Below are 54,719 nucleotides of genomic sequence, written 5' to 3'. Positions count from 1 at the left end.
GATCTCTCTCAGTGCACAGGACTACCATTATACTAGTATGGATAAATTGTTGTCTATTAATGTATTATTTCAAGAATATTTGTAATATAATTTTTGTCCGTAGCAAAACACTCGGACCTATATTCTTAGCTGTTATTAGTGTAGATGTACTGCTTCACATAACCAACTATGACTTAACCAAGTACTTTAATATCCCAGGGTTTACTTCTATTTCTTTAAAAGGTTGTGGCAAACATTGATTGACAGCAATGATTAACTATTGCATAATATCCCAAACATTGACAAACTGTCCATATTTTCAAGTTATGACAACTCCTTATTGAAACTTAAACATTAGAATATAAGTTGTTTAGATAATAGTATAATTATTATTAATCTTTGTATAGTATTGTTATTATTATTACTAGTATGATGGAAGTACCGTGCACCATGAGAGATCATCATATGTAATAACTACATACATAATTATTCTTAGATATGGAAAGGTAGTCAAGTGGTGCTGATACTAGCGCTTGGCTGAGAATTTGAATATCTAATATGGACTCCTGTATGATGTAATCTTCATTCTTAACACTTTTAGCTTGGCTTCAGACAGACACGACTCTTATTATAGTAAATACTGCTAACTAATAACCTGACAGTCTGGTGTGTCGTGAGAGACTGTCATGTGAAATAGCTAGACATGAACATATAATTATTCTGTAATGTCAGTAGACAGTTGGTTGATGCAGTTGTTAGAAAGTAGATCTACATCGCTGAAAGTAGTTAGTTCAAATCCTGTACCATGCCAGTTTTTTTCTAAACCTCCAGCCTTCTCTTCAGACGAATGGACACAAATTTCTTGTAGTAAAGATTGTGATTTGAGAATTTTCATCACAATAACTCACTTTACATAAATCGATCGAGGAAATTCTCTACACACAAGAGCAAAGTTTACCTTGACTATTGATAAAGTTTCTAAAGATGAACTCAGTCATTGGATCAATTATAGAAATTTGACAGAAAGTGCTCATGGAAAGTGCATCAGAAAGTGCTCCTAACACTCTTAGCATGGCTTCAGACAGACAGACGGACATGACTCTAATTATAGTAAATACTGCTAACTAATAACCTGACAGTCTGGTGTATAGTGAGAGACTGTCATGTGTAATAGCTAGACATGAACATATAACTATTTTGTGATGTCAGTAGACAGTTGATTGATGCAGCTGTTAGAATGTGGATCTATGTGGCTGAAAATAGTTAAAATCCTGTACAATGCAATTTTCTCTGAACCTCCAGCCTTGTCATCAGACATACGGGCACAGTTTTTTTGTAATCAAAGTTGTGACTTGTTCTCTCATTAAATTACTTCATATAAATCAATTAATGTATTTTTTTACACACACGAGAACAAGTTTTACCCCAAACATGTAAAATGTTTCTACAGATGAATTCATTTATTGGCTCAGTTATCTCCCGACCAAACGAGCGGAACAAATTCTGAGAGTTTTTATGATAAATGCATGTGCACACAACTTACGAATATTATCCATCAACAATGTCGCAAACCCTTGTTTCAAAATCTCGTCAATAAACTTAACCATTGTTTTGTAGAGTCGTTAAAGTATAATAATGATACAAAAAATATATAAGCCTATTTAAATATGTACAAAGTCTTTGTAAATTGTCGACAGTATCTTAAAACTTACCCATCTAATTGAATTATACACAAATAGACAGAATAATTTGGCTGAAAATCACCACAAAACGCTTGAAAAGCTTGGTTTAAAGAAAGTTAAGACTGGCCTATGATACGCCAATAAAGGCGTGCGACGGATAGTAGAACTATTTAGCAGTGCGCATATCACGAGAAAACAGTGCTCATTTTACCAGTCTATGGCATTGTTTACTTGTAATAAAATTTAGCCGAAGGTTTCTGTATTAAACATAGACCACAGGTACAAAATACAGGTACAAAATTGTTGTACATAGTTTATCAGCCTATAGGCTGACAAAAGAACATATATGTTCTTTTGTCTAATAACCGAAGGTTTCATCAAATTATTTAAAATGTTACCCAAAATTCTTTACAGCTCGTGTACAAGCTAAGGCCAAACAACAATGACCCTTTATGACGAAAATAGTTTTTTTATTTTGCTGCATTTTGCAGAAAACTTCCAGATGTGTGAACGATCATACTTGCTTTCTGTTAAAGATCGCTATCAAAACCATTCTACATTCAACACAACCAAATTTCAAACTGTGTATAGTACACAGTAGCTTGCCATTTTACTTCTAATTTGGCATTTCAGAGTTATAGTAAACATATTTCCTTATTGTTGTTGTTAAATTACATACATTACAGTAGGTTAGGCATACAGCTTTAATTAATATTCCCATGAACAAAGATGAGCGAAGTGATTCTATACTATACTACTATACTATATACAGACTATACTCTCCCAATTCCTGCTGACAACTACTTTTTAACAACCAGCACTGCCATTTATTTTTCCCATTATCATATATTCCATTATCAGGCCGTGGGCTGTATGACAGTGGAAAAATTAAATAAAAAAATAATAAATTAAAATGAAATCAAATAGAACAAACAAAACTCACTGATACAAAAATACAAATAAAACTGACTGAGCGCACAAATAACAACATGTTTAGTTGCTGTTGTTGCCCAAGTTCTTAAATTCTACTAAAGTTTATCGCAGAGACTGGTCTCTGGTTAAAAGTTTTCACCTTTTTTCTTAAATAATTTTTTGCTCAGAGTCCGTTATGATTACCAATGAAGCAACTGACATAACATTGCAGGCAAGCCGCATAGACGGAAGAGAACAACTCCCTTTCCGTGCAGCTGATGTATCAGTTGCAGTGGGTATTGTGACAAGCTGTTGTTCTGCTCGCCCAGCTCGCAGGGGGAAAACTCTGCAATAATAACAGTTTTTCAAGAAAGGCTATAGGTGTCAGGCTGTGTAGCTGAATAAACTGAGTTAAAATCACAAATGGTGCAATATTTTTCTGCATTATTTATCCATAGTTTCAAATAGACAGACAGTTTGGTTATTGTAAAGATTTAAAATGTAATTATATTGTTTTATAAAATAACTAGCTTTGTCACCCGGCATTGCTCAGGTATTAAAAATCCGGTTATAAATAATATATATTTGAGTAAAATTACTAATAAGAACTACCAGATTTTCATTATGTTACGCCTTCACTTAAAAACCGTGACCGAAAGCGCTAGCATATTTTTTCCCATATAGTACCATATACCGACTCATTCATCACGCTTAAATGGCTGAATTGGTAAGGGGTTGGACTGAGAAAGCGGATGGTCCAAGATCAAAGATAGCTGTCTCGCCGACTTTCTTCATTTATCTGTATTTGTCGCTGATAGGTTAGACCTACATCTATGTTTACAACTATCTTCGTTCATCTCTATTTGTTTTTTATAGGTCACATCTATATTTACCACTAACCATATTCATCTCTATTTGTTGTTGATAAGGTACATCTACATGTATCTACATCTAAAACTTCTCAGTTGCTCTAGTTTATAACCAACACTTCGGGTTTTACCAAATACCCCGTATTAAATATAGATGCTCGCTACTTCACAGTTTTGTTTTGGCCTGGTCTAATTGGCAAGTCATAATCTGATCATGTGACCCAATATTTTGCAAATAATTTTCGCAACGCTTTTCGATTATCACAGGTGATCAACAGGCTCATCATGATTATCAGACAATGATATATACTCCTTCGAGGTAAGGTTGAAATGTTTAATGAATTTTTACGGTAAGTTATAAGCTATCACTGCTAAAATTGACAGCATTACGATGACGATAAAACTGATGCGTAAGAACAGTAGACATGGTTTTATTGAATGCGAGAAGTATAATTGCAAAAATATTTCGACAAATAAGATTGCATGAAAGTGTGAACAGAAACCATTTCTCACAACTACATCACATTTGAGCCATTTTGGAAAAGGAATCCAAACTACGGCGGTCTCGTGGGGCTGCGAATTTATGTTCGTTTTTAAGTTTTTAAGAGCTTCGGCTTTTACCAAAGACCCCATATTAAATATAGATGCTCGCTAATTTACAGTTTTTGTTTCGGCTTGGTCTAATCGTCTAGTCGTAATCTGATCATGCGACCCAATACTTCCTGCCAAGCTGCACAAAAAATGTTTGCATAATTTTTCAACTATCACAGGTGACCAACACACGCGTCATTAGAGGTGGAACGAGACACGAGATGCCTCGAGTATCGACCTGTCTCGTATCGGTCTCATCTCGACTTAACTATTGCAAAACTCGAGACAGGAAATAGAACTAAAGCGCCTGCGCACAGTTGTTAAAACATGGCTTCTTGCGGTAGCAACAACTCCATATATTGTGATGGATTGCGGGCAACTGCCTTTAAAGTTGTACTTGGTCCGTTACTACCTGTTGCTATTGATTATGTTGGCCACCGAGTTTAATAATGTAGTCCGGACAACGGCCCTGTTAGTATATTGTAGTTCGGTTCTGTGTCCTTAAAACAGATACCGGGTTGTATCCAATTACCCTCTGGATAATCCAATTTAATAAATAAGACTATTGCGGGTAAAATGTCTGTATTTTATCGTATCCTGTCTAAACACCAACAGTTACTGCCCTTCATAAAATTTTGACCTTTTTTATATACTACCAACTGCCGGTAAAACTTGCCCGGACACGGAGAAACAAACGAAAGGACCATAGTCCTTGTTCGGTTAATACGGGCGTTATTGTTAGTTCAATATAAGAATATACATGTTCATGAATACTGTAATTTATATAATTTCATGAGTACAACTTAAATATAATTCACATACTATAGTTAATACACAAACAAAACCTAAGATTAATGAAACGATAAGAATGAAAGTGTTATCGTGTGTTCTTTTAGTTGCGGTGTTTTTTTGTAGAGCGACGGCTATTGGTTTCATTACACTTTACATTAAAAAGTAAGACCTATTCAATAGATGGTAAAAATATACATGTACAAAGCAATATGTTTATAATAATTATTATCAATCAAGCTCAAAATTCTTATGCTATTGATTATGTTGGCCACCGAGTTTAATCATGTAGTCTGAACAATTAGTCCTGTTAGTATATTGTAGTTCGGTGTGTGAGCTGTTTGTCCTTTCCCTAATCGTTACTATAAATAAATCAGTTGATAATATTTACTGCAGTTCAAGTCCTGTCTGTTCCTCCTAAGCTAAGTGAAAGGGTTGAGCAGCATGGATGTCAAACCTGAATATTAAGATTCCTCACCGAGCACACTGCCCCCCTGCACCACTCTACCACTTTGAAGTATCAAGTAATAATTGTGCTCATATGCTGGTATAGATGATGATCTCTCTCAGTGCACAGGACTACCATTATACTAGTATGGATAAATTGTTGTCTATTAATGTATTATTTCAAGAATATTTGTAATATAATTTTTGTCCGTAGCAAAACACTCGGACCTATATTCTTAGCTGTTATTAGTGTAGATGTACTGCTTCACATAACCAACTATGACTTAACCAAGTACTTTAATATCCCAGGGTTTACTTCTATTTCTTTAAAAGGTTGTGGCAAACATTGATTGACAGCAATGATTAACTATTGCATAATATCCCAAACATTGACAAACTGTCCATATTTTCAAGTTATGACAACTCCTTATTGAAACTTAAACATTAGAATATAAGTTGTTTAGATAATAGTATAATTATTATTAATCTTTGTATAGTATTGTTATTATTATTACTAGTATGATGGAAGTACCGTGCACCATGAGAGATCATCATATGTAATAACTACATACATAATTATTCTTAGATATGGAAAGGTAGTCAAGTGGTGCTGATACTAGCGCTTGGCTGAGAATTTGAATATCTAATATGGACTCCTGTATGATGTAATCTTCATTCTTAACACTTTTAGCTTGGCTTCAGACAGACACGACTCTTATTATAGTAAATACTGCTAACTAATAACCTGACAGTCTGGTGTGTCGTGAGAGACTGTCATGTGAAATAGCTAGACATGAACATATAATTATTCTGTAATGTCAGTAGACAGTTGGTTGATGCAGTTGTTAGAAAGTAGATCTACATCGCTGAAAGTAGTTAGTTCAAATCCTGTACCATGCCAGTTTTTTTCTAAACCTCCAGCCTTCTCTTCAGACGAATGGACACAAATTTCTTGTAGTAAAGATTGTGATTTGAGAATTTTCATCACAATAACTCACTTTACATAAATCGATCGAGGAAATTCTCTACACACAAGAGCAAAGTTTACCTTGACTATTGATAAAGTTTCTAAAGATGAACTCAGTCATTGGATCAATTATAGAAATTTGACAGAAAGTGCTCATGGAAAGTGCATCAGAAAGTGCTCCTAACACTCTTAGCATGGCTTCAGACAGACAGACGGACATGACTCTAATTATAGTAAATACTGCTAACTAATAACCTGACAGTCTGGTGTATAGTGAGAGACTGTCATGTGTAATAGCTAGACATGAACATATAACTATTTTGTGATGTCAGTAGACAGTTGATTGATGCAGCTGTTAGAATGTGGATCTATGTGGCTGAAAATAGTTAAAATCCTGTACAATGCAATTTTCTCTGAACCTCCAGCCTTGTCATCAGACATACGGGCACAGTTTTTTTGTAATCAAAGTTGTGACTTGTTCTCTCATTAAATTACTTCATATAAATCAATTAATGTATTTTTTTACACACACGAGAACAAGTTTTACCCCAAACATGTAAAATGTTTCTACAGATGAATTCATTTATTGGCTCAGTTATCTCCCGACCAAACGAGCGGAACAAATTCTGAGAGTTTTTATGATAAATGCATGTGCACACAACTTACGAATATTATCCATCAACAATGTCGCAAACCCTTGTTTCAAAATCTCGTCAATAAACTTAACCATTGTTTTGTAGAGTCGTTAAAGTATAATAATGATACAAAAAATATATAAGCCTATTTAAATATGTACAAAGTCTTTGTAAATTGTCGACAGTATCTTAAAACTTACCCATCTAATTGAATTATACACAAATAGACAGAATAATTTGGCTGAAAATCACCACAAAACGCTTGAAAAGCTTGGTTTAAAGAAAGTTAAGACTGGCCTATGATACGCCAATAAAGGCGTGCGACGGATAGTAGAACTATTTAGCAGTGCGCATATCACGAGAAAACAGTGCTCATTTTACCAGTCTATGGCATTGTTTACTTGTAATAAAATTTAGCCGAAGGTTTCTGTATTAAACATAGACCACAGGTACAAAATACAGGTACAAAATTGTTGTACATAGTTTATCAGCCTATAGGCTGACAAAAGAACATATATGTTCTTTTGTCTAATAACCGAAGGTTTCATCAAATTATTTAAAATGTTACCCAAAATTCTTTACAGCTCGTGTACAAGCTAAGGCCAAACAACAATGACCCTTTATGACGAAAATAGTTTTTTTATTTTGCTGCATTTTGCAGAAAACTTCCAGATGTGTGAACGATCATACTTGCTTTCTGTTAAAGATCGCTATCAAAACCATTCTACATTCAACACAACCAAATTTCAAACTGTGTATAGTACACAGTAGCTTGCCATTTTACTTCTAATTTGGCATTTCAGAGTTATAGTAAACATATTTCCTTATTGTTGTTGTTAAATTACATACATTACAGTAGGTTAGGCATACAGCTTTAATTAATATTCCCATGAACAAAGATGAGCGAAGTGATTCTATACTATACTACTATACTATATACAGACTATACTCTCCCAATTCCTGCTGACAACTACTTTTTAACAACCAGCACTGCCATTTATTTTTCCCATTATCATATATTCCATTATCAGGCCGTGGGCTGTATGACAGTGGAAAAATTAAATAAAAAAATAATAAATTAAAATGAAATCAAATAGAACAAACAAAACTCACTGATACAAAAATACAAATAAAACTGACTGAGCGCACAAATAACAACATGTTTAGTTGCTGTTGTTGCCCAAGTTCTTAAATTCTACTAAAGTTTATCGCAGAGACTGGTCTCTGGTTAAAAGTTTTCACCTTTTTTCTTAAATAATTTTTTGCTCAGAGTCCGTTATGATTACCAATGAAGCAACTGACATAACATTGCAGGCAAGCCGCATAGACGGAAGAGAACAACTCCCTTTCCGTGCAGCTGATGTATCAGTTGCAGTGGGTATTGTGACAAGCTGTTGTTCTGCTCGCCCAGCTCGCAGGGGGAAAACTCTGCAATAATAACAGTTTTTCAAGAAAGGCTATAGGTGTCAGGCTGTGTAGCTGAATAAACTGAGTTAAAATCACAAATGGTGCAATATTTTTCTGCATTATTTATCCATAGTTTCAAATAGACAGACAGTTTGGTTATTGTAAAGATTTAAAATGTAATTATATTGTTTTATAAAATAACTAGCTTTGTCACCCGGCATTGCTCAGGTATTAAAAATCCGGTTATAAATAATATATATTTGAGTAAAATTACTAATAAGAACTACCAGATTTTCATTATGTTACGCCTTCACTTAAAAACCGTGACCGAAAGCGCTAGCATATTTTTTCCCATATAGTACCATATACCGACTCATTCATCACGCTTAAATGGCTGAATTGGTAAGGGGTTGGACTGAGAAAGCGGATGGTCCAAGATCAAAGATAGCTGTCTCGCCGCCTTTAAAAAAACTTCTTACTGGGAATTCCAAATCCAGTTTCACATCAATCAATGATGTCAATCTGCTTTTACTAGTTTTCTCATAACTATTGATTGACTTCAAAGCCTGCAGATGTACAGGCAGCACCATCTTAGCCAGCTGTGAAAAGTACTAACAAAGCGTTATGGGTAAGATTGTTTTTACTTGTGTTTACAGTTTTACCATGTTGTATGGTACGTTATGATTTGTGGCAATAGAGGCAGAAGAGTTTCATGATTTACTAGTATTGTTTTTAGTTTCTAATAAAAATTTGACGTGCGTTGAGGTAGTCTGTAGACTAATTGCTTGATCTGACTCAAATGATAGTAACATTGAGATTATATAAGGCTATAGAAATCTGTAGACTTGGTACCATGGGTATCATATGTAAGTGGGAAAAGGGTCTTGCAGGTTTTGGTCAGTTTATAGTCTTTTCGCACTATAAACCCATCAACTGGTGCAATTTAAATATATATAACAAATGTTACTAAAAGACAAAGCTAGTATTACGCAACAAGTAATTTATAAATGAAAGAATGGTTGATACCACTGCCTGCGTAACATGGTGGGCTCAGTATCATACGATTAATACTTAAGATTAAAAGGTTTACCATAAAAGGCTTACCTGGTAATATAAGTTTACATATTTTATTCTCACCTTAAAGAAAATAAGATACATAGTTGATTATTAGAAGATTTGCAATCAAACTGGTTTAAACAGGCTTCAAAGCAGCAATTTGGGAACTGGAAATCCCTCAACTTTCCAAAATGCTTATTGGGAATTTCCCATTTGACTCATTTATCAACTAACACAGTTAAAACACATAAATTACATATTTTTTTATTATATATTTTAATACATCAAAGTCTTGCTTTTCGAATGAGCCTATATTCAATACACAAATAATAATAGAACTATGAAAAACGGGGCGTCAAAAGTACGTCTTGCAAAAAAAACACTTGGTTTAGGTACACAAAATGTGGCGTCATAATTCTCATTTAGCCTTAGGTCATCACTCCCTTTCGCTGCCATTGAGGCTGCATTTTTCTGTGACAATCGGTTCGGTGCTGTTAAACTCGGAGAGCGCTAATAAGAAACTAAGATTCTAGTTAGTCAACAATGCTCGCGATGGTGCTAACGCCCGCCCGACCAATACAAACACATGTTCTTGGTAAATTAATTATGCTTTAATAAATGTACTGTCGTTGATAAAGGTAATGAAATCACATCGATTAATTTATGACCTGCGGTTGCATGGCCCTAGGACTAAATGTCAATCACACTTTCGCGAGATCACGCAATGCTTGAAATTAATTAGTCTCAGGCGTCACCCTTAACATCGCATTAAAAATAAAAAGCTAGTGCATAATATCATCGGGAAAATATAGTATGATTCTTGGAGTCTGAGGTATTTATCTTAGAAATAATATGTACATAGAAAACTAATGACACTGATTCCTTTGCCATTTTCATTCGTTCTCTGGAGTTGTCCTACCTTCGCCTGCCACTGGTGTCATTATAGTCACTTTCGAAGTTGATAAATAAGTGGTAAGAGCAAACAACAAATATGAGAATTGTGGCGTCACAATTTTCAAGACTATACCAGTAAACCTTTTTGCGGTAGAGCTCTGGGGAAATCGTATAAACACCAACCAATGTTTGTCTCACCATGGCAAACAATAGCTCATTCGAAAGCCAAGACTCTGATGTATTGAAATATACAATAAGAAATTATGTAATTTATGTGCTTTCAAGTATGCGCAAATATTCTTATCACAAGATAAGAATACTCGTGTATTCTTATCTTGTGATAAGAATGATAATTGCATGAAACTCACCTTATCATGAAGATCTACAGTGTAGATGGACTGCTTCACATAGCCAACTATGACTAAACCAAGTACTTTAATCTCCTAGGGTTTACTTCTATTTCTTCAAAAAGTTGTGACAAACATTGATTGACAGCAATGATTAATTATTGCATAATATCCTAAGTATTGACAAACTGTCTGTATTTTTAAGTTATGACTAATCCTTAGCGAAACTTAATTTTTAGAAATTAAATAATTTGGACTTCACTTTAAATATTAGTATAGTTATTAATGCTCTTTAGATATAGTACTGTTATTATTAAAATTAATAGTATGCTGGAAGTACCGCGCGCCAGAGGAGATCATCATATGTAATAACTATGTGCATAATTATTCTTAGAAATGGAAAAGTGGTCGTGTGGTGCTGATACTAGCACTTGGCTGAGAATTTGAATATCTAATATTGATTCCCACATGATATCATGGGTATCAAACTTGTATATTAAGATTCTTCACCAAGCACAGTCATATGTTGTACTCATATGCTAAATTATATGATCTCTCACAGTGCACAAACTGTCATCATACTAGTATGGATAAAGTGTTGTCAATTAATGAATTTTTTCTAGCATATTTTTAATATAATCTTTGTCCATAGCAAAACACTCGGATTCATTTTCTCGGCTGTCATTAGTGTAAATGTGCTGCTAACTATTGCATAATATCCCAAACATTGACAAACTGTCTGTATTTTGAGGTTACATGTATGACTATTTCTATTTCTTAGTGAAACTTAAATTTTGAAAATTAAGTTGTTTGGATTTGACTTAGATAGTAGTATAATCATTATCAGTATAATCTTTATATAGTACTGTTATTATTATTTCTAGTATGATGGAAGTACCGTGCGTCATGAGAGATCATCATATGTAATAACTATGAGCATACTTATTCTTAGATATGGAAAGGTAGTCAGGTGATGCTGATACTAGCGCTTGGCTGAGAATTTGAATATCTAAGATGGACTCCCATATGATATAATCTTCATTCTTAACACTCTTAGTATGGCTTCAGACAGACAGACACGACTCTTATTATAGTAAATACTGCTAACTAATAACCTGACAGTCTGGTGTGTCATGAGAGACTGTCATGTGGAATAGCTAGACATGAGCATATAATTATTCTGTAATGTCAGTAGACAGTTGATTGATGCAGCTGTTAGAGTGTAGATCTACATTGCTGAAAGTAGTGAGTTCAAAACCTGTATGATGCAATTTTTTCTTATCACAAAAAAAATGGACACAACTTGTCTTATAGTAAAGATTGTGACTTAAGAAATGTCATCACAATAACTCATCTTACATGAATCAATTCATGAATTCTTTTACACATATGGGCAAATTTTACCTTGACTATTGAAAATGTTTCTACAGATGGACTCAATGATTGGCTCAATTATAAAAAAATTGGCATAAAGTTGTCTGATGGATAAGGTTTAGGACAGAAAAGAAGTTCGAACTAGAAAATGGATATACCGCTTAGCATAGTAATCCGACATTGTTTCATTCTTTGAGTACTATGTACACACTACCCATAATATTATCACTAGTAGGTATTCTAACTCCGTGTCTATGGCTATTCTTCCATATAGTAATGTAAGTTTCGCAAATTTCAATCAAATTTATTAAGTTTATAAGCTCCAACTTGTCATTCAGAATAAGATATGTTAGTATTGTACCAGATGCTGACTGGTTATTAGCAAAGTACTAACTGCACTTGCTATGAATAACAGGTTATAGTGTTTTACATACCTACTCCTTTTGAGGTCAACACTCGGAGGTACATTATGTTACACTATGAGTAACAAGGTTATAGTGTTTGTATAACTACTCTTTTTGGATTGAATACTTTGATACCACCCAGATATTAAAGTCAACATGTCACATCCTAATGTAAATACTAGTACTTACATATAATACATAACTTCCATAATACTGAATATTGTTATATCTGAACTAGGTATGTTTTGGTTGGCTAATCTTTGCTTGGTCACTCAATAGATGCCACTATACTTTGAGTGGTGCAAAGCAGCCTGCCTGCTGCAGTTTGATAGCTTGCATCATATATTATACTTGTCAACCTTAGAGTTCGTGTGGAGTAACAACTTACCATATCAGGGCCTCTGGTTGACCGTGCTGAATTTCTTTCGCTCTACCTCTTCCTACATACTACACCCATTCTGTTGACAGCTTGCTATGTTTAAGTCATGAATAAATGAATGATGATAAATATTACATGTTGACCAATAAGTATAATAAAATAGTGTGATGTTTTATGATTCGATTGTTACATGCATGATTCAAGAGAATGTCAGACTGTAGATCTCAGGCTATCTAACAATCTAGTAAACTATTACTTAGAGGGTCTCTCATTAAAAATAAGAGTTGTCTGTACAATTAGCCATAAAACTATTCTTACTATTAATCATAGTAAGAAATATAAATACTTGACATTTAAATTGATTCCATACTTTTAAAACGTATAATGTTGGACTAATATATAATAGATGTGCCTCTTTTCTGTCATGGAAATATAGGCCTGGCATAAAGAAAGCATAGATTTTGCACTCTTTCATACCAAAAGGAAATAAACCGACTATATAAGTGACCTTTGCTACTACTTAGCACTCTTTTGGCAGCCAGCTATCTAGCGTTAATGCACCAACTGCCGCATTGATCAAGGATATTTACATAGAAGTATGGTAAAGTAGGGTAATTTAGACATGTCTACAACAACAAGTTAAAACAAAATTATTGTGGATCAAATTCATCACAGTTGCTCATGTTTTGAAATCAGCTTGCTTGCAACTAGAACTTCATTCACATCTTGTAGATAGTAGGAACAGCCTTCAAGGTTGAGCAGACTGCTGATTAGATTTTAGTATTTGATTATCTAAATTTGAGATTAAAAGAACATTTTCAAGTATATTATTAACATCATCAATACACCTATTAATTTCTTAACTGCTTTACTTTATGGACAGCATTCTGGATTTTACTTCCTCGTATAATTTGTTGAATTTGGTTGGTTTGTGAAACACAGTATTACCCAAGCGTTGTTGAAATATCACTATCTTTCACATATATATTTTAATGCATAGTAACTTTTTAAAAAGCAAAAATAATGCAACATTGCCTAAAGAGGCATTATTAAAAGCCATTAATAGGTCAATAATACAGACTTGTTAGTCTAGCTAGTTAGTTGGTCTAGACTTGTTAGAGCTTGCTTGAACTTTTGATGGCTAGACTTTGATTGCTACGCTTGACTAAACTCGAACTGTGTGTGTGTTAACTGCATCAATGCTTGCATCAGCTGCATTACTGACAGTGAAACACTCCAATGGCAAAGAGTAAAACCTAAAAGTGTTCAAGTACATAAGCACATTTCACATTTAAATTCTTGCCTAGCAGCACTACTGTAAGGGAAGGGGTCACAAACAATGCTTCAATACTCCTCAATGCTCCCTAATGCTCTACGTGATTCCATGATGTATTGATTGCTTAATGTATAAAAGAGCTGCTACTGAGAAGTGTTTTTACAAAAAGTTCTGTTGTGGAAAAAATTGATAGCACTTGCACAGACTGAATATGTTATTTTGTGAAAATTAAGATGGATGTTTGGCCTTCTATCAGATTAAGTTTTCTATTGTCAGAAACAAGAATTGAATAATATGTTTAATGTGAAGTTAGGGTGAGCTAGTGACAACTGCAACAGGTACTCGTTGATACATATGAGATCCATCGACAACATGGTAGGTAACCAAAATGAAACCTTAATCGATTATGCAGCAATGTTTATGGTATAACCATTGACTGTGATTATATGTAATAAAATCAACATGCATGTTATAGCCTTTTACTGTTGTCAAGTAATAGCATTATGATAGGGCTATATGTTGGGACTTCATGTGACAACAAAGTTCAAGAGATTATGAGGAAATACATATTGTTGCAAAAATATTTTCAGACCTTCAACAATATTTTATTGCTTGATTTTTACTAATTGAAGAATATCCTGTTTTTCAAGTCTCTCCAGGATTTGGGTGAGGAAACCTAAAAAAGTACCCAACTCTGATAGAGGGCTGACTAAGGATGCGGTACTAGTTGTATCTCCCTCGAGTTGCATGCCTGGCTCTCTCAGCGGTGAGCCCAGCTCCCTCGGCAGTTGAGCTTGCTTTTTTGGAAGCTTGGTCGACTCCTTTTTCAATGGTGTCGTCGTGTCTTTTAGGGGGTCTCTCTTTGGCCATTTCCTTCAGGTGTTTGTGTGTGCCCTTCTTGTCTGACTGTGCCAGAGAATCCATATAGATTCAATGGGTTGGAGTCAGAGAAAAATTACACGACTTCATCGAGAGACTTTTTGACCAACTAAATACCTTCAGGAATATGAACCACTTGTGGCAGTCTATGTGGTATACTTTGTACTACACATCTCCGAGTGCTTCCCAATGCAGCATCACCGCTCATAAAACTTGCTGCCATGGGCAGAGACACACAGATATTGTGAAGTGCTAGAGCATGTTTTATTTTGGCCCCATCAGCTACTAGTTTCATTGCTACAGAGACCCCATGTGTTTGGTCAGTCTTTCGAAGCAGCGGCTACCCGTATCACATAGCTTGGGAGATGGACAGCTCTGATTTGACCAAAGTCTTCCCGGTGGGAGTAATCAATCTTGGTGAGTTGCAACCATGGTGACTTAGTGACAGATGGCAGTCTGGTAAAGGCTTGCTCTTCCGACTGAGTCTCCATGTTAATCTGAAAGACATTAGCCAAGGTAAAGTTCTTGACCTTTTTCACCCCGTTTCGATAGTTGTATATCTCATGAATGTAGATTGGCACAAACTCACCTGAGCTCAACTGGCTGATAGCTTTTCCTGGTAAAATTATTGCTTTACATAATTGCCTTTTGTAAAATGGCATATGGCAAGATGGCAGCCAGGCATGACTGGCTGGTGCCAAGGGTTCAAGTCTCAACTATGTGTGACTCAATGTAAGCATCTTTTACTTGAAAAATGGAAGCATGAATACTTCCCGGGTCAGCCTTGTCAAAGCCCTAAATTTATTTTCTCTTCTCCTTAGTGGAAGATCCGACTGGCTCATTTGAGTTTGCAGTGGCTGTGCTCTGACATGTGACTAAAGGCTCCTCGTCTAAGTCTCGCAAGCTCCCAAGAGCTCTTCCTTTCCTGCCTCGAAAGGTCCTAGCTGGCTAAGCTCCTTCTCCAAAGAATCACTAAGCTTACCTTGTTGTTGGAAGTTAATATTAACATTGCAGAAATGCTGTAACTGATTTGACTGATGAGTGATATTGTACAAAACTCTGTGCGCAACTTGCCCAGGAGCGCTCTGCAATAAAACCAATTTTTTCAAAGATAGCTGTTGAGCATGGCATTTTTCCGTTGCTTTGTGATCACTTTCTTCAAATCATGCTGGATTTGTTTGTGCAATTTCAAGGCATGCTCACACACACCATATCAATTAGGCTTTCTGGTTGTCTGAGCCGGCTGAGGGGGTCTTCCATTTTGGGTGCCTGATCCAAAGGTATCTGATCATCCGGCTTTGAGATGGGAAACTCTACCATTTCCCCTGAGTGGAAATCTGGTTCCTAGCTTGCCTAGCCTCTCTCATTTGGTGGCCTCTTTGAGGCTGTAAACTAGTTAGGGCCAACCCCAGCTCTTCAAGACAGGCTTGCTAAGGCTTCCGCCAGCCTTCGCTTTGAATAGAAGACTGATCTGGCTGCGTTACTAGATATTTGTAGTTGGGCCAGACCATATTAACTGGGTATGGCCCAACAAAACTGGTTTGCAGCTAAGGGTTGTCCCTCCCATCCAAAGCCTATTTAACATCCAGACCCAGTCTCTAGGGGCATAGAAGATTGGCTCCTTTTAATCCTCTTGTAAGATCTTTGTCTGCCCCTGGCAAAGAGTGCTGAGAGTCTCTTCCACCCCTTAATTAAAAGTTAGCTAAGACTCAGTGGGTAAAGAGTGGCGCATCAGATGGTTCAGTTCCTGCCGTTGGTGCTCTTGCAGACACAGCTGTCGTTCAAGCATGAGCATCTTTGCGGTTTCCGATGGCTGAGTGTGGCATATTCCGGTATGTTCTCATCAAATGGAGATATAGCACATCATTTCCTTCTAGCTGTAATACCCAAAAGACCAGGAAGAAAGGATGAACTGGCTACAACTGGCACCCTGGTCAAAGCATCCGGCCATTGGCTGAAGTGGTCGGTTAATGCCAATATTCATTTGTTATTCTCTGGTGTTGTTGGCAGTGGCCCCAAGGCTACTGCTACCTTTTGCAAAAGGCATCCAGTGAACACCTTTTGCCATTTTTTGGCTGTCTCACTTGTATCATTGTAGCCTACAGACATTAGCTTAGTTTCTACTTTTAGTGTTGCCATGTTTGCCTGTCTTAGTCTATTGGTGTCATGCCACTCAACTTGTTTACCTTTTTAGCACCAAGTCTGCCAGTCTTGGTCTCTCATCACACTTATTTTGGGAGTTTTCACTTGTGATCGTATTGTGCCTTATAGTTTAGTACAGTAGATTATTCACAGGTTTGAGATGGTGACAATATGGAAGAGAGAGACTCAAGCGCTGCTGTCTTGATAGATAGCAAAATTCACCTACAATTCATTCAAGGAAACATTGCTAACGCAGAAGTATGTACACATTGAATGGTGCACAATACTACATATTTGATGGTGACTTTATATATCTGTTCTGTTGTGATTGCGATAGCATGAAATATATCATGAAGTGACACAGAACTGCTAATATAGTATAAGTATTAAGGGAACAGCTTGAATAGAAATATACATGTACATGCAATCAATGAGCAAAGTGTTTTCTCTGGTAAAAATTAGGCATGATGAGCAAAAAAATCCAGAGCGTGCACAGTTTATACACCAATGTACAAGCTCCCAATGCTTATGAAGCCTTTAAGACAAACAGTGCCAGTGGAACCAAAAGATTCGATAACTTTTCGCTTGTGCTTTCCCTTCTCTACTTTTATTTTACTTGAATTTATTTCATACCACAGTATACAACTTATTGGACATGTGTTTGTTTTTGTGTTTTTTTTGCCTTTTTAATGACACCATCTATTTTTGTAGGTAGACACCATAGTGAACTCTACAGATATATGTATGAATTTTTCACCAGCTTTATCCAAAACAATTGCTAGGAAAGCTGGTCCTCAACTAAGGAGAGAGTGTCAAGCACATGTTCCACTAGCCTTTGGTTCAGTTGTTGAGACTGCTGGTTATGACTCAGGGTTCAAACAGATACTTCATTGCAACAGCTTTCATTGGGATGGTGCGAACGACGAGGTGAGAGTATGTGGATAATCAACAATTGAACAGCTCTTTGATATTTTTAAATGTAATTAAGTATCAATGTATAAAAAATCGAGTTGCTACGATGTCTTTCTGTAAATGTTTTGGCAGAGCATCTTGATCGTTTAGCTGGCTATAATTATAACAACTGTTTGTGTAATTAAGTTCTTTTGTATCTATTTTATTCTGTAATAAAAGATAAAGCAAGCAAAACCTTTGAACAAGAAAAAACGGGATCGTAGAAAGTTTCGCAAATCATAATTGTGAGTTTTACTAATGCCTATATATAAAAACTCGAACACTTCTAAAATTCTATGTATAGTTTGTAGCATCATCCAGTGTAGTATGTGACAGTGTGATCATGTCAAGTCATCTGCATAATATACCCTTATAAGTATGTAGCAGAGTGAATGGCTCAAACACCAAATCGATTTCATGGCAAAATTTTGGTAAAGGAAAGCGGGGTGACCGATCGCCCAGATCGAGCTAGAGAGTACAGCCTACGTTGAGGCAAGTGATGCCATGATCGGGCCGAGCTCTGACTCAGTAGACTACACAGTCCTCGGTAACACGTTAGGACAGCCGAGGGTTGACTACCAAGTTGGCTCTACAACCTAGGGGCGGAGTCAAGCCAAGCCAGGAGCTATATAAGATTCTGCAGAAGTGACAGAGTGCAGAATGTCTGGAAATCTCACACTGCGCAGTTAATTGCTTTATATGTTTATTGCATGTTTGACTGTAGCCTTATACTGTATATATTTGCTGCAATATATATATATATATATATATATATATATATATATATATATAATAATAATAATAATAACTCGTTTACCTTGTACTCAAGTGATCTGACTTTTTGACAGCAAGTAGAGCATTTCAGTGGGTTCTTTCACAAAAGTAAAACACTTTTGGAAAATGAAAGTTTATAAAGTAAGACTATCTATGTCAAGAAAATCTGTGTAACATGAACTCTTCATAAAACAACTTATATTATAACTGTACCAATAATCCATATTATGGAAAAAAATGATATATTTTTAGAAATTGGTCAAGATTATAAAAGCTTGTATGAGGAAGTGTGCAGAAGCCAATCACACATCAATTGCTTTCCCAGCGATTGGTAGCGGCGCTAAAGGATTCCCAACAGGTATCGTTGCTAAATCTCTGGTGGGAGCAATAAGAAAGTTTATTGAGGAATACCCAGACAGCAGACTGACACATGTTCGTATGTGTGTTTTGGAAGATGACACATGTCAGTGGATGTATGAGGTCAGTTATTAAAATCAACTAGCTTTAGGACCAGTCAATAGAATAACTACTCTGCTTGAAGGTTTTGATACAATGCAATAGGTTGGCTACATACATTATTAGCCAGTGAGCTCTGAAATAGAAGGCAGAGTTGCTTCAGATTAAGTACTTGTCTATCAACATGCAATAATAGTTATTTAACCACAAGCTAAATGCAGAATGGTAGCACCTAAAAATAGTCTTCTCATCAAGCGATACTTTAGTTATTTACGTCTATATCGACGGACAGCTTGGTTATATTCACTATCATGGTTCAGGCATACCGACACCTATTAGTCACTTTTCACAATTGCATTAAACTGCCATGACTTACAAGAGGCAATTCTGAACCTTCTACTGTTCTAGACTGTCAAGAAGTGCTTGCTGACTACAATAGCAGGACGGGTGAAAGTGACCATTGGAGATCGGACACTAGTAGAGGTACCACTGCAATAACGAATAATAGATTTTGAATGAACAACCAAAAAATAAAAAAATGGTTTGGTAAGAGAAGACCTACATTTGATCAGCTGTAGTCATTGGCAGTATTCCGTAATCATTGGGAAGGGGTTATAAAAACATCTAAAGTTTTAAAACTATGCCTCTTTTAGAATGATTTTATGAGAATGTCTTTAAAGATTAAGCTAAAATGTGTTTATCTCATTATTAATTTTTAAACTCAAAGGCTAGGCAATTGTACAGTCACAGCAAATTAAACTATGCCTTGTTAAGAACCTTGTGCGTTACTTATTGAAGCAGTAGCAGCTGATGGTGTCACAAAAAAGAGCTTCTTCTCTCAGACTCATTTGTACTATAGGGAGACAAGATAAGACATTTTCAATCAATTAAATGTTTAAATTAGACTAATCGCCACATGAACAGTAAAAGAGTGATAGTGAGAGCCAAAAGAAATTTAATCTGTGCGGTACAAATATAGAGTAAACTAAATTTTGGTGTTTTAGTTTATTCTGAAACTTTATTCTACGCATGTTATTCTGGTTGTGGCCTTTTTGCTATAGCTAAAAAAAATTAAGCTGATTATTGATGGCGTATAAATCTATTTCGTTTTTAACCAATACTGGTACTAACTTTTATACCAGCAATTACAGAGCTAGGATATAAATAATATAATTAAAATGTTACTTTTATAACATTACAGAGCGCTGTGATAGTGACTTCAAATGGTAAAATTTGGTCAAAGTCAGCAGGAAAAAGGTACTTGGCACTTTCGGCCTCAACTGGTAAGTAGCAGCAGAAAAAAATTATTTATAAGGTTTCTACCATGTTGAAAATAGTTGAGGTAATATGCTGACTCAACAAGAAAGTTTGAGCATAAAAACTTTAATTGATGTAATAAAAAAGGTTATTGTATATTTTGTCAAAATATTTAATATTAAATTCAACAGTTGTTAGCTTATGTCCTAGTGATCATGTATTTACAGGTAGGGTGACTCCAGAAAAAACACTTTCAAAAGATTGTGTTTTGATCGGCAAGTCGGTACATCTTGAAATATGCAGAGGGAATCTTTTAAACTCCACAGTAAGTGAGAGATAACTTTACTCAGTATTGTATAGTATGTAAGACATTACCTTACTCGGTGTAAGTAAAAAGTTAACCTACGCTATAGGTATCGCTATAGATAACTTTATTTAGATAGCAAAGTTTGTAAATGTTGATCTTGACTGTAGCATTTATTTTTACCCATTTATTAATCTTTGCAAACTCATCTTTAAGTTTGCAAGTCATTAACTTAAGCACAAGTTTATTGGTTGATATTAGTAGGCCCAGTACTAGTCAAGAGTTTAGACATCTTCAATGACCTGTTTAGCTTCCCCTAAACACACAGTAGTTAAACACTGTGCAACTTTGAAAGGTTTTGAATACAGACCATGACTTGTTTTTACAGGTAGACACCATAGTAAACTCTACAGGTAAACACATGAGTTTTTCTTCCGCATTATCCAAGGCTATCGCTCAAAAGGCTGGTCCTCAACTAAAGAGAGATTGTCTTGGCCATATTCCACTAGCCTTTGGTTCAGTTGTTGAAACCGCTGGTTATAATTCAGGGTTTAAACAGATACTGCACTGCAACAGCTGTCATTGGGATGGTGATGATGCAAATGACAAGGTAAATGAGTATTTTATTGGACGGCAATGATATAGTTCTATAATATCTTCAAAAAAACTGTTTTTATATGTGCCAAATTGATAGTTCATCATGTCTTAACCATTGCTATCATCATGTTCCTCAGACTTTACTTAGCTTAGGTTTACCAACTGTTCTGTAAGGGATGCCTGTGGGGCGCCTTTGCTAGCACTGAACTTTTAGAAACAACTAAGTGCGTTTCAGAATCAGAAATGTATATCTTTACTTTCTATATGTGTACTCGTATATAATATATATATATATATATATATATACACACATATATCGTTATAAATATACACTTATTATATATGTGTAAATTTAATATATACATATAGCTATATATAAATACTAGCTACGCTTCTTGGCAATGCCCGGGTATTAAAAATCTACTATATAAACGGCAATCTGTCGTGTGTTGTCTGTGCATTTGTTTGTGTAATTGTGTGTCCGCCTTATAGAGTACCGTACTTTTTAGAGTATTACCCGCCACTAGGTATCTAAGACACATTAACAGGAATCTTCGCTTTGTGCACCTCTATACATAACTTATTCATCGTTTTTATACAAATGTCACGTGATCTCTGGTTTGCGCGCCTTTTTATAGTGCCCAACGGCACTGTTCCGTTTTAAACAGCAAAACTGTTGCCATGCTAAAAATCACCGTTCTGAGTTCTGCGGCCTATACAAAGGTATACAAACGTACTACTCATTAAATGAAATAAATTAATGAGTAGTAATTTACATGCAATCAATATATACTGCCAACGTGTACCGAGGTCTTGCAAACGTTTGTTTCTTGCGGTCACTAGGAAAAAAACGAAGTTCTCACCTACTAAACTTCCACATCAAAAAGGTAAGTACATCTTATTCAATTTTGTATTGTCTATGAATTGTCACACTTCCACTACATAACCCTTTCACTTGCAACCATTTTGCATTTTGTCCTTTTGCCGATAGCGCTTCATATGTATACAATATTTCTTCAATTTCAAACTCCATCTAGAACATTAGTTTCGGTTGTATATTTTGTTTTGCCAACATGTTAACAAGCGCTGCTAAACAAAACATTTGTTGTATTTAAAATTTGTGCATTAATAAAGCGATGTGAAGCTACAAAGCAAAACGATCCTCTACAATGTTCCTTATTCTTACAAAACCATTACTTTCATCGCCATTAGAGTCAGTGTTGATATTGCTTTTTAATTATCTGTGTAATCACAAAAATCTGAATTGGCTATAATGTCGTCAACACAAGTAGTTATTGGTTTTCTAATTTGGACGCATCTGATGAGCTTACACAAAAATGTTCTTTTCAAGTTGGAAATCCCCAAACAAAGATTAAAATATTAAACTTTAGGCTGATTTTATAAAGAAATCTTAGGACAACACTGTCACTACCATAAAAGTCTTAAAGACCGTTGGTAATGTTATCAACAACAACATTTCAGTTACTAGCAATTGCTGGTAAAATCGCAAAAACGCGTCTACGCGATCTACCATAGAAAACGCATAAATGAGTCTACTTAGTGAAAGCGTTTAAAATGTTGGACTTGCCACTGTTTGTGATAGTAAACATGTTCATTTCCTTCCGCAGCCGAGTTACTTTTACTTTTTTTTCAGCCATGAGTGCTACAGAACTACAGCTACTACAGAACTTGCACAGTACTCCTACTGTGTGTTACCTACTAAATTTCTACCTCAAACCAGTAAGTAATTCTTATTCAATTTTGTATTGTGCTGTCTATGAATTGCCGCTCTTCAACTACTCAATAACATTGGATTTGCCACTGTTCGTGATAGTAAACATGTTCATTTCCTTCAGCAGCTGAGTTTCTAAAAAATTTTTCCAGATACGATTAGGCCTACTGTAACTTACTCCTACAGAACTTGCACAATTACTCTGAGAGGGCGATGGTGAAAAGAAAGAGAGCAGCTGGTGTCGACTTACTGTCACCCTGCTTTAGCCATGACCAGCTGTATGTCGCCTGTTCTATAGTAGGCACAAGCCGAAAGCTGTTTGTTCATACACAGACACAAAAACAAAAAATGTTGTCTATCTGCAAGTGTTGCGTTGAACTAACATTGTGTTATTGTTATGTCATGCTATGTTCTTTATGTTCTGCTTTACCCCAAGCATCAATTTCTAAGCTATTTTTCAGTAGATATATTTTCATGCATTCGTTATCCTTATTGCGTCTCATAAAAAGGCTATCATGCTGGTGTTATGTTTTATTATTGTAAGATAATAATTCTGTATCTGCCTTGGCATCATACTGTCTGTGCTGTTATACGTATAAATTTTATCAACTCAACCTCATTACTATTTGTATATACATGTACCATGTCAAAACACAGGCTATAGATGGAAAACTGGTGAGCTATGATTAGTGTTTTAAGCATGTAGAAGTCTCCATTCAATAAATGCTGGTGGTAGCAAAATATTTTGTATAACTTTTTAAAAGATGCAAAATCTTTAAGACTCTCAGTTTGAAGAACTTCAGTTTGCCTAGATATGTCAATTTCATTATCATATTTCTGTATACAAATAGAGTAAATCAGATTTGAGTGGTTTGAGACTGATGCATTGTAGACTAGCTGTAAAACGTATGGCAGATTTCCATTGTTCTCCCTAACATTATTGACATGTATGTGTGTATGCATATTCAGGGCAACAATTTCCGTAGACATTTTACATAATAATACAACAGGGCAACAATTTCAGTAGACTGCATATTTGGAGTTGTTCAACAGTATGAAAGACAACTCCCAATAAACCTTATGCTGCAAGTGAATATGTTCCTGTAGGCGGGTAATGCAGCTAGTTAGCTTATAACTAATGAGAAGTAATGAGAGCTTCCTGCCACTTGCTATTAGCCTGGAACATTGCCAATGGAAAATTTGAGTACACTTAATATTGAGAGCCACCAGCTTATCATGATGTTATGCTATGGCCCTGCGCAATACGCAAAGCCATTGGGTATTTGCTCCCAAATAGTGACATATATCAGCTAGTGAACAAACCAACTTCTGTTGCCTAAAGTTTACGGCACCGGTCTTGCGAATGGGAAAGTCTGAGATCAAATCTTCTTCGGAGCAGATTATTTATTCCAAGATTTCATTTGCTAAATCCAGAATGCAGACAGACATCCGGGCTTTGAGAAATATATATATATGTATGTACTAGCTGTGCTTTCCAGCTTTTCTCGGGTAATAAAAATAAGCAGTGAGAAGCATTGAAAGTTTTTAATAATTATGAAATTTTTAATGAAAATTTTAATAGCTATAACCGGACACACGGACGATCGGATGCCCGGACGCCTGGTCGTAGGGGCATACGGCATACTTTGAGAAATATAAAAATGGATGAAGATACTACATGTTAAGCTATATATGTATGCATACTTGTATGTTATATGTATATGCATATTACATATATATGTACATATATATAAATATATATATAAAATGTATTAAAAACTGTGAACCTTAAACAATTTAATGTTATAGTTATTAATACATTTTAGATAAATGTTCTATGTTAATATTAAGCCCTCCGCTTCTAGTGATCTACCATTTTCTTTTTCATCATTATATATATACTGTATATATATATATATATGTATGTATATATATGTGGATCTATATATCTATAAATATATATAAATATATATATATATATATATATATATATCTATATATCCCGACACTACCAATGAATATATATATAGGTAAACTTTGTTCTAACACTATATGATTGCTGTTTTGCATTAGCCCCTATGTCCACACTTCTTGTTTACATACATATAACAAACATTACAAACCTATATCCTGCATATACCAACCGCTACTAAAATTTTCTTTAATAGGAATTGAGAAAGATAATACTTGCTTGCCTGATGAAATGTGGAGAAAGTGGGTACACATCAATAGCTTTTCCAACAATTGGTAATGGTGCCAAAGGATTTTCCAAAATCACTGTTTCTCAGTCAGTGGTCGAAGCAATTAGAACATTTAACGAAGAATACCCAGACAGCACACTAACATATGTTCAGTTGTGTGTTTTGGATGACAAAGCAAATGATTCTATGATGGATGTAAGTCTTTACCTGTATTTTAGTGATATACCTGTATATACATTCAGCATATAGTATGAGCATATGGGCATGTGTGACATAATTACGAGAGCGTTCTAAGTTCCTCGATATAATTGACTAAGGCATATTTATTCATACTTCCCTTTATTTGATTCAATTGACATATACTTGATCAGGCATTGATACATAGTGCAATCTAATGTTGTTCTAGAAAGAATTTAGCCTGAACAATTGCTGCAAAATTAGTTAATTGGAGTCAAGGCTAAATATAAAGTGCTACAATATAATATAGTTAAGGATCTAGAATTATTCTATTTTTGAACTAACGGGTAATACAAGAGGTGAAATAAAAATGTGTAACAATTGGTAAACACCTGCTCACCTTGCGACTGGCTCGTCAGATTATCTGTACAATGATCTCTAACCACAAAAACAAGAGCTTCAATCACCTTGTCTATTGATTGGAGACTGTTCAGGCAAATATCGATGGTGATTTGCCCAGCTTCTGCTAGCAAATATATAATTGGCTAGCTATTTTGTTAATGCTCAGTTCTCATACTTGTAAAATACCTATCAAGCAGGCCGTATTCCTGGGGCGGCTGGCTGGCTGAGCCACCCCAACTTGTTAGCAATTTTCGGCGGATAAGTACAGTCTAACTCGGATAACTCGCCCCCAGATAAAATGTAAAATTTTATTTCGAACACTTGGTTAACTCGAACAGATTTGTTTGGTATGTTCCCACGCAATGATAAATTGTTTCAAATAACTCAACCTCAACATCATTAACTCGAACAGTTATTTGCCCAGCGGTTACGGGAAAGGTTTTTATCGCTGTAGAATAACACTTTATTCCAAGTCATAGAGATAAAGATCAACTTTTAGTAGTTCTTAAGCGTCATCATTATCATCATCGACAAAATGTTTCTGGTAACAACTTTCATAAAGGTTTGCAAAAGGTCAAGTTTTACCAAACATTTGCTTAACAATGGCCAATCGAAAGCGTGAAAACCTTTGGATGAACTTGAAATAAAATAGGCAAAATTGATCTTTGTGGAAACGCTCAAAAGAAAAATCTATTTTTTCTAAGCGTTTTTATTGTGTCAAGTTTAGCCTATTTTATTCTGAAACGTCATGAAAGTCACATCACCAAAAACAGACTAATCTTCAATAATAGCAAATTATTTATACTTTCCGATAAACTTTTTTAAAACTTTACATGAGGCCTTGTTGAGGCTTTAAATGAAAAAAACCTGTTGGGGGCTTACATTGCCCCCTCCAAAACCCAATATGTTCATAACAAGTCGTCTAACATTTGCCGTCCCAACTTGCAACCAGGGAATATAGGCTTGTTCTTGATAAATTTTGTTGTTGCAAGATATTGCCTGTTTTATTCGTTAAAGTACAGTACTTGTATTAAAAAGCTGTCCATTGAATACATCAATACTGTGGCAGAAACTGTGTTGCAATCAAATGTTTTGCCAAGTGTTCAAGGTTATATAATAGAATCCAACTCTTCTTTTATATAGACCTTCAAACATTATGTACAGTGGCTACAGCAAGAAGAGGGAAATGTTTATTTCAGGCTGGACATGGACGATGAGACAGTGGCACAGGTATAAAGGGTCTTTGGCACAAGGCAGAGCCCGCCAGTTCAAACAACTTCTTTTGTTCAAACATTCATAAGAATGTAATCACAGCACGTCACATAATCTTTTGCATTCTATACAAATACTTTGTTTGCTGATCACTCGCTAAAATGACCTTTGTGGCCATAAAACCACTACTAAAGTAGCGCCATAATTATTGTTTGATTAACTGTTTTTCCCATGTTTATATCACAAAGATTGACAGAATAGGCGGGAGTTAATTTGTGTCTTTGTTGCTTTAAAGAGACAACTCATGCATATTTATGTTGTTTATTCTGTTGTTTCACAGAAAGCATGTTGATTGTTTAAATCATTAATGATTTTAACATCTCTGAATTTTGTTACCCTGATTAACGATATGAATTACTTAACCATTCTCTGATACTACTCAGAGCACTAAATGGTCCTAATTGTCTTTTTCATTAAACTAGGATAGTAGAGTGCAATATAGTGAGTCAACTTTCCCGTGCTGCAAGCTGATTGTGATTTGTTTACAATTTATTTATTCTGGGTTTTGATGACAAGCAAAAATAGTGCCGCATCGCTCTCTTTCAGATTCTCAAAACTAAGACAATTTATATTATAATATTTTTAGTTTGTTTGTTTGAAAGGCCCCAAAACCGAAAGAAGGTAGTTGTTTCAATCACAATTAGATATATATATATTTTGTCATATTGCTACAGGCTACCATTCTGAAGAGTCCTGTCGAAAGACAACCTCTCAAAGGAGAAATATCTTTGGAGATGTTCAGTAAGTCTGGTCAAGAGTTTCTAAAAGACAAAATGACAGCTGACTATGGCGAGCTACAGAGTACGGCTCAACACAATTTTGAACTTTCAGAGAACCTGCTATTTGATCTCAAATGCTCTTCTTGGTGCGGAGAAAAGCCTGGACAGGTATTCAGTAGCTAGGCTTTCATTATCATTGTTGGCCTGAAAATGTTATGAGATTATGCTGAAGCTTAGAGAACCGTTGAATGCATAAGTCGTTGATAAATGAAGGGAAATACTATGTACATTGTATCAAAAACCATTATTAAATAAATAGCGTGGAGTGGTAGACATGTGATATCGTATCTGATATGGAAATGTAGTAAATGTAGTAAATGTAGTAAATGTAGTATCAGTAAATGTAGCTGTTCAGGAGTGTATCAAGTAATGTCAATAGGGCATTAGCTTTTGAACTTTATGACATTAGATGAATATGACACAACATCTTACTCATTATAGCCTAACTTCAAAAAGAAACGACGAACTACAGGTTTCCTTTTTGTTATCAGTAAAATCAGAAAAAAATAAATACTGTTGTGGCTCACCGCTTCTTGTTAAACTGCCAATAGTCATACAATATTTACATAAACAGTTCTGTACATATGAGTGCCATACATGTGAGTGTTGTACAGTTGAGTGCTCTACATGTGAGTATTGTACATGTGAGTGTTATACATGTGAGTATTGTACATGTGAGTGGTTTACATGTGATTGATGTACATGTGAGTGTGAACATGTGAGTACTATAAATGTGAAAATTAGGAAGTGAAAAGTTAGCAGTGTTGAGCAGGAGGTGAAGACGCTGATGTGAGTGGTAAAAGTTCTGTGGCTGTGTAACTGTAAGATGATAAAGGCATGTGGTCGCGTAGGCAAAAGCTGCTTTTGTGTGTGTGCATGTGTAGGCAAGTGTGTGCATGTGTACATGAGCATAAGTGTGAGTGCACGTTTGTGCAATCACAAAGGAAAGCATGCACGTGTACTTGCATTAGTGCATGTGTGGATGTGTTTGAACATGTCTGTGTGGTCATGTGTGAGCATGCATTAAACAGCGTTTAAACTGACTAAATTCCAATAAAAATTTATGAAATCAAAAAAGGTGTGTTTAAAAATTAAATTAATACAACAAGAGTTCTGGTGCAGCTTGCAACTTGGTGAACTTTTAATTAATATATAAGTACATTTCTTAGAGTTGTAAAACAAATAAAACAGATAGACTCGTTATACATGTAAATGTTGATTGTAACCTAAATGATGCCACTCTATTATTTTAGGAATTTGATTTGTTGATTGAGGACCACCTAGCAGCTTCTACAGAGACTGAAGAAGGTCAGTTCAGTTGTGACTGATTACTAGCCAATATTTTATGAATGTGCAATATGTATAGCAGTTTTTACAGAATTATTTTGCTGTTACAGTTTTTATTTTTACTTCATGGCTTTATATAGGTTGGCCTTTTCATTGGGAACATCCACAAGACAGATATACAGAGGTTGAGGTAGCATTTGGCACAGCCGAATACAAGAGTGTGGTCGATAATTTCAACCGTACAAAAGACGTCAATACTGATGTTACTATCAAAAAGGTTAGTATTTTATGAGAGGCTGTTTAACTAAGTCTTGTAATGTGGAATTTAGAGATGTACTAGTCACAAGGACAATAACAACTATCAACAGTGTCTTTGTTGATATGTTGCCAAAATTCATTTATGAGGTATCAATACGATTGGCATTATACATGATTTTGAGATTGGCTTTCAATATTTACCTTTTGTAGTCAATTCTATTGCAGGTTCAACGAATTCAAAACCCTGATATGTATCGCTTGTATAGTGTTCGAAGAAAAGCTGTGGCAGCGAGACTGAATAAACGACCGGATGAGGTAGAAGTCACTCCACTTTGGCATGGAACAAATGAAGAAACTGTCAAACGTATAACTGAGAGAAAATTTGACAGAGGCTTTGCAGGTAAAATGGGTGAGACAGTGGTGCAATGTGAAATGTCTGCCAAAACAACCATCTTATACAGAAAAACAAATCTTATCAAAGGTTAATGAAAGGATTGCATAGTTATTTTTAATGTATTTTTATTGACTATAGCAACTGCTGTATGATAATTAATTGTGTAAAATATTATGAATGATTTTAAGGTAGAGTCACATCTCAAAGGTACATACTTTAAGGTATAGTCACATCTCAAAGTTACATACTTCAAGGTATATCATATTAATATACTCTTGTTAAATTAGCATCAAGTCAAATAGACTTTTTGCACAAAAATTTCGATTGAAAACTATGATTAGGATATAAGCTTCTTAGTTTTTTTTAAAATTGAATAGTTTCAGTAATTGGACTAAATGATGTTGTAGTACCAAATGTTCATAGAGCTGTAATCTAGGTGGGTTTCTAGAAAATGGTAAGAATTGCAATTGATAATTCTAATTGAAACATTTCATATAATTAGAAGTATCTATCTCTATCATGAGTATATGTTTGAAGGTAAAGGAAAGCTGGGAATGGGTGTATATTTCGCGACAGACAGCAGCTATTCATCGATTAATAAATATTGCCGGCCAAATAGAGATGGTATGAAACATATTATTATGGCTAGAGTCATCGTTGGAGATTTCTGTCTTGGGTTCAGAGGCTGCAAGGCAGTCCCAGATAAATTGGACATGAGACCCCAGCCATACGACTCAGTCGTAGATAATATGGAAAATCCAACGATGTATGCAGTGTTTGATGACGCTTCTGCCTACCCAGACTACCTGATTGAGTTTGAGATTGTAAATAAATCTTGTTGCCTTCTTTAAAAGCATTGCTCAAAATATACGTAGATATGACTCTGAGATGTACTTTTTTGAATCTAGTACAAGTCTGAAATGATGGCTATTTTTACACTTAGTACACATATATAAGTTTTTGTTACAATTATTACCTTAAGATTATCAATATGATGTCACTTTTAGCAAAGGACTACTAGTGAATAGAAAATGTTGACATTTGTAGAGCTGGCTTGCTAATATTGGTAGACACGATGATGGAGGCTTGAATTGGTTTGTTATTGTTGAGGATTATTATATATATATATATACATGAGTGTGTAGATTTTCTATAAATATCTTATGATAACAATAAAGCTAAGCTGTGGTTGGAGTTGAGAAAACATGTTTGAAACTTTGTTTCATAGAAGAGGTAAACAACACAAGTTTTGAAACACAAATCTTAAAATATCACTTGCACACTGGCAATAAATTTCATTCGTTTCACTATAATTTAAAGGAAACTGCTTTACAGGCTTGAAAGTCTCCTTTAGTCTCCACAAGACAGCCGAACAATAACACTGAGTGTTAAACTTCAATGAAATGTATATTTAAATTAATTAGTACACATCAGTATACGTGCAAGATTGGCAACAAACTATATGCAAACACGCAAAGAGTGTACGCATACAACTCTGCCTATCAAGCATTTTGTGCTCATTTTTTTATATTTGCTTTATTTTTAGGCACCGACCCATTTTCTTTGTTTTGTGTTTGGTTTTCTATTATGGTTTTCTGGCTCCTCTTGGAAGTCCGAGCATTCTTAACGGTGACCGAGCTTTCTCCGGTGATTGGAAGGCTAGGCTAGGCAACTAGGGTGACCAGGACCTGGGGCTCACGGCTGGTCGGGTCGGCCATTATGATGGCACCAGCCTAAGTCCTTCCACTAGAAAAATGGTTTGAGTCCTCAGTGCAAGCAGTGGTTGGCCCTACTGTTGCGGGTCTCAGCCGATTCTCCGGTTCTGTAGCTTCTCACTGAGGCAGTCTCGGCGAATGTGTCACTGAATGCGACCTCCTCAGCATTGGAGTGGCTTCCTCTTGATCTCCTGAGCCCAACCCTTCTCTTCCTGTAATTGCATGACCTGCTTTGTCAGCTGTTGTACTAGCCAGGCCAGCGTGCTGACAGTTTGGTCCTGGACCACTGCAGTCCCGTTATATCTGCTGAAAGGCGACCTTCTGCCCTAAACCTGGAGGACTTCGACTCCTCCTGGTCTTTATAAAATACTTGTCTCTATCACTCTGTCCCTGATCTACAGTACCTATATCTTAGTAACTACAGAGTAATCTACAGTACCTAGTTCAACAGCTATATCTTAGTAACTGCAGAGTAATCTACAGTACCTAGTTCATCAGCTATATCTTAGTAACTACAGAGTAATCTACAGTACCTAGTTCATCAGCTATATCTTAGTAACTACAGAGTACTATGCAGTGCCTAGTTCATCAGCTATATCTTAGTAACTACAGAGTATTCTACAGTGCCTACTCCATCAGCTATATCTTAGTAACCACTGAGCAACCGACAGCATGGTTTATTTTTTTATTATATCACTCACTTGATGGCTAAACATGTAATTCTGTTTGGGTTGCTTGGTATTTCTTGGTAAAACTAAATTTTGTTGCCTCAAAGGTTCTGACTGTACCTTGATATTTAAAAAATACATATATAGAACAGTGTCAAGTTACTTTTATAATAATTTTGTGATATACAGTTTCTCATCATATCACCAAGGCTATATACCATGTCACCTTTGGGATAATCTGAGACCTTTTGTTTAAAATGCACTATTTCGTATAAAATAGAAACCATTACATAGACACAGGTCTACATGGAAGTTGTTAGATGAATGTAGATACAACCTTAAAATAAATTTTAAAGTTGCTTTCATTTGAATTATCTAATCTTTAGTAACAAATATATTGTTTATTACTCACTTTGCCAACTCCTATTCTAACAATGTATTCTGATGGTAAATTTAATTTACTTTTCCTACTTCTCTGTAATAATATTAGATTACCAATTTAATACGCTTTAATTCAACTCACTCAATGATTCCTGACTTTTGCCTTTTCAATATTGTTTTTGGCATGTAATAAAAAACATATTTTTTGTTGAAGATTCACTAACTGCCACTATTTTCTATCATTAGTTATACAGTCACACCTCTACATGCGAGTGCCCTAAAATGCGAGAGACTTGAGATACTAACTGATATTCGAGCAAGCTTGCTTCGCGATACAAGCATACGAGCCAGTTGTCAATGGTCACTATATGGCCAAGTATGTGAGAGGGCGCTTTTGAGAACAACATCGCTCAGTTTTTCTTTTTGAATCAGTTTGAAAAGGTTTTTAATACAAAATGTTGGCTAAAAGTTATAGTGGGGCGCCAGACAAAGCATGGGTAACTGGCAACATACTGAAAAAAATAAAACAACTAATTTAAAGTAAGTTTAGTGAATGATTTACACTTAGCTTCATGTGTGGGTTTAGTAAACTAAAATTATTCAAGTCAAATTCAAAGTTTCTATTAATTAGGGTCAAAAGTTCAGTGTACCAAATGCGTTGCTGTCTAGTCTTTTAGACCGCCATTATCCACAACGTCTGATTCTAAGGTAAAAGCTCCATAAAGTAGTGTATATAGGTATGCTGAACTTTATTTCAGAAAATAGCAACTAAATATTTATTTGTTACTTTTTTAGCGTATGTACTGAACTACAACTAAATACTTGTTTTTTGACCATAATATCCTTGTTAGGTGTTTTTTCATAGTATGCTAATAGATTAATTTGTACTTTAATACATGTATTTAATGTAGGAAAAAGTGCCTTGGGATGCAAGTAAGTTGACATACGAGCTCAGTTTCACAACGCATTAGGCTGGTTTTCAAGATATGAATGTACATACATGTACATATACATACTATATATCTTGTAGCTCTTGTAGATGTAATATTCCAAGTGTATTTCTTCAAAGCGTGTACATCTGGCCATGAAATCTCAAATGCTCATATTTTACAAATCTTCTATAAAGCTTTGATTTTGAACTGTTTATTTTAGCCTATCAAAATTTTTTGTAAAAAGTATCTAATAGAGCTAATTAATCTTACTCTACCTGTCAAAAGAGCTTGCTCTATTGTAGGTGTTTGTTTATTATTATCATGGAAACAAAGTTCATACCACTTCTCAAGTCATACAATTTCAGCACTATCAGCTGTATTGACTGCTTTTTGTTACCTACTCTATTACCAACTGGAAATCAATACCCGCGGTCTAATAGACGCACATAGTTTCCTATATAATTTAGTTCATTAAAGTGTGATACATTTTATATTGTCACACCATGTTAAATTTCAAACTTTAGCAGGTTCAAGAGTAGCTTTGTAGACAAACGTGTAAAGTTATCATGGAATGTTTTCACATATTAGTAGTGTTTTAAATTGAAAACTCAATTTACTAGTTTACTACTAAATGAAAAAATAGGAGAACTTGCAACATGGCTGTCAGCAGTCCAAGGATATTGATTATTTAGAACTAGGTCTGTGCTGACATTTATAAATTCAGCGAACTACAAAAAAATACAAAATAAACAGTTGTTTTTAACATTTTAACAATTTTAACAGCTTCATATCAATCTTTATCAAGTACTTTATTAGCACTTTACTTTCCTGACAGTTGCTAGTCAGGTAGCAATCAGTTAGTTATTTGTTTTTTAAGCATAACTTGTGCCACCGCATAATGTAAAACATAATTGCAAAATTAACATAAATTGAAAGCATTGTTATACTCAGTGAATATCAGGTGTTGCACGGGTAATAGAATAATTAGCTAATAAATTTGAATGAAAGTTAGACCTTTACTAACATATTTACTAAAACAATTCACATGTTTTGGGCAAGCTTAAAGCCTGGTTCTCATATTGATTGCAAAACCCCGGCAAATGCTTGCGCAGCAAAACGCTTGCGCTTGCAACGGCGGCTTCCGTTCACATTCAAAGCTGCATCACTAAACATAATCGCGTAATCAAATAAAATGTTCGCTCACCATGCAATTTCTATATTGGTGACCTTTACCTGTGCAGTGCATTTCTCGAAGATTTTGCCCGCGGCTTATCGCGAAATTTGAACATCGCTAATTTGTTGCATTGACCGACGGCAACTAGCAGTTGTACTCAGCGGTACCTTAGTTGTACTTAGCGGTTGTACTCAGCGGCGTGTAGGTCTACATTTCACCGCAATAGCATGTGGTGCTGTCGTCGGCGCTTCGCAATCTATATGGGAACCAGGCTTAACAATTGTTATGTGTATGTGTATGTCAATAGCGCTAGTTATTATCCTCATGCAAGTATTTTAAGGATGAGCATCTCAATCAATGTATATTTGCATAGGGTCAAGACTATTCAATGACTAATCAATGTAATGACTATTTGCCCTATGAATCCCTATCTTAATGGTTCAGCTTGTAGCCTTTGCATCTGGAAGTCTTGAGACTAAATCTAGTTTTCTACTGATTTTTCATGGCTAGTTTAATTGTTATAACTAGACACTGGGTTTAACTAAAAGACCAACACAGATTTATGTATATGTACTGCTACATTAGATTATATTATTACTAAACTATTAAACTATTACATTACATTATTTATATCATATATATACATTTATATATATACAAAAAATTGTTTCTTCACCCCGGATACCCCGTATGGGTGGTAAATTCTGCTCTAAATTGGGTCTCCAACCAGAGACCTGGGAGTTTGAGCACTCGCCTCAAGATCTTAGCTGTTCCCAATAGCGCACTTTTCTGCAACTCACCTGAGTTGATTGTTGTTGGTATTTGGGCAAGCCACATTTTATGCGCCGGTGTTATTGCGCCCAGTGCCCCAATGACTACTGAGATTACAGTCGTTCTTACATTCCAGCATTTTTCAATCTCTTCTCCAAGAGGGAGATATTTCTCTACCTTTTCTTTTTCTTTGTTGGCTATATTGTAGTCATTGGGTACTGCTATATCTATTATAGTAGCCCTCTTGTTCTCCTTGTCTACCATCACTATATCTGGTTGGTTTGCTAGGACATGCTTGTCAGTTTGGATGTAGAAGTCCCAGATGATCTTAGCGCGGTCATTTTCATTGACCTTACCAGGAGCTTCCCACCAGTGTTGTGGTTTATTAAGGCCATACTCATCACATAGACTTACACTATATACACAACACCTGCGACATGGTTATGCCGCTCAGTGTATGCATTCCCTGCTAGCTGTTTGCATCCACTGATGATGTGTTGGATGGTCTCAAGTGCATCTTTGCACAGTCTGCATCTAGGATCGTCTCTAGTGTGATAGATTTTCGTTTGTAGTTGCTTTGTTGGGAGCACTTGCTCCTGGGCTGCCATGATTAGCGACTCTGTATTGGCCATTAGGTTTTTTTTGCACAGCCACATATATGTCTAGTGAAGATCGCCAACTTTAGATATTTGTCGGTGGTAAGCACCATGAAAAGGTTTCGTGTGCTAGTCAATTTCCTCATCATCAGGTCGTAGGTCCATTGTAAGAGCGGCCGATTGAATTTCAGATAGCAACTTATCTGAAGTGGCCATAGAGGCTGCATATGCGTTGATGCTTGGCTCCTTCTCTTTCACTGTCTGCTGTACACTTTCGAGTCCCCTGCCCCCATCTTTCCTATCGAGATACAATCTAGTAATATCAGATTTTGGGTGGAATGCTCCATGCGTGGTCAGTAGTTTACGAGTTGCTATATCGGTTTTCTTGATGGCTTCCTCAGTCCACTTTATTATGCCGGCTGGATATCTTATTACTAGATGTCCGTAGGTATTTATTGCCATGACTTGGTTTTTGGCATTCAGCTGGCTCCGTAGGACCTGCCGAAGGCATTTCTTGTATTCTGTAATGGCTTTGTGACGTACATGTACCTCAGCTTTGTGGTTGATGTTGCTTTGCATAATCCCTAGTTATTTGTACCCTTCTTCTATATCTTTGATGGTACCATTTGGCATTCTTAGGCCATCTGTGAGCGTAGAACGGTCTTTCTTAAGAATTAGCCTTCCACATTTCTCAATTGCAAAGGTCATTCCGATGTCCTTGTGGTATACCTGAGTGAGGTGTATTAGCGAACCAATATCCCTTTCTTTGTTAGCGTATAGCTTGATGTCATCCATGTCGAAGAAGTGGTTTATCTTGGTGCCAATTTTGTACTGGTACCCATATTGAGTCTCATTCAGCACAATGCTTAGAGGGTTTAGGCATATGCAGAAGAGCAGCAGTGATAAGGAGTCACCTTGATAGATGCCTCCCTTAATGTTTACACTCACCGGTTTTATGCCTTTAGCCTCCAGTTCCGTCTTCCATTTGGTCATTGACCTCTTGATGAATGCCGCAAGAGCAGGGTAAACATTGTAAATACAGAGGCACTCAAGTATCCAACTATGAAGAATTGAGTCATAGGCCTTTTTCTAGTCAATCCAAGCCATGGCAAGATTGGTTTGCCTTCTCTCGCTGTCTTGACAGACCATCCGATCCACCAGTAACTAATGTTTGGCCCCTCGGGTGTTGCGCCCAATTCCTTTCTGAGCACTGGTCATATAGTGACACATGTGCTCTTCCAGTTTGTCTGCAAGTATTCCTGAGAGCAGTTTCCAGGTGGTGGGCAAGCACGTTATTGGTCGATACCTTTGGGGAATCAGCCCCTGTTTGTATCTTTTATCAGAAGTACAGTTCGTCCTTTAGTCAGCCCTTCGAGATAGTCCTCTTGTTCTATTAGGAATTCCATCTGCTTAGCCAATCTAGTGTGAAGTGATGTCAATTTCTTTAACCAGAAGGCTTGAATCATGTCATGGCCAGGTGCTGCCCAGTTATTCATAAGCTGCACTTGATGTCCACTTTGCTGATGGGGAATCCTTGCTGAGCCACATTGCGTTGATGTCTCTCTTTAAGCCTCTTCAGCCAATTTGCAGTGGTGTTTTGAGTCATCTCTTTCACCCAGATGTCCTTCCAGAACTTTGAAGTGCTAGATCGGGGAGGATCTGACATTGGCCTCTGCAGTTGACCTTTGAACTAGGAATACACTCTACATGAGTTATTGATGAACAGTTTGTTCATTCTTTTTTTATCCCACTCTTTGGTGTACTGCTTTAGTCGTGCCAAAAGTGCTACTAGCTGCTGTTTGGCAGATTCTAGACCTTCTATTGTGGCTTCCCTTGTTGGATGCTCCAAACTTGGTTAGATCGCTCACTGAGCCTACTAACTTTCTTGCGCAAGTCCTTTATCTTATTATGTAGCCCCAGCTGCCAGGATGGAGTGAAGCCTTGTTGGCAGTGGCTTAATACCCATCTCCTCCAAGATGATGGGTGCTGAACCGTAGGGCATTAGTGCCAAGTGCCTCAGTGCTCCAGTGCCAAGTTAATGTCTTCTAACAGCTTCTTAAGTATGGCTTTGCTAACTCTTCGTAGTGGTACCCTGATTCCATAATCATTAGCAGCTGGCGTCTTGTTGAGGAAATTTTCCGCAAGCTCTTTCACCTTTGTGTCAAGGTCCAAGTGCATGTCTTCTTCAACCTGTGAATCAACACACGATTATGTATGTGTGACAGTGTGTGTTGATATGCACTCTTCATGGGCCGAGGTTACCGGGGTGAACTGATTCCTAATTACATCTACCTCAAGATCCGATGCTTGATTATGTTACTCTGAGCTACAAGTAGATTAGCGGTGAGTGGCAATTCAGGGTGCATGTTTATCCACAGTTGACGCATCCTTCCCATGTAGCCCCACTTTTGAGGTTCACTCATAAAGTAGCACTGCATGAGGTCCATGTTACAGTGCGAGTCCATTTCATCCGTTTTGAACCAGTAGCCCATTTTTCTTTGCCTTGTCCTGGTTCAGCTACAGGAGCGTGGACCTTGCTGGTCCGGGCGACGTCTGAGCTGGCATGGCTTTGGTTTTTGCACAAATCATAGAAGTTTTAGACGTTATACAAGCAAGTGTTTTGTCTAAGGACCACCAGAAAAGTGCAGTTATTAGGGTTTGAACCGAGGACCTAATGATCACTGTCCCAATACCTTATCAACTGCGCTATCAGATTGTTGGCAAAGATTGTTACATCGAGCGCTACTGCGCTCGATGTAACAATCTTTGCCAGAGAAGTAGACTTGATGCAAGTGGAGATCTCTATGCTCATAGTAATGCACTTATTACAGCTTCATACGCTATTTCCTACTGTATTGTTCAGTGTAAAAAGCCACATACAATAGGAGAGACCCTGATCAAGCCATGTATGTTAGACTGCGCATCAATAGTACTTGGAAAATCAGCTGAGCATCCTTCAAGAAAATTTCAAGACCTCCCACCATCCAACAACACAGTGAAACGACGCATTGATGATAACGCAGCAAACATTGTAGAAAAAGTAGTTGCTGAGATCAAAGCATCTCGATTTTGGGCCATACAACTTGATGAATCAACTGATGTTGCCAGTCTTTCCAGCTATTGGTGTATGGTAGATATGTGCATGACACATTCTTTGAAGAGGAGTTTCTGTTTTGTCAGCCCTTGCTTAGAACAACTTCAGGCCAAGTTAGGTTTAGAAAAGTTAATATGTGTATGCACTGATGGAGCACCTGCTATGTTAAGATGTAGATCAGGCTTTGTAAAACAGATCAAGCAGAAGGACCCTGATATAGAAAACGAATGCATTGTTTCATTCTCCGTGAAGCATTGGCTTCAAAAACTCTTCCACAAGCATTGAAATCAAACGCGGATGTGAATATAAAAGTTGTGAATTACATCAAAGCATCAGCACTAAATACCAGATTGTTCTCAGCGCAATGTTCTGAAAGTGATGTCGTGCTTACAACTTCGTTATTGCATACTGAAGTGAGGTGGTTGTCCAAGGGAAACATGTTAGGCAGGCTCTTTGAGCTACGTCCGAGGTTATGAAATTTCTTGAAAGTAAAGGCCGGCATGAACTTTTAGCAGCCATGAAAGCTGATACGGTAACTATTTATTTGAGACTGCATACCTGGTTGATACATTTGCCTTGCTAAACAAGTTGAACTTGAAGTTACAAGGGAACAATCATCATTTTCTTGCCTTCCATGACAGCATTGATGCTTTCAAAGCACAGCTGGAACTGCGGCATACACGAACCTGCACTGGAACACAGTATCCTTTCCCACACTCGCTGAAATATTGGAAGACAAAATCTGCTCCTGGTAGTCTAGTGGCAACCATTATTGCACTCCTGTCTGATCTCATAACAAAATTTGGATGCTACTTCCATGAGCTACCTTCAGAAAAAAGATGCTCAAAATTACATGAAATCCATTTCAATGCACTGTTGAAGAAATTTCAGAAGAGCTACAATAGGAGTTTGCTGAGTTGATTAATATTTTTGCACTGAAAGATGATCTCAAATCAATGTCTATTGACTAGTTTTGGCTTTCAGCAAAAAAACATTTATCCACTCATTGCTGAAAAGACAATGCAGATTCTGATGCCATTTAGCTGTACATAACCACGCGAAGAAGGATTTTCATCAAAGCTACACATTAAAATGAGAAAATAAATTGACTTGACCTTGAGAGCAACTTGAGATGTGCCTTATAAAAAAAAACAAAGACCGATTTGTGTAAAATTGCCCAGAGGCATCAGCAGGAGCTGTCTCATTAAAATTCATAATCTCACATCACACCCGTTGAGTAACAATAATGTTGACAAGTTTTATTACTATATATGCTACTCTCGGTTATCTAACAGATAAATACATTTATACATGCTGCTGACCTACATATATGTCTCTGAGTAGCCCTTTCAATGAATACATTATAGTATAGGTTCACACTCAACATTTTTCACCAAGGGGGAATGTGTATTTGAAAATTTTGCAAAGGGGTAAAAGCAAGAAAGAGGTTGGGAACCACTGCCCTAGATGAAAGGGCTTTAACAAGTTTCAGAAAGTTATGTGAATGCGTCAACTATCTTGAGTAGCTAGTTATATGAGTTACATACATACGATAAATTGTATTGACGTAGGAGATAACAAGCCCACCTGCAAAGACATAGTTAAACAAGAACAGAAAACATAAAATCAAAAAGAAACAAATAAAATGAAAAAAAATATGAAAAACATGCCACACAAGAGATAAATAATATATATTATACGAGCTTGGTTTAATGCCTCAGTCCACATCAGTAAATTAAACAATATTTCTGCCAATGTGGAGTTTTCTGTATCTTCTATTTCCTCGCCTTTACTAAATGGTTGCTTCTTTTGAATGCTGATCATGTGCATGACCTAGGTCATTCAAATTTTCAGTCGGAAGCTCTTTCTTGTGCTTGCTTTAATGGAGTTCTTGTTTCAATAATAATTTCAAATGCTGATTGGTTGCGATCATATTCTTTGACAATGTTAATAATGCGTGTGCCTTCTTCTTATTTATGACATCCAACTTTGTTGACATAGAAATCATTTTTCCGTCGTTTTGTAACATTTGTATCGGTTTCAGATTCCATAGCTAACGAATTAAATATAGATACTTGTAGTTATATACATATGCTGACTTAAAAGTTTATAGTGAAATATATAATAACGTGACAAATGAATATCTGCTCTCGCTTGTGTATTTTACACGAAATTTTCCACGCGGAATGCTGACATGAAAGAAGTCGATCATCGTGTATCTTTTAAACGTTCTGAAAATGTTTTCGGCAAATTAAATTTCAGTGTCTTTTTTTATTTCAACGTTCCTTATGAGCACACTGACAGCCAGATTTAAACTCGGGCGAAACTTTTCTCAAAATCGTATGGCGAAATAAAATTCGTATAGCGAGATGAAAATATCACAATGTTTGACTTCGTAAGCTGAACAAATCGTATATCAGGGAAATCGTGTCTCAAGGGTGCACTGTATATATATATATATATATATATATATATATATATATATATATATATATATATATATATATATATATATATATATATATATATATATATATATGACAACTGCACCCTTCTGGCGGTCCTAAGACAAGACCCTTGCTTGGATAACGTCTACAACCTCTATGATGAGTGCAATAACCAAAGCCAAGCCGGCTCGGATGTCGCCCGGTCAAACAAGGTCTGTGCTGCTTCTAGCTGAACCAGGACAAGGCAGCGAAAAATGAACCCCAGGTTCAAAAACGGATGAAATGGACTCGGACTGATAAGATGGACCTTATGCAGTGCTACTTTATGAGTTAACCTCAAAAGTGGGGTTATATGGGAAGGATGCGTCAACTGTGGATAAACATGTGCCGTGAATTTCCACCCACCGCAAATCAACTTTTAGCTCAGCGAAAAAACATAATCAAGCTGTCCTCATATCAGAACTTGAGGTAGATGAAATTAGGGAACAGTTCACCCAAGTAACCTCGTCCAATGAGGAGTTCATATCAACACACTCCGTCACACATACCCGATTTTGTGCTGACCCACAAGTTAAAGAAGACATGCACTTTGACCTTGACCCAAGGGTGAAGGAGCTTGCAGAAAATATCATCAACAAAATGCCAGCTGCTAATGATTATGGAATCAGGGTACCACTACGGAGGGTTACTAGCTGTTAGAAGACATTAATTTGGCACTGGAGTTGATCTCGACTGAATCGATAAGTGAGACTAATGCCTTAATCTACAGTACAGCAATCGTCGTCTTGGAGGAGAAGGGTATTAAGCCACTGTCAACAAGGCTTCAACCCATTCCATCTTGGCAGCTGAGGCTACAAAATGAGATCAATGACTTGCGCAATAAAGTTAGTAGGCTCAGTGAGAGATCTAACCAAGTTTGGAGCATCCAACAAGGGAAGCCACAATAGAAGGTCTAGAATCTGCCAAACAGCAGCTAGTAGCACTCTCGGCACGACTGAAGCGGTACACCAAAGAACGGGATAACAAGAGAATACAAACTGTTCATCAATAATCCATCTAAAGTGTATTCTCAGTTCAAAGATGAACTGCAGAGGTCAATGTCAGATACTCTCCAATCCAGCACATCAAAGTTCTGGAAGGACATCTGGGGAAAAGAGACTACTCATAACACCACTGCAAATTGGCTGAAGTTGCTTAAAGAGAGCCACCAACACACTGTGGCTCAGCAAGGAATCACCATCAGCGAAGTGGACATCAAGTGCAGAGTGCAGAGTATGAAAAACTGGGCAGCACCTGGCCATGACATGATTCAAGCTTTCTGGTTGACAAAATTGACATCACTTTACACTAGAATGGCTAAGCAGTTGGAATGCCTAATAGAAAAAGGCAACCATCTGAAATGGCTGAACAAAGGACGAACTGTACTTCTGATAAAAGATCTAAAGCAGGGGCCGATTCCCACGAAATCTCAACCAATAACGTGCTTGCCCACCACCTGGAAACTGCTCTCAGGAATAGTTGCAGACAAACTGGAAGAGCACATGAGTCACTATATGACCAGTGCTCAGAAAGGATTTGGGCGCAAAACTCGAGGAGCCAAACATCAGTTACTGGTGGATCGGACGGTCTGTCAAGACATCAGGAGAAGGCATACCATTCTCGCCATGGCTTGGATCGACTACAAAAAGGCCTATGACTCAATTCCCCATAGTTGGACACTTGAGTGCCTCAGTATTTACAATGTTCACCCTGCTTTTGTGGCATTCATCAAGATGTCAATGACCAAATTGGAGACGGAACTGGAGGCTAATGGTAAAAAGCTAGCGAGTGTAAAAATTAAGCGAGGCATCTATCAAGGTGACTCCTTATCACCGCTGCTCTTCTGCAAATGCCTAAACCCTCTAAGCATTATGCTGGAGAAGACTCACTATGGGTACCAGTTTAAGAGCGGCACCAAGATAAACCACCTCTTCTACATGGATGACATCAAGCTGTACGCTAACAAAGAAAGATACATTGATTCGCTAATACACCTCACTCAGGTATACAGCAAGGACATGGGAATCACCTTTGATATTGAGATATGTGGAAGGCTAGTTCTTAAGGAAAACCATTCTATGCTCACAGATGGCCTAAGAATGCCAAATGGTACCATCAAAGATATAGAAGAAGGGTACAAGTACTTGGGGATTATGCAAAGCAACATCAACCACAAAGCCAAGGTACGTCACAAAGCCATTACCGAATACAAGAAACGCCTTCGGCAGGTCTTACGGAGCCGGCTCAATGCCAAGAACCAAATCATGGCAATAAATACTTGCGCAGTGCCAGTAATAAGATATCCAGCAGGCATAATAAAGTGGACTGAGGAAGCCATCAAAGAAACAGATATAGCAACTCGTAAACTGCTGACCATGCATGGAGCACTCCACCCAAAATCTGATACTACTAATTTGTATCTCGATAGGAAAGATGGCGGTAGGGGACTCAAAAGTGTACAGCAGACAGTGAAGGAGGAAGAACAAAGCATCAAAGCCTATGCAGCCTCCATGGCCACTTCAGATAAGTTGCTAGCTGCATTTCCATTGGCTGCTCTTACAATGGACCTTCGCCCTGATGATGAGGAAATTGACTGGCACACGAAACCTCTTCATGGTGCTTACCACCAACAAATATCTAAGGTTGGCGATCTTCACCAGACATATATGTGGCTGAACAAAGGAAACCTAACGGCCAATACAGAGTCGCTAATCATGGCAGCCCAGGAGCAAGTGCTCCCAACAAGGCAACTCCAAACGAAAATCTATCACACTAGAGACGATCCTAGATGCAGACTGTGCAAAGATGCACACGAGACCATCCAACACATCATCAGTGGATGCAAGCAGTTAGCAGGAAATGCATACACTGAGCGGCATGACCATGTTGCAGGTGTGGTGTATAGAAGTCTATGTGACGAGTATGGCCTGAATAAACTACAACACTGGTGGGAAACTCCTGGTAAGGTCAATGAAAATGACCGCACTAAGATCCTCTGGGACTTCTACATCCAAACTGACAAGCATGTCCTAGCAAACCATAGTGGTGGTGGACAAGGAGAACAAGAGAGCTACTATAATAAATATAGCAGTACCCAATGACTACCATATAGACGGCGCAGAAAAAGGAAAGGTAGAGAAATATCTCTCTCTTGGAGAAGAGATTGAAAAATTCTGGGATGTAAGAACAACTGTAATCCCAGTAGTCATTGGGGCACTGGGCGAAATAACACCGGCGCAAAAAATGTGGTTCGCCCAAATACCAACAGCAATCAACTCAGGCGAGTTGTGGAAAAGTGCCTTACTGGGAACAGCTAAGATCTTGAGGCAAGTGCTTAAACTCCCAGGTCTCTGGCAGGAGACCCGAATTAGAGCTGAAGCTACTACTACCCATACGGGTTAACCGGTGTGAGGAAACAATCTTACATATATATCTATATACAGTCAAACATGGATAACTCGTCCACGGATAGCTTGAACACATGGTTAATTCGAACGGTTTCTTTGGTCCGTTCCCACGTAATGATAAATTGCTATAGATAACTGGAACTCAACACTGTTAATTCGAACTGTTTTTTTGCCCAACGGCTACCGAAACAGTTGTTATCGCTTTAGAAAATCACTTTATTCAAAGCCATAGACGTAAACCTCATCTTTTCGTAATTCATAAGCGTTGTTATTACCACCATCGGCAAAATAATTTTGTCAATGACTTTTCTAAAGGTTTGGTCAAATTTGATTTATACTGCTATACGATTAATAGCACGGGCTTGCCGGGTCACGCGCGCAAGGATTTTTGCCACACACATACAAAACAAAAACATCATGTTGTTTGGTATGTGCGTGGCGAAAATCCTTGAGTGCGCGACCCGGCTAGCCCGTGACGAATAGTTTTCCGATGTTGATTCCGTGTTGAATCAACGTCGGAATGTTGAATGTTTAAAACGTCTTAAAAATTGTTTTAATTAAACGTATACGTTGTCTTAGCTAAAAAAACTATTCATCGTTTGACTAAACACAGAATACGTGTGTACATTCAATAAGTATCCATTCAAAAAGCGTGAGTGATATACAATGTACCGTTAAACCTCAGAATACTTTTAATTGAACTGCCTCGGAGTGTTGCTCTTAACGAATCCCAGGTAAAGTAAGGGATTTTTCTTTGGTAACTTTTTCTTGAAGTTGCATAAACTTCAAGAAAAATCGACAAAAAAAACTCTCAAAAGAAAAAGATGTCTTTTCTTTTGAGCATTTCAACAATGATCAAGTTTTGCCAATGTCAATCTAAAAAAACATCCTGGCAATAACATCACCTCAAACAACAAACCAATTTCAAGTGATAGAAAAATCTTTATACTTTTTGATATAAACGTTTTAAACTTTACATTAGAAGCATTTAATTTGAAACAAGCCATTTGTGCTTTTGATTTATATTATAGTTTGCATATGTACATGTATCTACTAATAAATAAGTAAATACATGGACTTGTGACAGTGCTCTGATAACTTGAACGCTCTGGTAATTCGAACACTTTTGCTCAGTCCCGTGAAGTTCGAGTTATCCATGTTTGACTGTATATATATATATATATATATATAAAAAAAAAAAAAAAAAAATTGTTTCCTCACCCCGGATACCCCGTATGGGTGGTAAATTCTGCTCTAACTCGGGTCTCCTACCAGAGACCTGGGAGTTTGAGCACTCGTCTCAAGATCTTAGCTGTTCCCAATAGCGCACTTTTCTGCAACTCACCTGAGTTGATTGTTGTTGGTATTTGGGCAAGCCACATTTTATGCGCCGGTGTTATTGCGCCCAGTGCCCCAATCACTACTGGGATTACGGTTGTTCTTACATTCCAGCATTTTTCAATTTCTTCTCCAAGAGGGAGATATTTTTCTACCTTTTCTTTTTCTTTGCTGGCTATATTGTAGTCATTGGGTACTGCTATATCTATTATAGTAGCCCTCTTGTTCTCCTTGTCTACCACCACTATATCTGGTTGGTTTGCTAGGACATATATATATATATATATATATATATATATATATATACATATATATGTATATATATATATATATATATATATATATATATACATATATATATATATATATATATATATATATATAGTCAAATTAGATTGAATAGGAGGCCACTTTGAAAAATATATCCACGATATAGGGCTTTCGGATAATAGGAGGCTTCTGATAGGAGGCTTCGCTAGAAACATGCTTAAACAACTCTACTCGTCATGCTGATCGCATACGTATCTATTTTGCATTTTGCATAAATTTTGTCGGAGAGTTCAACATTTTGGAAAATTTTGCAGGTTAGGAGGCTCTGTAGTTTGAAATGGAGGACCTCCCATTAGCGTAAAATTTGAAAATCTTTATACAAAATTCTGAGTTGTCTTCTCTTTTGCAAGAGAAGTTATCTTCTCATTAAATTCAGGGCCTCCTATTATGTTTTTATATCTTGAATTAGATAGTCCTAGTTCCAAGCTCTACTTCTTCTTTTTATATAAATTTAGCTAACTATGATATTTAGTTTGGTTCTTTTTACTTGTAATGAACCTTTATTGCATCATTTAATTTTCTATCAATTGGTTAAAAAGGCAAACTAATCCCTGAAACCCCATTTCAGGGATTTTGCCAACAGAACCTAAGAAAACCGATTTGCAGGCACATCTGTGTGTGCTTTGATCTAAAGTTTATCATACGTATTATTCATAAAATTGAAAACTTATGCTTTTCCTTAATACCTTGTTAGTGGGCATGCAATGCAAAAACAAGCACTTTGTCCATTTAAAAAAAGTTGTAATAAGTTGCAATAAACGCTAGGATGGTATTGACATCAAGTAATTGGTATTGAAATCATCCTAGTTGTCAAATAGAAAACTTTTAAAATGTATATTAATTAAAACAGTGCATATATTCATGCTGCCAAATATGCCTGGTAGAGTCAGAGACACCAAATTTTTAAAACATAAATGTCAAACATGGGAGATTTGCATACCTGTGGCCACATTTATTACTTATAAAATTTGATTTAGTCAATTCATTGCTACTGAGGCAAAACTGGGAAATATAGCATATGTGGGGCTTTTTGGATTATAAAAGGTTTCAGATAAGAGCTTTCGATGAAACCATGCAGTAACATTGAACACACTGTGCAGATTGCATGCATGTATATCTAACTCGCATTTATCAACATTGGTCAGCATATTTCTTTAAAAAAGCCCAAACTTACTCAAAAGGAAAAAAATTGACTCTTTAAGCAACCCCATCAAGGAGTTGAGTTTATAGAAAAGGAAAGCTCAATATAAGTACGTCAAACAAATTGCTCAAGTGAGTGCAACGGTGACAAATAAAACATTCTTAAAACACAATGAGTTTGTATAAATCTAAAAGTCTTTAGTGCAAATGGAGCAACCTATCAAAAGCAGGCCAAACAGCTGTTACATTACCAAAAGATTAAAAATCAAAGCATTCACAAGAATACCATAAAACATTTATCAACAAAAGTGGACTATTTTATTTCTGTCAAATAAAGCTGTAGAGCTTCAAAACACTGAGCTCTATAATTGTCTTGCAAATTGTGCGACCATCTCCTAGCACCTCAAAGTATAATGTGTGAAGTTGTGGTAGCTGTAACTAATGGCTCTGCACAACGTTTAAAATATGATTTTAGCTAGAGATCTTAGAAGCGATTCGCAAGAGAACTTTGTTGATTGTAGACACACCCAGCTACAGAAAGAACTTTAAGGTTGGATGTCATTTCAGTCACTGGATGCCTTTTTGGAAATTGAACATCAACTTGTCGTTTGAAGGTTAGGCAATCTAGACACTTTTCCTCCACTGGTAAATATGCTGCTCTACCTGCAAAGAAACCAGTTATTAACCTGTTAGTATAGTTAAAAATTAGGAGAATGTTGAACACTACTCATTTTACAGACTTTCCCAAGATATCAAACCAGCTTTAAAACAATACTGACTAAAAAGTGTGCTCCATCATGTTGTTTTAGAACGCTTAGGAGATTGGCCAGAAACTTGAAGAGTAGGCTTTTGCAGCTAGCTATATTGGTGGCTGTACTAAATGTAAGTCACACAGAAGATGCTTTCCTACTGAAACTCTGCATAATTATGTTTGCCCTAAAGAGATTGCAGTTCTCACTATGTTGATGTTATGCCTAAAAAAAATTAACCTAGTAAGCCTTAAAAAATTCTTGTTTCGATGTTGTTAACACAAGTTAACTCAATAAAAGTAAAAAACAACAAACATTATCATTAATGCTTTCTTTTAAGCTAAAGCTTTTTTGTCAAACTATTAGGTAAGAATGGTATCTTTTAAATATAAAATGTAATGAATAGTTGGGTTAAGAAAAGCTTTATTTTACAAACTAATAATTACAGCGTTACCATTCCTCTTATTTTTAAGCAAAATGCACCAAAATCTACAAAATTTTACACATTCAGCCTGTACTGTGATGAGAATCGTGTCTGTCCATATAAAGCCACCGTTGGATAATGAAAAAATATTGCATCCCGCTGGATTTGAACTTGCAACATTTACCTTGCTAGATTGACACTACAAAAACTATGCTAATTAACCTTGTAATAATTTGCAATATTTGAATGCATATTTATTGCAACTGATAATCTTTTACAGCACTCTACACTGCCAGGGTATTTGTTGGTACAAGCCAAGTTGATTCAAAATCTTGAGCTGAGTAAAATTCCTAACTGTCTACGCGGTCAATTTTTTCCATGCACAGATTGACTATGAATTGTATAAAAGTCCCTTTTCATTCAGTTGGCCTTTAACACTGTAAGGTTGGTGTGTATGAATATGCCTTTCACTGCAATGCATACATGTACAAATTAAGCATAGGGTTACTGCCAGGTTACTCTGCAAAGCAGAGTTGTTCTCTCGTGCACTCAAAACAAATCCTAAATATTTAGGATTATACATTAATCATTAATTATATAGACATTATTGAAATTCTTTAAATAGTTTAGAAGTTTCTATTAAAACAGATTTTCAGCTTTTGTTTACACCATTTAGTCTCTGCTTATATGATAAAGCTACTCCTTGCCATTAGCATGTCTGTGCAAATGCACTCGTTTATAACAGTTCATCTTCGTAGACTATTTGAGATGACCAAAATAAATTCTAGGTCAGCTAAAAATTTAACTCTGATGCTCATATCAACTGATTTGACAATTAAAAAACATTCAGTTTTGAAGGTAGTAAACATGAATTTGGAGATCAAACAGAAGGTGAGGTGAATAAAAGCCACAAAAGACAGGCTGATACTTGTTGCGGCTAGCTAACAAAGTAAAATCAGTGTCTGTATGACTTATCATTTATCCATCGTCGGGAAGAGCTTAGGAGCAAGATAGATTTTGATGAGACTAGATATCATGACATTCAGCTTGGTATACAGACGGTCTCCAACCTACAAACGAGTTACGTTCCGAACAATTGTTTGTACAGTGAATTTGGTCGTAAGTTGCTTCAGTGCTATATTTTGTATTATACCTTAAGCTTAAGGCCTACATGTATATAAGTATATTGAAGGTTTATATTAGTATGTTTAAGGCTTGTATAAGTAACCTGTAAATTGGTTTGTACTGAAAAAACTTTTTAATAAAATGGAGAGAATACTGTGGTGGACGCCGGGCCATGACACAGCATTTCTTATTGATCGTATGTGTTGTCCTTTTTTATTATATCGTTGTTTTAATCGTTATGCTAGAACTTATCTTTGTTGTCCTTTTTTATGTGTCGTCCTTTTATTATACCGTTGTTTCACTCGTTATGCTATTGTTATATCTGATATCATGTTATAACACTATCATTTATCGTCACTTTTATTGTTGTCATACCAACTCGCTAGCGATCCTATTTATTCACCTTGTTAGCCGGTGTGCTCACCGTTTGCCGTTAGGACGGAACAGTTGATATTACTGAATATAACGGAGCGCTCTTATTTATTTGAGCAGAGCAGATAGATGTACGCTCCTCGAATAGTGAAATTTCCTTCGCTAATAAAAAAGCTGAATGAAACTACACACACTCTCTTCTTTTTATTTATTAGTCTAGATCGTGCCAAGTAAAGGTCGGCAAACTCCTTTACAATACATACAGGAAAAATAAAAAAGTTCTTTACGCACTGGAGATACGTTCACACACTAATGCCCTGCAACAAACTGGGCAGAGGAAGGTGGATGCTGGGTGATGCTTCTATGTAGCGCCTCTTTCTGCCGCTAATAAGTCGGTAATACCGTCGGTATTATCGATGAATATACGCGCAGACCTGTTCGTATGTACCGTTGTGTGTAACTCGAATGTTCGTAAGTAGGAAACCGTCTGTATTAACACTCCAAAGCTTTCACTGATAGATCCCCTTCAAATATTTCTGATTTCTTGCGAGGCGAATCATTTTACATATTTTTGACAAAAATGACAATCTCTAATGACAAACTAGTTTAACAATGTATTGGTATCTATAATAGCGAACCCTATGCATCTCATCATTGCTCAAGTTTGGCAAGAATGTAAGCGATATTTTTAAGGACAACTATGAAAATTTTGTTAAAAATTTTGGAAACTTTCACCAACTTGACACTTTACCCTATATGGCATTACTTATGTTGGTCAAACAAAAGCTTTACATAAATTATTTACATTGAGAGGAATTTGCGTTATAATAGGTATACATGTACATTATAGCAAAATTTGCTGTACAGCTATTCCAACCAGATAAAAATCTGACCTATGCCCATACTACAAAAAATTCATAATTTGAGTTAAAATACTTGGATTTAAGTTAGAATATGACCTAAAAGTCAATGAAAGGAACTTAAGTTTACTTTTCACATAGGAAACAAATACATTATGCTTATGAAACAATGCAAGTGTTTTGGCCTTAAAGTTTGGCTTATTAATGTATATACTTAAAAACATTACTTTTTATTTTGTGGGTTTTCACTGTCCACAAAAGACCCTGGTCCCCGTTAATCCCGAAAATTGAATGGTGACTGCAAAAAACAGCTATGACAGGCCGAACAGGATTTGGAACAAAAGGTACATTTCTCACAAACAGAGATTGTAAATGGTACAAAAATGCAAGTTAAGCAATACGAGTGTCATTCAGAGTTAAAAAAAGCTATAGCTTGTTGCATACTATTAGATACATCGCCCAAATACATATTATTGAAATTTTCGGACTAGCACAACATTTTTCATCTCAATATTTGTAAAATACATCTAAAAAAATATTGTTTTTCACCAAGGTTCATTCTATGTCACTCAATATTTTGGTGTTTTGACACTCTAATTTACCTTCACTAAGTTCCTTTGTCCGCTCTCCTCTGACCAGAAACCTCCCCAAATATGTAAGCTTTTGTAACCTTGAATCGCCAATTCTTTAGATAAATTTTCTAGCACCAGAGTGGGTGCAGAACATGTTATAGCAACACCCTGCAATTAGTAATAACAAAATAGAAATATCACATTTTTTGAATGGATGATTTTCCGATTTAAATTAAACTCTTTTCATAGCTAATCAATTGAAAGCTCATTGCTTGCTGCAAAAAAAGGAAAAAACTGAGCAAGCAGAAGTGCATCTGATATTTTAGCTTATGACTCTCAATCCCAGCTTTGATATTTGTCACCATTGTGATTTGTAGGCAATAGAAAAACGCGAGTTAAGCAATGTAAAAACTTATTCATATTCTATTAAAAAAAAGGACTTCAAATATTGAAGTGGTATTTCAAAAGCAATTACTCATTCGTAAAATTGATAGTCAGTAGTCTGACCCTGATCTGGACTTGGCTTTTAGATATTATTGCAAAGTAAAGTTTAGAGCTGGTCACCATAGGTTTTAACTGTGAGTTTCAGTTCCTATCCCAGACAATATGCTTACATATAGTCTGTACAAGTGCTATCATCAGTGGACAGGCAACCAGAATGCAAGAACATGACAACTATAAACATGCAATAATACTTAGTCAATACTAAGAATGATTATGAAGTTTAAGAATATTAATCAAAATTACGTACAGTGGCACTCGCATACCGTTGTTGCTTGAAAGGTATGTTTCCAAAAGAAAATCTTGTCATTTTTCTAAAAGATTACTAATGCTTAAAGGTTGACTTGCAACAAAATTCACGCTACAGTTATTTGGTATCAAAAGATTCACCATGTCTTACTCTGTTGTGTTGCATGTGCAATATATGTAGAAATGTGATAACATGCTCTTAAAAGCTCAAAAGCGAAAAGTTAATCGCCGCCATCACGAAATTGCCGAAGATTAGAATCCCGTTCCAAACATGGGTCAAATGGAACGTAGCTCAACAAGATGGCTTTTGTTTACACTTTCATGCAACCTCATTCATTCAAATATTTTCACAATTACACTTCACGCATTCAATAAAACGATGTCTATTGTCCTCAAGCATCTGTTTCCTCATCACTGTATTGATGTCACTTTGAGCACCGATATCTCAAAACCTACCGTAAAAAATGGTTTAATTTTTAACCTTAGCTCGAAGGAATGCATATCATCATCTGATAAGCATGACAAGCCTGTTGGTCACCTGTGATAGTCAAAAAATGCTGCGGAAATTATGCGCGCTGTTTGGCAGGAAGCATGGGTCACATGATGAGATTGCGACTAGACGATTAGATCAACCCAAAACAAAATTGTAAACTAGCGAGCATCTATATTTGGTAAGAGCTCTTTGGCGAAACCCAAAGTTTATGTCATAAATTAGTGCTACAAGAAGTTTTATATTGAGCCTTTTACGGAACTTACAATTCATGTGAGAAGATCACGTGTCAAAACAATAACCAAATCATTTTACTATGTCAGAGAAATGAATTGATTCCAATCTACGGCGGTTTCGGGATCGCGGAGATTAACTGTTTCTTTTTTAGCTTTTAAGAGCTTGTAATCACAGTTCTCCATATTTTGCACACACAACACAGCTGCAGAGTAAGCCATGGTGAATCTTTTGATACCAAATAACCGTAATGAAATTTTGTTGCAAGTCAACCTTCAACAAGCAAAATGATAACAAGCTCCAGTACCATGCATTGACAACTTGGGCAGCTAAGTCGTACATGCAAATCAGATGAGTATTTTACGGTATTTTGGAAAGGCCAATAATTAACCAATATTTGAGTTTTCATCAAATTAAAGTACATTTAATGGGCCATTTTAGCAGCGCAAAGAAAGCACATTTCTGATGACCATTTGCACCAATTTAGGGCAGGTAGTAGGAGTGAAACAAATTGGTTCGACTTATTTTAGTCAAAAATGGATACAAGTATTAGCCAAATGAAAGTTTGTTACGGAAAGTTCTATCATAAGAACATAATTTGAAATAAATTCTATAATAAACCTCTTGCAGTTGCTTCATTTTGTCCTGCAAACACATTAAAATCTGTAATAGAAAACAAGACACCTATACAAAATCAAAACTGGTAGCTAATTTCTGTTAGTGATGACATATTTTTTATTGTAGTTCTACAATAGCACTATAAGTTCCAAACAGTGCATTAACTATTGATATGTGTCATGATCACAGAATTCATGGTAAGTCGGGATTACAAGATTTAGCAAACACAATTTTGATTCTAGCCTAATTGCAGCAGATTATATGGTCAAAAAACTGAAGCACGTTTACCATTAGTGCAAAAACATAGTTCCAAGAAAACTGGTATTAAAGTTTGAGAAACGAAAACCAATGTAAAGTTTTGTTTACATTTCAAAACGACATAGCAACCAATATCAAGATATTGTGATATTTATCTAGATTTCTGTACTTGGATCCAAAAAACTATGCTGAATTTAAAAATCTAAACAGATTTTAGCTGGTTGTCAAAGAAATAGCTGTATATTTATAAGAAAGTGTATTACTTATTTTTGCAGATATTAAAAACAGCTTGATTGTATCGCGATATTGGGCACACCCAAATCATCAACAAAATCTTTAGAAAATTAAAAACAGTAACATATTGC

At 36.2% G+C, this 54,719-nt stretch overlaps 2 protein-coding genes and 1 long non-coding RNA gene across 3 annotated transcripts; 2 read left to right on the top strand and 1 right to left on the bottom strand.

Annotated features, from left to right (window-relative positions):
• Positions 1 to 16,622: 16,622 nt before the first annotated feature.
• Positions 16,623 to 31,803, top strand: LOC137398389 (protein mono-ADP-ribosyltransferase PARP15-like). Its single transcript, XM_068084497.1, has 14 exons — positions 16,623 to 16,849; positions 17,082 to 17,142; positions 17,741 to 17,956; positions 19,007 to 19,234; positions 19,619 to 19,693; positions 21,160 to 21,381; positions 25,269 to 25,496; positions 27,045 to 27,110; positions 27,827 to 28,039; positions 29,185 to 29,239; positions 29,359 to 29,495; positions 29,702 to 29,876; positions 30,408 to 30,694; positions 31,699 to 31,803. Exons 1-14 carry the CDS (start codon positions 16,623 to 16,625, stop codon positions 31,801 to 31,803), a joined length of 2,295 nt encoding a protein of 764 aa, XP_067940598.1.
• A 6,978-nt stretch (positions 31,804 to 38,781) lies between these two features.
• LOC137398388 (protein FAM200C-like) lies at positions 38,782 to 39,486 on the top strand. The gene has a single exon (XM_068084496.1). The coding sequence runs from the start codon at positions 38,782 to 38,784 to the stop codon at positions 39,484 to 39,486; it is 705 nt and encodes a 234-aa protein (XP_067940597.1).
• Positions 39,487 to 47,951: 8,465 nt separating this feature from the next.
• LOC137398592 (uncharacterized) lies at positions 47,952 to 52,169 on the bottom strand. Its single transcript, XR_010978972.1, has 2 exons — positions 52,035 to 52,169; positions 47,952 to 50,145 (listed from the first exon to the last, which is right to left on the bottom strand). It is a non-coding gene; the product is annotated as an uncharacterized lncRNA (long non-coding RNA).
• Between the last annotated feature and the right edge of the window lie 2,550 nt (positions 52,170 to 54,719).

This window comes from Watersipora subatra, chromosome 6 (assembly GCF_963576615.1).
Source record: "Watersipora subatra chromosome 6, tzWatSuba1.1, whole genome shotgun sequence".
Lineage (NCBI taxonomy): Eukaryota > Metazoa > Bryozoa > Gymnolaemata > Cheilostomatida > Watersiporidae > Watersipora > Watersipora subatra.
The sequence above is the reverse complement of the archived record's forward strand: the minus strand, read 5'-3'. Positions and strand labels throughout refer to the sequence as shown.

What these genes read in the sequence shown, in the direction of transcription:
- LOC137398389 (XM_068084497.1), top strand. Translation starts at nt 16,623, where the DNA reads ATGGTTCAGTTCCTGCCGTTGGTGCTCTTGCAGACACAGCTGTCGTTC. An exon ending in GGGAGTTTTCACTTGTGATC is followed by an intron (nt 17,143 to 17,740) that starts GTATTGTGCCTT and finishes CTATTTTTGTAG; the next exon opens with GTAGACACCATAGTGAACTC. An exon ending in TTCTACAGAGACTGAAGAAG is followed by an intron (nt 29,240 to 29,358) that starts GTCAGTTCAGTT and finishes GGCTTTATATAG; the next exon opens with GTTGGCCTTTTCATTGGGAA.
- LOC137398388 (XM_068084496.1), top strand. Translation starts at nt 38,782, where the DNA reads ATGATCACTGTCCCAATACCTTATCAACTGCGCTATCAGATTGTTGGC.